This window comes from Copadichromis virginalis, unplaced genomic scaffold, assembly GCF_057382275.1.
Source record: "Copadichromis virginalis isolate Kocher_CV1m ecotype Utaka unplaced genomic scaffold, C_Virginalis_male_GT1.1 unmapped_scaffold_1, whole genome shotgun sequence".
NCBI lineage: Eukaryota > Metazoa > Chordata > Actinopteri > Cichliformes > Cichlidae > Copadichromis > Copadichromis virginalis.
The window spans coordinates 4,885,001-4,947,324 of NW_028188589.1; the positions used below are offsets into that span (position 1 = coordinate 4,885,001).

Sequence of the window (62,324 nt, forward strand, 5' to 3'; positions counted from 1 at the left end):
ACCCCTGTTCTGAAAAATTTACACTGGCTTCCTATCAAATATCGAATTGATTTTAAAATTTTATTGTTTACTTATAAAATTTTAAACAATATGGCACCTGACTATTTAGCTGATCTCCTCTGTCTGTACAGCCCTCAGAGAGCACTAAGATCATCGGACCAACTGCTGTTAGTGCAACCTAGGTCTCGGCTGATGACCAGAGGAGACCGTGCCTTTGCCGTTGCTGCACCCAGGCCATAGAATACTCTCCCTCTTCATATTCGCGCATCAGATTCCATTCAGTCTTTTAAATCACGTTTAAAAACGTATTTGTTTGATCTGGCATTTAAGGCGAATTAGGGTAATTTACATCTGGCTCTGTATTTAGATTATGTAATCATCTTATATTTTATATATTTGTAATTTATATTTTATTGTGATTTTATCTGTATTGTGATTTTACTGGAAAGCACTTTGGTGTACTTCGGTCTTAAAAATGTGCTATATAAATAAATTTTGATTGATTGATTGATTGATTAAACAAGCTGTGTTTCATGATGCACTAAATAGTGATTTTGCCAGTAAATTACTGGAGGGAACAAATGTAATGTATTTACCAATGCTGTTATTGAATATAACTGTTTATATATAATAATATATATATAATTAATAAATTATATATAGTTATATATAATAAATATAATAACTGAATATAACATGACTTCAACAGGTTGAAATGAGCTTTGAAGAAACATCAGTTCAGTGCTGAAATATTTAAACGCTGCAGGAAGAAGAACAACAAAGTGATGACGGATGTTTGTGCTTCAAACAGGAAAACCAGCAGAAATAAATCACAGCCTGCCAGAGGTTTGGAGTTTCCCAGGTGCACCTGAACGCAGCACAGTGTCCCGATGCTCCTGATTGTCCTCAAACGTCTCTTTGGGTGTTTCCTTCCTGCTCAAAGTTTTCTTTCACTTCCTGAACTTCGTGGAGTGGAGCTTGTTGTTGGTGTGAAGAAACTGTAAGTTTGCTTTGTTTCCTCCTTTAACAGTTTGTCTTTAGGAACTTTACTGTTTGTTCAGCTCGTGTTTGATTTCTTCACACAACAAACTGTGTGTGTTTGTATTTCCGGTCTCTCCATTAAAGTCAGTGTGTAATGTTTCCTGGCTAACATCAGCTGTGTGCAGCTTAGTTCAGCACAAATCTGCCGCTCCATAGTTCACGGTAACGGACTCACAGCTGGACCAACGAGGCCGAGTGTGTCCGCCACTCTGAGCTACGTTCGTGTTTGTGTACTTGTAGTTTGTACTTTGAGTTCACTCAGAGCCCACAGAGGACGCAGCGTACGTGATGACGTCACAGCCCTTTACCTCCTTTACTGTCACTGTGATTAATATTTACACACGAGACACCTGCAGAGCTCTGACGCTAAGCTAGCACACAGCATGCTAACGCTAAGCTAACGCTAAGCTAACCTAGAACCCAGAGTGAGTTAAAGCTGAGTAAACACTGACCCCAGACCAGCACCGTGATTTGATTTTGATTTTATTGATTCGCATTCAAATATCTCAGTGAAAACAGAACAAAAATCGACCATAAAGCAAGTAAGCATGAAACAAGGCTAATCAAAAGGTATTGGCTGAAGCATTTGCTTATTACGCCAACCCTTTTCACAAAATATCTTTTTGCATGCAGCTCCTGTACACAGGGCCTGAAGCAAATAAGAAAACAAAGCAAAAACCAAACAAACAAACAAGAAAAAAAAACTTTCCACCTTAGATAAGTAACTACATCAAAGCAAAAGAATCAAGAGGTTGTTTTTTTTTTTTTGCTCTTTTCATTCTTGATTTATATATTTTTCTAATACTCTATTTTTAAACATGTTTTTAAACAAGGAAAATGAACTACACCTTTTTAAATCCCTGTCAGAACTATTCCACAGGTTACCTCCTCTAACAGAAACACATCTCTGCTTTATATTTGTCCTTATCTTGTTTTTTTTAAAGAAATCTCTTCCCCTTAAGTCATATTGACTCTCTCTGACTTTGAACAGCTTCTGAGTACTGGGGCAAAGCAAGTTATTTTGTGCTTTATACATTATCTGTGCCATTTTATATTCAACTAAATCATAAAATTTCAGGGTATTCAGATTAATAAACAAAATGTTAGTTGGTTCTATATAGTTTGATTGGTTTATAATTCTTATAGCTCTTTTTTGTAACTTGAAAATATGAAGAGTGTTCGTTTTATATGCATTACCCCATATCTCCAGACAGTAAGTCATATATGGAAGCAACAGAGTACAATAAAGTAGGTATAATGGTTTTTTGTTCAGGACATGCTTTGTTTTATAGAGAATAGCAATGGTTTTTGACATTTTTGTTTTCACAATGATAAAGTGAGCTGCTGCTGCTGAACTTGAACAGGTAACAAAGTGATGAGCAGTCAGGCTGCAGGTTTCTACCTGTTCATGTTTCTACAGTAGAATCACTTTGAAGTGTCTTTGTGCTGTTTCATCTTTGATTTGTGTTCATAAACACTCAGAGAAACATCACGTGACCTCATCAGGATCTGTGTTGGTGTGTGGGGCTGTACCTCAGCTTCATGTTGTTACATGCTCATTTGTTCATTTTAACATCAAAGTAATGTTATGAGGAGTAATGAAGTAACGTACTCCATTACTTTTAATTAAAGTGTTCTGTGTAATATGTGTAATAATGACTGTTTTGAGTAATGAGCAACACTGATCACAACAAAGAGGAAATGCCTCCAACATGCACAAACATTTGAGCCACAACATGCAGTTAATGTGCACAAATGTCTTTGATATGCTGCTCAGTGATGGTGGTGACTGTCAGAGCAGAGCTACTGAGAATCAATAAGTAATATCAATGATGGGATCAGAATCACTAAATTCTTCTCATCCCTGTCAGTATCATACATGTGCTGTATAATGTGATAAATGTAGAGGTGCTGGCTGTTCTCTCACTCTGCTGTTTAGCTGTAAAGGACGCCTCCCTGCCTTTGTCTCATTCATGACCTTTAATAGTCTCTTCTAACATGCAGAGATCTGTATGATCTGTTTCATAGAGTCTAACCAGCCTGTACAGGTAACAACAACAGTCACTGCATCACTGACACACAAACGTCATCTCTGTCAATAACAACATTCATACATGGAATAAAAACACATCAGTGGATCATTGCTGGAGCTGATGTTTGTGCTCCTGGTGCAAAGGCTCTCAGTTTCCTCCTTGAAATAACATCAGTGGTGGGTCAGCGACATGCTTTCTTTCCCTCTCAGGTTTAAATATCTGGGACTCTCCACCGTTTGGTTTTAGAGCTGAAGAAGCTTCTCAGATGAAACGTCTTCCAGAAACTTAAAGACGTCTGTTTTCTCTCCAAGCTCCTTAGATCACATGACCTGGATGACTGAACCTACAGACATATTGACCTGGTTTCATGGTCACATGACAGGTCAGAGGTCAGCGACTGTAACTCAGTTCCTCCTGTTAATGTGAACTCACTGAGTGTTTGTGGTTTACCTCTCAGACTGACTGAAGATGATGATGGAGGAAGAGGAGGACAGAGCAGAGTCTGCAGGGTCCAGCTGTCCGTCTGTGAGGAGTGACCGGTCCAAAGATCGAAATCCAAACTTCAGTGGTGAACCTGGAGCAACGAGGTCAGAGAGCTGAACTCACTGAGTAACAGAAATAATTCTGCACTGACATTATAATCAGTGTTGACTCTGGTTGATTGTCTGACTGTGTTTGTGAGCTGAGAGGAAATGAAAATGAGTTTGTAACAAAAATCAGTTTTGTCCAGTTTTCCTGTAAAAAGCTGAACTCTAATCTAAGAGGATGTTACTGACAGGAAACAGCTGCATTATCTGCAGTCTGTGTGATCACAGCTGCTTCAATCATGTTTGTGTCTGCAGAGGTCAGAGGTCACAGTCTGCAGGGTCCAGCTGTCCGTCTGTGAGGAGTGACTGGTCCAAAGGTGACCCTCCACTCTTCAGTGGTGAACCTGGAGCAACGAGGTCAGAGAGCTGTGATGACTCCTTTACATGTTTGTGTTTCCTGGATAAATATGACCTGAAACATCCTCAGATTGTTACAAAGATTCATTAAAAAGAAAACAATGAAAGAGAAAAGATCCAAATGTTCGACTTGGTCATTTGCTGTTTGAGGACAGTGATGCTCATATCTGTGGGGAAAGTGTGACCTGAGTGGGTTCATGTTTGTCTTTAAAGAACAGAGCTGCTCTGATTCTCTTTGTGTCTGATCTGTTAAACAGTCTGAGAGGTCACACAGAGACCCAGCAGCTAAAGCCTGGATCATACTGGCTGCTGTTACTCCATCAGGACAACACTGAACCACAGTGGTGTGGATGTAGTGGATAAATCCCACCATACTGATGCTCAGAGTTAACCACAGGGAACAAAACCAGATGTTACCTTCAGATTGTGACCTTTGGAGTGGACGATGCAGATTTCAATAGAGAATAAATGTTGTTGTTTTTCAGCTGTGAAGAAAGAATCTAATTTTCTGAACTTAAGAATTTATGATGCTGGAAACAACATGGAGACTATAACACAACATTTCCACTGTGTTCATAGAATGAATGTAAAACTGTCAGACATTCATTAAATATGCAAAATGTCTACAGAAGCATCAGAGGGTCAGACGTGAAGCACTCAGTGATTTTGATCAAATGACTCATCAGTTATTGATCTGTACTACACTGATCTACCACGTTAGTAAAGCTGGTGTTCTGGTGGTGGAGGGAGACTCGGATCATGTTCTGGTTTTGGAGCAGTGATCTGCTGATGGTTCAGTTTGATGAGCTTCTTCAAAATCATCCCTGACATCACCACTGAAAGGACGTCCATGAAAACAGACTGAAAATTACTGATATGTTCACAATCTGAGAGTTTAAAACTTGACAGACTTGATTCAGATGAAGTTATTTGAGCAGAAACTCCTGGATCTTTATCCTGTGTGGATCTAATCCTTCATGGTTCCTCCACAGAGTGGAGCAGCAGAGCTCAGAGGTTCCCAGTGGTCAGTCTGCCCAGCAGCATCAAACACAGCTGGACTCCATATTTATGGTCTGTACATGTACAACAACTACTGTTACATCTGTTCTGTTCACAGTCATCTCCATGCTGCTCTTTGTAGACCAGTGGATCGTCAGTGTGTCCAACATGGATCTGATGTTTGGCTCCATGATTTCAGTCTGATTGGCTCATTCATAAATATTCTGTTCCAGCTGCTGGAGGACAACATCGTCACTTTTGTGAAGAACGAGCTGAAGAAGATCCAGAAGGTTCTGAGTCCAGATTACCCAGAATGCTTTGAGAGTCAGAGGAGCAGCAGCAGAGAGGCATTTGTGAAGATCACAGTGGACTTCCTGAGGAGAATGAAGCAGGAGGAGCTGGCTGACCGTCTGCAGAGACGTAAGAGGATTTATCTAAAGATTTAAGCTGCTGGATAAATGAACATTTCCCAGAGATGGAAGATGGAGCAACATGTTTTAAAGATTAGTTCTTTTTGGAATTGAGTGTTTATTTTTCTTCTCATTCAGAACTTCAAGCTGCTGTTTGTCATCGTAACCTTAAATCCACCCTGAAGAAGAAGTTTGAGTGTGTGTTTGAGGGCATCGCTAAAGCAGGAAGCCCAACCCTCCTGAATCAGATCTACACAGAGCTCTACATCACAGAGGGAGGGACTGCAGAGGTCAATGATGAACATGAGGTCAGACAGATTGAAACAGCATCCAGGAAACCACACAGACCAGAAACAACCATCAGACAAGAAGACATCTTTAAAGCCTCACCTGGAAGAGATGAACCAATCAGAACAGTGCTGACAAAGGGAGTGGCTGGCATTGGGAAAACAGTCTTAACACAGAAATACAGCCTGGACTGGGCTGAAGACAAAGCCAACCAGGACATCCAGTTCATATTTCCATTCACTTTCAGAGAGCTGAATGTGCTGAAAGAGGAAAAGTTCAGCTTGGTGGAACTTGTTCATCACTTCTTTACTGAAACCAAAGAAGCAGGAATCTGCAGCTTTGAAGACTTCCAGGTTGTGTTCATCTTTGATGGTCTGGATGAGTGTCGACTTCCTCTGGACTTCCACAAAACTACAATCCTAACTGACCCTAGAAAGTCCACCTCAGTGGATGTGCTGCTGATAAACCTCATCAGGGGGAAACTGCTTCCCTCTGCTCGCCTCTGGATAACCACACGACCTGCAGCAGCCAATCAGATCCCTCCTGACTGTGTTGGCATGGTGACAGAGGTCAGAGGGTTCACTGACCCACAGAAGGAGGAGTACTTCAGGAAGAGATTCAGAGATGAGGAGCAGGCCAGCAGGATCATCTCCCACATCAAGACATCACGAAGCCTCCACATCATGTGTCACATCCCAGTCTTCTGCTGGATCACTGCTACAGTTCTGGAGGATGTGCTGGAAACCAGAGAGGGAGGACAGCTGCCCAAGACCCTGACTGAGATGTACATCCACTTCCTGGTGGTTCAGGCCAAAGTGAAGAAGGTCAAGTATGATGGAGGAACTGAGACAGATCCACACTGGAGTCCAGAGAGCAGGAAGATGATGGAGTCTCTGGGAAAACTGGCTTTTGATCAGCTGCAGAAAGGAAACCTGATCTTCTATGAATCAGACCTGACAGAGTGTGGCATCGATATCAGAGCAGCCTCAGTGTACTCAGGAGTGTTCACACAGATCTTTAAAGAGGAGAGAGGACTGTACCAGGACAAGGTGTTCTGCTTCATCCATCTGAGTGTTCAGGAGTTTCTGGCTGCTCTTCATGTCCATCTGACCTTCATCAACTCTGGACTCAATCTGCTGGAACAACAACAAACAACCTCTACATGGTCTAAACTATTTAACAAACTAAAACTTCAATCTCTCCACCAGAGTGCTGTGAACAAGGCCTTACAGAGTCCGAATGGACACCTGGACTTGTTCCTCCGCTTCCTCCTGGGTCTTTCACTGCAGACCAATCAGACTCTCCTACGAGGTCTGCTGACACAGACAGGAAGTAGCTCACAGACCAATCAGGAAACAGTCCAGTGCATCAAGAAGAAGCTCAGTGAGAATCTGTCTGCAGAGAAAAGCATCAATCTGATCCACTGTCTGAATGAACTGGATGATCGTTCTCTAGTGGAGGAGATCCAACAGTCCCTGAGATCAGGAAGTCTCTCCACAGGTGAACTGTCTCCTGCTCAGTGGTCAGCTCTGGTCTTCATCTTACTGTCATCAGAAGAAGATCTGGATGTGTTTGACCTGAAGAAATACTCTGCTTCAGAGGAGGCTCTTCTGAGGCTGCTGCCAGTGGTCAAAGCCTCCAACAAAGCTCTGTGAGTAAATCTGTGATCATGTTTATTTTTAAAATGTTGATTAAAAGTGGTCATAGATTTCTTCCATGACAGATCCATGTCCTAAAACCATGAGCCAGCGTAGTTGTATAGTATAAAAGAAAAAAGGAGAACTTTTGACCACAATATTGTAACTTGAATGAACTTTTGATACAGCCTTTAAACATAAAATTTATGAACAGAATCGGGGACAAAGGGCAGCCCTGGTGGAGCCCATCACCCACCGGACTTATTACTATCCAACGTATTGCCGGCTATGCCAACCAAGCTCTTGCAATGGTTGTAAAAGGATCGAATGGCCATAAAATGTTTCTCAGTTTTATTATTTTCAGTCACATCTGTTTTTGATTATTAACTGAATATTTTAAAATTCAGGCTTTTTATGTTATACAAAACATATTTTCTTATGATGTCTTGTATTGATTCTGAAGGAATAGTTTTCATCAGTATCGCAGATACCAGCCTGAATTTTACTTTGTATTGGATCAGGAAGGAAATCAGTGGCATCACACATCACTTACAGCAACTTCAGTACCTCTTCATTTTAATAAACTGGGGGGAGGTGCACCAAGATTCAGTATGAGATAAAGAATTATTTTTAACTGTAAGGTTGGAGAAATCTGTTGTTGGAAATTGGAAGAACAGGTCATCTTAAAAATCACTGCATTGTAGTTTTATTCAGGCCCCTTCAATCTGTGATCGCTGTTGCTTTGCATTGTAAATGCTACTATTACAAAAGTCACAAATATTAGTGTATGTGTGTGTTGTTGGGTAATAAACCAAAAGAACAGAATCTACCAGCACCTCACTGATTTCTGCTTAAAAACAACAAAAAAGCAATAAAGCTCTGATTTGTTTGGTTGATCTTGTCTCCCTTCCACCTTGATTTCAGACTGAGTGGCTGTAACCTGTCAGACAGAAGCTGTGAAGCTCTGTCCTCAGTCCTGAGCTCCCAGTCCTCCCATCTGACAGAGCTGGACCTGGGTAACAACAACCTGCAGGATTCAGGAGTGAAGCTTCTGTCTGCTGGGATGAAGAGTCAATACTGCAAACTGGAAACGCTGAGGTCAGATCAAGCGATATCGATTTTTTTTTCATCAATTAACATCATTTAATCAATTTCATTTGGAAAAAATTAACAGTGTTTATGTTTTGTTTTTTTTAATGAATCCATGCAAGTCACAGTAAACTGCCACATTTGTCTTTTGTAACATGAGGCAATAAGGATTCCAGCATGTCCTGAAACAGTGTTGAAATATTGTAAATGTAGTAGCTCCTCATGGCACCATGAATATACTTTAACACAAGTGTTTCATGTCTTCTTGTCATCCTTTCTTCAGACTGAGTGGCTGTAACCTGTCAGACAGAAGCTGTGAAGCTCTGTCCTCAGTCCTGAGCTCCCAGTCCTCCCGTCTGACAGAGCTGGATCTGGGTAACAACAACCTGCAGGATTCAGGACTGAAGCTTCTATTTTCTGCAGTGGAGAGTCCAAAGTGTACAATTCTCAGGTCAGGATTCAGTCTTTTCTGATGATGATTTAAAACCTGAGTCAGGTCGATAAATGGCTTACTCATTTACAACAGACATGATTTGTCAAATCACCTTATATCTAACCCAAAGGTCCTGTGTTTTACTACTTTGATTTTTTAGTAAAACACAGGACCTCTTAATATTTATCTAAGAGACCATATATAATTTTTTTCCCTGGATCATGTGTGTACCCTCCTGGTTGGAGCTCCAGCAGCCTGTATCAGTGAATGGGACTTTAAATGAAATTGCTGCCCCTGTCAGGAAGAGGTCTGAGTGACACACAAAACAGAAAATATGAGCACTGCATGTGTCTGAGGCTACTCAGATACAGACCTGAATGAGACACTAACTTTGTCTCTGAGAGATAACTTTTATTATTAAATACACTTCATTTCTCATCTGTGTAGAGAATGTAGAGTTTGACATGCTAATATTACAAAATGAAAAATCACACTGAGTCACAAAGAAATTGTTTTGGAGTATTTATGGTTCAGCTGATGAAATTGTTCAAACAAACCAGTAATTTACACCGAAACAGCACAAGTGAAACTTTTTCGAGGGACTTACACTAAGCTTGTCCTGGTACACCTGTAGAGCCCAGCTTCTATGGACCATGAGCTTAAGTTCTGTGCTGCTCTGATTTATTGCCTGTGCTGTCTTTCAGTTCAGCTTTGTCGAGTCTCTGGTAGGATTTCTTTTACATGACCTGTGTAAAAACAAAACAGGAAACACATTAAGCTGAAGTAAGATGCACAATTTGAAAAATGGGGCACAAAAAATGTTGCTGCTTTCTGGAAAGTGCGTCTAAGAAGACCCAATGGAGAAAGTGAAGAGAAAAATCAAAGATTAAGAAGAAGAAAATGGCAGAGGCAGTTTCTCTTGGACTGCCTGCAGATGGGGTGAGACTCTAGAAACAGGGATGATTGGAGAAAATGCAAAGAGGCCAGGAGATGAATACTCTGGTGTTCTGGGGATAGTGGGAGTGAGAGGGAGAGATGCCAGTAAATGATTTCAAGGATAAATTTCAGAGAATCAGAGCTAAGAAACCAAAGCAAGTGGGGAACTACAAACATATGGACAGACTCATAATTAGGCCAAAGACACATTAAAGCAATTATTACAGGTTTAGAAACAGGGATGGATATGAAGGAGCTTAGCATGAATTTGCATTGAGGAAAGAATAGCAACGAGCATCAGAGGAAACAGTTAGGAAAACTAAAAGGATGTACTGGCAGGAATACTGCAGTACTTTAGGAAGAACTACCGTATTTCCCAGACTACAGAGCGCACCTGAATATTAGCCGCACAAGCTAAAATCAGGGGAAAATCCTGTTTTGTACATACATTAGCCGCACCTGACTAAAAGCCGCAGGTGTTTCAATGTTGACTTATCATATGTAAGAGAATATGCACAAAGCGAATTGTCAGGAAAGAGATGGCTGTTTGGAGACACACCCCTTTTATTAATATTTTGAAAAACAAGTTATGGGTACATATTTGCATAACTTTTTAGGTATATGTACAAGTAGCGGTAATTACAAGTACAAAACATGTACTGTGCTTCATAAATGAGTAACAAATGTAGTACATAACAATAACCTACAGCACACCAGAACAATTGATTCGGACTACCTTTTAGGCTCAGGTGCAGTGACACGGCTTTAACAAGAAGAAAAGTCAGTCATTCACCACCATCTTCCTGCCCACTAAAACCACCAAAGTCCTCTTCTCCAGTGTCGGAAACAAACAGGCTCAGGGTGGCTTCGTCATCCACTCTCAGCTTCTTTCTTTCGTTGTCACTTTCAAAACCAAAGAAATCCTCGTTGTCAGTGTCAGAGTCGAACACCCTCAGAAGGGCCGTGGCGGTGTCCTCCTCTCCATCATGCAGCATTCAGCCCTTCGAAATCTGTTGGTGATCGTGGATGTTTTCACACTTTTCCACGCTGTCAGAATCCAATGGTGGAGTTGGGCATAACTTGCTTTTTGCAAGTTTATCGCCGCTCATCATCCAGGCCTCCAGCTGAACGGGTAGCGCTACTTTGAAGTTTGTTTTTCGCGCTACCTCGTACTGCACTACGTTGCCTGACGGATGGACATGTGACCAACATACCACTCTTGAACCCCGATCCTTCCGCCAGGCAACGTAGTGCCGTACAACAGCGGAACAAACAAAACAAATCCGCTCATGGACAATCCATAGAAAAGCCGCACCTGACTAAAAGCCGCAGGGCTCAAAGCTTGTGCAAAAAGTAGCGGCTTATAGCCCGACAATTACGGTACACCAGTTCAGAATGTGTGGAGTACAGTTAAGAACATGAATGCAGACAGGAAACAACAGCAGCTGTTGTAAAGTAAATTCAAACTCCTTCATTAAATGCAGCTGGTTGAGTTGAAAACAATGGAGAATGATTGTGTTACGTTGTTTATTTTCTATAGAAATGGAGCAGGAGTGCATGCAGAGCTGGACGTGGGCTGTATATACATGCGTGTATCTGTTTTGTCTGTGAGCAGAGAAAACAAAGCGCTGGAAATGTCATATTGAAATGTTAAATCAGGAAAATCCTGGAGAAGAGGATAGTTCTAATGTTCAGTTTGTAATGTTGAATTCAACACAGCTCTTAAATGCATAAAAATGACTTCACCTGACGTCAGACTGAACAATCGGATTAGCTACTGATATTGATTTAACCCGTTTAGACCTACCATAGAACCAAGTCCGCCAGAGCTTATATTATATTTTTACATGCTGTAGAGCCATTTTTGGGAGCATTTCAAGTTGCTATACATCAATACAACCATTACAGCCTAAATTTTAATATGTATGTATTAAGTGCATAGTAATTACATAAATTGCAAAAAAGTGCAATAAACTACAAAAAAATTGAAAATCGTTTTTGTTTTTTTAACATATATTTCTAGTTAGAGAAATTTAAGAGGCTTATCCCTCAAAACTGTAAATACAAAAAAGTTGCACAAAATAGTTTCCCACCTCAGGAAATTTATTTTGAGTGCCTTCATAGTTTTATTTTTGAAATACACCAATTTTTATATACTGCAGGAAAAACGAAAATAAATATTATACTGCAAATTTGCAAAATAACAGCATATGCATCAAAATAAACTATTTCCAGCAGAGCAATATGAGTCCTAAGCATATGTGGAAGGAAACTGTAACCTAGGACAAGCTGATGGCATAAGATGTAAATACAACTCCTCAGGTTTCATATGCAAAAAAAATTATTGCGCTAGCTCACGTGATTACAGTGCTACCGGGATTTAAAAATAGTTGCGCAAAACGGAGTGTGCCCACTCTGACCAGTTTTAAAGGGTTAAAGCAAGAAAATATGGTATTAGCATTAGATGCCAATTCCTATTAACCTTAAATTAGCATTACCTGCTAATGGCAGTCTACTTAGCATTAACTCCTCACTAATGTAATGCTAATTCACATCAAATTATCTTTAGCTTTAGCATTAGCTGCTAGCTTCAGCCTACCTAGCACTAGCTGCTCACATTGTTAAAAGGGAAGAGAAAACGATATTAGCATTAGCTTGTAATAATTATTCACCCCTAATTAGAATTAGCCACTAATGGCAGCATACTTAGCATTAACTCCTCACATCGTTATAATGCAAATGATGCTAACTTGCATTAAATTAGACTGCTGTTATTAGCTAATGCTATTTAGCAGTAGCTGCTCACATTGCTATAAAGCAAAGGAAAACGATATGAGCATTAGGTTCTAATGCGTATTTGCCTTAAATTAGACGTAGGTGGGCAGCACGGTGGCACGATGGTTAGCACTGTTGCCGCACAGCAAGAAGGTCCTGAGTTCAATTCCACCATCAGGCCGGGGTCTTTCTGTGTGGAGTTTGCATGTTCTCCCCGTGTTTGCGTGGGTTCCCTCCGGGTACTCCGGCTTCCTCCCACCGTCCAAAGACATGCAGCTTGTGGGGATAGGTTAATTGGATAATCCAAATTGCCACTAGGTGTGAATGTGCGAGTGAATGTGAGTGTGAATGGTTGTCTGTCCCTGTGTGTTAGCCCTGCGACAGACTGGCGACCTGTCTAGGGTGTACCCCGCCTTTCGCCCTATGACAGCTGGGATAGGCTCCAGCGCCCCCCGCGACCCTGAAAAGGATAAGCGGAAGCGAATGGATGGATGGATGGATAGACGTAGGTGCTAATGGCAGCCTACTTAGCATTAGCAGCTCAGATGTTGTAATGCTAGGAAAAAGAGTGTTAGCATTAGCCGTTCACAATGTTATAAAGTTAAGGGAAATAGTGTTAGCATTAGCTACTCACATTGTTAAAAAGTGTTAGCATTAGTGCATAATGCTAATTCACATCAAATTAGCATTAGTTAATAACGGCAGCCTATTTAGCATTAGCAGATAATGTTGACCTTGGCCCACTGGAAAAGTTCAGAACTAAAGATTTAGGAGTGTTTCTCGATAGCTCTTTCTCGTTTGAGAAACAAATGAATTCTGTTATTAAAACCAGCTGTAAGGTTTATATTGTTGATTGTCATTTATACTTAGAAATATTTACTCATATATGCTTAGAGTTGTATAATCGATTGCATGATGATAGAGGTTTGATCCTGAGTAGTCTGTAAAGACTCTGTGTGCCTTCCAGAGTGCTCTGGCATGCACACACCACTTGGGGCCATGAGAGAGGTCGTACCCTCTCTTACTGATTTATGGTGTAGGACAGGGGTCTCAAACTCAATTTAGCTGGGGGCCGCTGCAGGCAGAGTCTGGGTGAGGCTGGGCCGCATTAGGTTTTCCACAAGAAAGGCATGGTTAAAAAAATTCCAATCCTCTCAAATCTCTTTATTTTTATTTTTTAACACAAAATATTAAAAATAAATAAACAAATTAAGAATTAATAAGAAAATCAATCAATCTGTAATACATAAATAAAACAATAATAAGATATTTTTAGTCAGTGAACTTGTGTTTTTTTCAGTCTTCTATATCTGCTGTATTTAGATTGAAATGTCTGTATTAACAGTTCTATAACCTTCTTCTGAACATGAATGGAACACTGTAGAAAATGAACTGTTCTTCTGAACATGGCTTCTCTTGCCTACTCCTTGCTGCTAGAGACCTGGCAGCGTTTCCTCTCGCATAGCCGAGCCAGATTTGGCCTGAGGGAGGAAGCAGTTGCGACCCTCAGTATGTCTTGATGATGATCATCCGTAAGTCTGGACCTGTACTTGGACTTATTGAAGTTCAAAGTGGAGAAGAGCTTTTGGCACAAGTATGTGCTACCAAAAAGGCACATGGTCCGCTTGAACAGGGCTCAATTCTCTCAAAAATTGTCCAAGCTTGTCTGCTTTTTCACTCACCTCCCTGAACTTTGCTTTGAGTTCAGAGTTGCACTGCAGCTCAAAGAGCTCCATTTGAAGCACAGAAGGGGCATCTTGCACATCAAAGGAGAAGGGGTCCGCAAAAATGTGAAAGGTGGCTCTGTGTGTCTTGAAGTCAGCAAATCTGTGATCAAATTCCTCCTGTAGCCTCAAAATGACATCAACATACTCGTCAGCACTGAATGGTGTGCCTGCATCCACGAGTGCCTTGCATGCTGGGAAATGGCAAAGGTTTGTCTGAGAGAGCTGAGCTTTCCAGAGCGCCAGTTTTGTGGAGAATGCTCTCACGTTGTCATAGGCAGCACTGACAAGTTGCCCCTGGCCTTGTAACGTCTTGTTCAGTACATTAAGCTCATGTGTCATATCAACAAGAAAAGCTGAGTCCATGAGCCATTTGGGATCAGTTAGCACAGGAACACTAACTCCATCCTTCTCCATGAAGGCTTCACTTCTGCTCTCAACTCAAAAAGTCTCTTTAATACATTTCCCCTGCTGAGCCAACGTACCTCAGTGAAGTCGAGCACATCCCCATATTCTGACTCCATTTCCTCTAAAAAAGCACAGAACCTTCGGTGCTTTAAGCCCCTGGATCTGATTTGGTTGATGCATTTCACAACAATAGTCATCACATTGTCAAACTTCAGGCATTTGCTGCAAAGGACCTGCTGATGGATGATGCAGTGCAGAGCAATGGCCTCCTCCACGCCTTCCTCTTCCAGTTTGTTTTGTGCCACCAGTCCATGTTTCCTCCCTGTCATTGATGGCGCTCCATCTGTTGTTATTCCAACAAACCTCTTCCATGGCAAACCAACATTCTCAATGGCATCACACAGCTTGTAAATATCTGCTGAGCGGTGGTCTGGCCATGCATTGGAATTACTGTGAGCAGCTCCTCCATCACTTCAAAACTGTCATCAACACCACGGACATACATTGGGAGCTGGGCAGTGTCGGTGATGTCTGTGGTCTCATCAAGAGCGACTGAGTATACACTGAAACATTTGGCTTTCTCACACAGTTGGTCATAAATGTCACTTGACAGGTCAGAAATGCGATCTGCTGCGGTGTTGGCAGAAAGGCTGATGTTGCTAAACTGACCTTTCTTTCCCGGACAGACTATATTTGCAGCCTGCAATATGCACTTTTAGACAAATGCACCTTCTGTGAATGGCTTCCCTGCTTTAGCAATCATCTCACTAACCACGTGGCTCCGACTGCTGCATTATTCTCTTTGGTTGCTTTCTTGGAGAAATCTTGCTGCCTCAGTAGATCTGTTTTAAGACTGGCAACCCGGTTCGCTCTCTCGTCTCCCTGGTATTCTGCATCCAGCTCAGCATGTCTAGTTGTGTAATGACGTTTCAAATTGTATTCCTTGTGCAGCGCAACTTTCTCTGTGCAAATAAGACAGGTCGGGGTGCCCCTGTGCTCAACAAAGAAATATTGCATTTCCCACTTTTCCTGAAATTGTCGGTGCTCATCACCAACCTTTCTCTTCACCGCAGGCTTTGAAAAAGACATGTTTGGGGCTATGTGACATTTATAATTCTACTTGGTGTCACTGTCGCATTGAAGTTTCAATCAAGCGTTTAGCCGACGGACGGGGAACGTCTCAACGCGTAGAGAACGTCATTTCTGCTTCTTTTTCTTGCAACCGTAGCACGGCGATCGGCAGATAAAAAGCCGGTAGCAGTCTCCTTTGTTTTTACGCTCGATGTTCATGTCTGTCATGACGACACGAACACCGTGGCGTTTGCAGATGGTAGAAAGTGCAGGGATAGCGAGCGCAAAAAAGGCGACTGCTCACGGCGCCGGGCTGTTGTTACAGGAGAAAGAAGCGGAAATGACACCGTGACATATAACAAATAACATCAGCTGTTTCTGATGTTAGTTGTTTTGACTGCTTTTACATTATATTGAAATATATGTAATGTTCATGTTTGCTGCAATGCAAACGCAGTGATGCAAATAAAAACATGGAGCCACAAATTACGGTGCGACCCTATAATTAGTCCGGGTTACCGGGGACTGTTGTTGCCGATGAACAGGTGTCGCTATGTGACTGCAGACTAAATTGGGCTGCATTGAGTTCATGACTTTTCTTTTATCCCGCCGCCTACGCATCACTGTGAGAGTTAATATGAGATCTCTCTCTGTGGAAAAATAACTTTAAATCCCACTGACGTGTGTATAAATCTATATACGTATAACGTCCCGCTGGGCAGCAACTTAAAAAAACAACTTTTTTTGAAGTGTTGTGAACGCAGCGCGCTGGGGCGAATGTCGGCGTTTGCCCAATAGAAAGGAGGAAGCCAGCCAGGCACAGGAAAGAAAGAAACACTCCAGGGCAACGCTGCTGGAACTTTGACTCATTGAGAAATGTTTCCCTGCTTGCATCAAGCCCGGCTGGTGTCCCCTGAGATCCATATCCCACCCTGATTGGTGGGTTAATTCAGCTCCGCCCACAACACTGTAAAGTGTCATACATTATCAAACTAACATTACATTTTCATGTTAAGGTGGGGCCAAAAACTATCGTCCTGCGGGCCACACACACACACACACAGACACACACACAGACACACGCACACACACACACACACAGACACACACACACACACAGACACACACACACACACACACACACGCACACACACACACGCACACACACGCAGACACACACACACACACACACGCAGACACACACACACGCAGACACACACAGACACACACACACACACACACTATGCACACACACACAGACACAGACACACACACACACACACACACACACACACACACACACACACACACTATGCACAGACTGGTACTCTTTGTTCATACCTGTGTAAGACGTCATAATGAACTTGTGCATATTCATGTAAGCTCAATAAAGAGCAGTGTTACGAGGGAGCAGACGAGAGCGACTGAGGTCAAATGAAGGAACGGCGCTGTCACAGTTCTCTCCCTCATCAATTGTCTGGTTCCAGCGGTGGGTCTGTGCTAGACGACCCATCACCAGCTTTTTCCACTGGTTACCAGTACGTGGTAGAATCCACTTCCAGATCTGGTTGTCTTTAAATCTGTGAATGGATTGGCTCCATCTTATCTCTCTTTAACAAAAGAATCCAAGTGGAGCCCTCAGGTCTGCAGATAAGCAGCTTCTGACCAGAACTAGACGTAAAAACAGAGGTGAGCTTTATCGATGGCTGCAGCCAAACTCTGGAACAGTCGCCCTTCACATCAGGTCGTCACCAACACTGGACATTTTTAAAAGCCGGTTGGAAACACATTTGTACTCTGTAGCTTTCAATCCTGACCAGTCTTTATAGTCATTACTGTGTATGTTTCCTATTTTCTCTCTACTCTGTGCAGCACTTTGGCTCAAGCTGTTTTTAAATGTGCTGATAAATAAATGTAGATTTCTTTGAATAAAACAGTGGAGCCGAGCTTTGAGCTCAGTGTGTAACAGTGTGTGTGTGAGAGCCATGTAATGTCCATGTGTGCATGCTGACTGTGCTGCTCTGACCCCCCTCCTCCTTTCAGGGTGGAGCCTGCTGGAGTCCGATGGTTGAGACCAGGTCTGAGGAAGTGTAAGTGTGTTTTTAATGGGATTCATGAAAACAAAGCAGCACACATTCAACCATCTTCATCATGTCAGGAGTCATCATCAAAGTGTCAATCAATGAACAGATGATGGATCAATAACTGCAGCTGGATTGTGTTTGTTCTCTCCATCAGATTCCTGTCAACTCACAATCGACACAAACACAGTGAACACAAAGCTCCAACTGTCTGACAACAACAGGAAGGTGACACGTGTGAAGGAGGTTCAGTCATATCCTGATCATCCAGACAGATTTGATGGTTTTTCTACTCAGCTGCTGTGTAGAAATGGTCTGACTGGTCGCTGTTACTGGGAGGTCGAGTGGAGAGGAAGCGTTTATATATCAGTGAGTTACAGAAGCATCAGAAGGAAAGGAGGCAGTTATGACTGTTGGTTTGGACACAATGATCAGTCCTGGAGTCTGATCTGCTCTGATAATGGTCCTGTTCATGTCAGGCACAATAACAGAGTAACATCCTCCTCCTCCTCCTCCTCCTCCTCTGTCTCTAACAGAGCAGCAGTGTATGTGGACTGTCCTGCTGGCACTCTGTCCTTCTACAGAGTCTCCTCTGACACTCTGATCCACCTCCACACCTTCAACACCACATTCACTCAAACTCTTTATCCTGGGTTTACAGTCGGTCGTGGTGGCTCAGTGTCCCTGTGCTGAGTGGAGTGTAAAGAGTGTCTCCTGTTACAGAAACACTCTGACTGTTGAACAGATAGTTCAGTCTGTACATGTCTGTCTCTTTCACTCACAAACACGTTTTCAGATTCATGGATTCAATCAGTTGATGTTTGAAACTCTTCTAAATGATTCCTTGTAAACTTCTTCCTCTTCAGTCACAAACAAACAGGAAGTGATGTCACATGTGTTCCTGTCCACACAGCAGAATGAGTCTATTGCTGACAGTGATGTACAAACAGAGTGAGCATTTCTGAGGCCCAAAATAAACTGAGTAGTTCACTGAATGAACAATGGACTGTGAGCTCAGTTCCTTCATCATTAGTATGGATTATATATGTATATGTATTATATTAGTATCATATATATCAGGTGCTGCTGCTTTCAGTCATTGTGCAAATGTGCTGTTTGTAAGCTTGTAAAGCTGCAGTCAGCTGAGACTGAAGAAGTCACCTGATCAGTGAGCAAACGTTTCTGAAAACGTCCAGATGAACAGAATCAACCTTTTGGGATCAGCCAGCAATGCAGCATCATTGTTGTTCAGCTTCAGAGGTTTGCAGGAATGAACTGATGACCAGAAACAGCTGCAAAGTCCAAGAAAATACCAGCTGGAGTTCAGCTGCATTTGAAGAAGTCAAAGAAAAGTAAGGATGGCAAAGGGCGACGTTTTCTTCCAAAGAGCTGCAAACATGGTCGACGCCTCATTAGAAGAATCATCTGGACATTTGTGAGGAACTCTAACCAAGAAAGCAACGTCACACAGATCCAACAGACAGTTTCCATGACTGCAAGTGTTGAGTGGAAAAATGCTACATTGCATTATTGCATCCTCTCACCACAGGAGGCGCTGTTGGCACCACTGATTGCTGATCAGCTGTTCTCTGATGATCTGATTGATACTGTGAATAACGGGACTCACTGAACTCTGTGACACAGTGAAGATTACAGAGTTTAACTTCACCCTTTAAGACTGACCACAGAACCAAGTCCGCCAGAGCTTTTGTTATATTTTTACATGCTGTGGAGCCATTTGTGGGAGCATTTCAAGTTGCTATACATCAATACAACTGTTATAGCCCTAATTTTAATAATATGTATGCATTAAGTCCATAGTAACTACATAAACTGCAAAAAAAACCTCTGCTCATCCATCTCTGTGTGTATCAGGATACATTTGGTTCATAATACACAGAAAAATCAGAGTTATTACCTGTAATAAATGTGAAAGATTCCTGCAGTGATAACCAGGCAGGACTGAAACACATCCAAGCTGTCACCACGGTAACAGCAGCGTCCATCCACAGGTGAGGGGAGGAGCAAAAAGAGGGACTTTGACCATTTTATACTAAAAACACTCAACTAATGTTTCTAATATGAAACAAATAAGCCCACATTAATGTGAGCGTTTATTAAATAATAATAATGATGATTTCCTCCTGATCTCATTTCCACAGCAGAGAAAACTGTGGTGTATATTGAGGTGGAGGGTGTGGTCTGTGGCTCAGGTGTAGAGTGAGGGTGGGGTGCACCACAGCAGCATGCTGGGACTGCTGAGGGTGGAGGAGGGAGTGATGATGACATCAGAGCTGCAGCACAGAGACCAGTGAACACACAGTCTGTTCATCTTTGCATAGATACAATATACAGCACAATATTGAATGACAGACACGCTGTGGGAGCTTCCACAGATACACTGACGTCAGCATCCAGAGTCCTCCTGCTGCTCCCCCCTCAGAGCCCCGTGATCAGCACCAACACATTCAGTTAGATGACAGAGTCCAGCTGCAGCTAGAATCAGCTCCCCTCTGTGAACAACAGCACAGCGTCAGTGTTTCACACTCAGTGAAAGGAGGAAACAGCAGAAGAACACCATGTGTGCTACGTTTCCCAGGACACACTACAAACTGCACAAATACAGAGCAGCACGTGGAAGGACCTGGAGCTGCATTTACAGAGCTGCAGACAGCGTGATGTCCTGTATGGACAGGTGGAAGGAACCAAGTCCTCAGCTGGAACACTCGTGTTTGTCCACAGACAGGAAACACAGCAGGAAACTTCCTGACAGAAGTGCAGCTCATGGATAACACACTTCCTGTCAGTCAGAATGAGGCTGCAGCCAAACACAGAAAGGTGTTTTTGTCCAGATGAGCCCAGAGAAGAAACACGAGTGTTCACAGACATCAGAAGCTCAGAGAGGTGAAACATGAGGTTGGAGTCCTCGTCAGCATCCAGAAGAGCTGCTGTGAAACCCTGAGTACTCATGACAGACTCTGATGGCACAAACACATCATGATTCAAACAGAAAGACAAACATGGAGCTCCTGATCCTCCTGCATGAGAACAAGCTGACATGAGCGCTGTGTCTGAGAGTGTCTCCCTGTCACAGTGACAATAACACAGCTGCTGCTCACAGTCATTAAACTGACCTGAGGTCAGCTGTGCTCCTTACATATGAACCATGTGACCTCACATCAGTGCTGTGGATGACTGTAGTCATAGAAGAGTAGAGCTGTAGCAGGTGGTGTGAGGAGGAGGTGGTGTATTCTAGTTAACGCAGTACTGAAACACTCCAGCAGAGGGCGCTGTTAAGTCCTTATTGTAACACAGTTACTGTGTGCAGTTAGACTTCATACATAATCTGCACTTATTTCCATCAGACATGCTGTCAGGAAATGATTGGTTTCTATACATTTCTAAACACAAAACCTCTTCACACTTCTAACATGCACATTTACACAACTAAATGGCAGTATTGATGAAAAGAAACACATTCAACAAATCCATTTAAACCTTAAAACAAACAAAAGGAAGCATCTCTATGGACAAACAAACCCCTCCACTTGGTTTGACCTGCTGATGTCATGTGTGACATCAGCAGGACTTTAAAATGAGGAAATGCCGGGCGGGCGTTTCCCCACACCTGACCCTCATGAAGACTGAAAAGACAAACAAAGTAAGAACAAATGACTTAATCTGTAACATAATAAAATGTAAAGAAACATGTAACTGAGTATTCAGCTTCATTTGCAGAATGTTTGATTTGCCAGCAACTGAATGCTTCCACACACAAACCCGGCATAGTGAGTGAAGCAATGTTACTTAACAAATAGCAAATCATAGCAAATACATAGAAACAGAATAATGTGTTTAATATGCAAAAGAAGAAGAAGAAGTAAACACATATGGGACAAATGGAGACCATTGCAGCTCATCCACTTTGTCACACAGTAACAGTATAACTGGAACACATTTGCAATTTAGATCCAATGTTTCTGAGAGAAATAAAAATTGATAGAGATATATGCATGTGTTATTATATTTATGTGTCCCAGATAATTGTTTTTCATTCAGTCATGGGACACCCACCCCTTCCTCCCAAGTTAACTGCAGCCAAAGCGAGCTAGTGGGGGTATTTAGACACTCACAACCAGTGGGGTAAAAAGAGCAACCAAGAAAGTGGCAGCCTGCACGGCCACAGATGTGCTGGAGGAGCTAGAAGCTCTACCCATGGAGAAACTCCTGGAGAACCTTGCTAAGCCTAACAGGGGACAGGTACTTCTGCCCAACCTGGCAGCCACAAAGTGAACTCATTTAGGTAAAGATAACCACATGCACCTAACCAGCCTGCACCAGCCTGACATTTCTTCCTCCTAAGTAAAAACCAATGGATGGATTGAACTTAGAGTCTCAGCTCAGTTTTCTATTTTGACCACCTACACCCCAAGATACTCTTTTAAAAAGTGTTGTTTTCAGATCCCTTTGAAGTTCATAAAGGGCCTGTTCATTTTCATTCAGATGTTTTATTACATAAATGTTACTGTTTTCTTTTGATTTATGCTCCCACTACACTGCACCTCTACAAACAACAATGCCACGGACTGTCAGCTGCTTTTACATGCTGTGAACATGAGTAGGTTTGATCAGTTTCAATTACCAAAGAAAAGACAAACTGAGCAAAAAGAAGGAAAAAAAGACCAACTTCTTCCCAACTGACAAGAAAAATACTCGTCATGTTTTCATAATAAAGGATCAGGCTCCCCATTTATGAGCTTGGACCAATAATGTATGTTACACTGATGCTACTGTAGAGACAGGGTCAACATCTCTATTTAAATATAATTAATATGAATGTGGCAGGATGAATGTTATCCTTCGGTCCAACCCACTTTCAGCCTGGCCCATTAGGGGGCGCTGGTATAAATAGTGGCCATTTGAGTGTCTCTGCATTGCTTGCCTGTGATCTCCTTTTTGGTCACCTGACTTCCCCTCGGTGTGGTAGAGATCATTTGTGGGTTACTCCTTTGAAGTCTCCATCGTGGCTGGTCGTAGCTATAGAAGCCTCCTCTGAGCTATTCTGCTTACGTTCTGTGACCCGGCTTACTTGGTACGTAATCAACTTTTGTTATGCTCTCTGCCTTCTATTGTTCTTTTATAGTAATTATTTATTATGTTTCGCAGGAAGTGTGGGCCGTAGTTTTGCGCCAAGCTACGCGAACTGAAGTGCTGCTGTTTTGCCTTGCTGTGCTTTTACCGTCTGTTCCCGTTGTGAGATTTCTTTCCCTGCTGCTGTCAGCTTTTACAGTGGACGTCGGCGTGGACAACGGCCATATGCATGCCGGTTATCGGAGTCAGCTGGCGTGCATATTGATTGACTGTTAACTTGTTGTCGTGTGACGGCAAGTTGGAGCAGTACGGCGATTCCGTTTGCTCCAGATTTTAGAGTTTTATCCAGATTGTATGTTTTATTGCTTTTGATTTGTAGTTTGGATTTTCTGTTACACCACTGGTGGGAGGCCCTTTTTTTAGCTGTAGATCACCAGTGTGGTCCTGCAGTTGGGTTATCCCCCGGTGCTACACATTAGTTTGTTGTAATATATTAAAATTTTCTTTGTTTCTTTTATTCAGATGCGGAGTGCCGACGTGGAGGAGACTAGGGTGCCTTGGTGGTGGGATCCCTTGAGTGTACACACCTGCCTTGTTTAGTTTATTAGTGTGATAGTGTGTTGCACCTGTGTGTTGGTGTGTTTTCTTTCTTTAGTTGTGTGTGGCATCCCTGCCCCTCCACTGGTAAGCCTCAGCTCTGAATACTTTTTTTAAGCATATTTGTACTTGAATATTTATGATTGTGCTTTTATATGGTGTTTTAAATAATTATTAATAAATTATTTTGTTGATCATTGAACCTCGTCTCTGGATTGAGTATAGCGAACCTAAGTGCCTTTCTGGTGATTTAGTGTTACTTTCAGTATTCTCTGGGTGAAATTCCCAGGGTGGCGTTGTCTTTTTAAAACTGCAAAGAGTATTTACTTTATATCCCAACCTCATCTCGCCACATACAAAACACAATAAAAGTTATACATGAATTATTCATTATTTTTACTATTGATAAAATTCATGTATACTAATCAAAGTTATACATGAGTAACGACATTATTAATAATGATTAATAATAATAATTCTAATGCCAACATGATGACTGTTCATAGCTCCTGCTTTGAAATACTGAACTTAAACATTGACCTGATGAAAGATCACAATTCACAGTGGCCCACTGTCAGAATCATTCTGAATATAAACTCATCGAGTTAATCTGAACCTTTCTCAAATGTGCTGTGAATAAATGCTGCTGCAAGCCACTGTGGGAAAGCTGTGTTATTATCATGGAAACATCTGTGACACATTCACAGAGGACGAGGACACAAAGGGACGACACGCAGAGGCTGTGTTAAAGTCAAAAATCCAAATCTTTAGTCCTAAACAGGCAGTGGTTACAAACAGGAAGACGAGCAGTCCATTAAACAGTCTACAGGGTCAAACATACAGAGAATTCAAACAGCTATTAAAAACAAATAACTGGACACTGAAAAACTTCAGTGATGTGTGAGGCACCAAAGGGAAGCAGCTGAGTATATTCAATGAATTCTCTTCAAATACAAAGACAGAAACTCCTACAGGCAGCATGCAAACTGAGCAGGATACACAAAGATCAGAGATTACAAAAGAAATCAGAAAAGGATTTCAAACTTACTGAGAGCAAGGCCTCTGTTACAAATCTGTCTAATAGAAAAACATGCTGTACAGATACAATACGCTCAGTGTTCATGGTCATTTAAAAACTGGCTCTACCTGAACCACTTCAATATTTTATGAAGTCACTGAGTCGACCATTTCTACAGTTTGTTTCCTTCATTGCAGTTAGAGTGCGGCTGGTAAGGATGAAAACACACACAGAGCGTAAATTGTCTTTGTTAGTAACAAACGTCATCAAAGAAAAGACAAAACACACAAACACTCTCATGATATTCATGAATCATTAGAAAGCATCCAAACATTCTGCTCGTGGACTTTTACAGTCTTATTTGCACTCGCTCATCTTCATAATCATCCTGATCAATACATGACAGGGGAGGCTTTGAGGTAGGCGGGGCTCTCTGCTGATGTCAGCATGAAAGGCAGGACCAGCGTCTGCCACATGTTGGTGAAACATCACAGTACACTGGCGTGGTTTCCTTTCCAGATGTTGGACGTTTGACACTTCAACGTTGAGGCCAACAAGAAGACACAGTTTTGGGTCGGGTTGCTGCAGGGTTTCTAACTGAGCAAAAGCAGAAGCACACAGACCAACAGGGATCAGATGCTGAGTGTTAGAGGAACATCTGTGCTGATCACTGAATGCTGCTGTGGTCTCTTGTTGAAGTTGGCTGGTGGGACAGTCTAATAGTGATATCCTGCCCATCGGAGGAACACTTTTAAAAACACATGCAATACTTTGTTTGTATTACAGTCACAGTTTATGTTATTTTTGTCCTTTAAAAGTGTTGCTGTACTATAAAGTCCTATAATTTGAGGCTAAAACGGCTCAGAGAGTCTCTCTCTCAGAGGATCTCCTTTGAAAGTGGAGACGGCTTTATCCGCTGATCCACGTCACTTTACCTGGATGTTTTCTTTGAAGCTGGATGAAGACTCCTCTCCCTCACTCCTGCTGCAGCTGTGTGGTCCAGTTGGCCTCTGAGGTCACAGTCAACATCTGTAGCAGAAGAGGGGAAATAAAAGTCCAGGTTACCAAAACTGGGAGCTTTTCCAAAATAGAGCGTAACTGGACTTTTTCAGCCTTACAGGCAGATAGTCGTCTGAAGCTGCAGCTTTTTCTTTTTAGCTTTTTCCAATCTCTGCTCTCGGCTTTCTTTGAGAACATGTCTGCTTTCTTGGCATGGGTCTGTCTGCTGTTGGTGAAGAGACTAAATCCACATACTCGCTACTAAGATCTCCTCAAGTAGTCTCAACCAGATTACAGTTTAAGAGTAAATGTCTCCTGAGAGTTTCACCTTGGGGAGATGCTGTCTTGCTAACATGCAATCATGAGCATTAATCTATGAGGTGAAAAAGTCATTTTAAAAGCTCCAGCCACAAGTTTTATTTCATCTGTGTTTTGGTCAGAGTCCCATCAGACCTCCAGAATGGTGTCAGAGTGTTTTCTATCCACGTGATGAGCACAGGCCTCAGGTCCAGACCTCCACGGGCACCATAGCCTCTTTGGAGCTAATAGGTGCAAGAAGGTTTTGTTGGGATAGGAACTGAAGAGGAAACTGACGAGGAAGGCAAGGATCTTCTTCAGCTCCTCCGAGCCGGGACCTCTTTGTGTAGGCCAGCATTGGCCAGGTAGCCCTCCAGCATCGCTGGATGGCCGACAGTGGAAAACCTAGAGGAGTAGGAGAGAAACAGCAGCTTGGAGCATGTCTTTATACTGTTTAGTTTTTAGAGCCACAGACTTTCTTTTAATGTCATTGTTCAGGATCTATGACTGATTATGTATTTATTGTATTCCTCCATGACTGTGTGACAGCAAGTGGAAAAAACCAGCTTGACCTTTGTTGATATGCTTGTAATTTTAATATTGATTAAATGGCCCATGAAATAATAGAAAGCTCATATATGAAAATGTATTTTAAGAAGTAAAATGTTAATCTGAGTACAAAGGAGTACACTCACCTTCTGGTAGATGGAGGTGTAGCGAGCGCTGGTGAACATCCAGGCCTCCTCGTAGAACTGATCACTGATTGGATCCAAAACATCGATGGAGGATCTGTGTAAGCGCTGAGGATCGTCCTGATGGACAGAACAGAAGGAGAGTGAGACAAGTGAAGATATACTAAATAACACGGTGACATGAACTGAGCCACACACAGTTTGATTCACAGGTGATTGACACATTATTTGACCACGAGCAATCTTTTCTGGTTTGACGCCGTCTTTGTAGCCAGAAACCAGCTCTCTCCTCGGCTTCCTCCACTACACGCTTCCCCCACGCCAGTCTCCTCCGTCACTATAAAGGGGAGAGTCATGAGCTCCATCACCCTCACCTGTGCCGTCCAACGTCCCGCCACCAGCCTCCACTGCAGCAGGCCAGAGACCACACCCCTGCCGCAATAAGTAAAAGTATATCCTTGCTGTACCCTTAATGCTAAATGTGCTAAATTAACCGCTGCCTTTGCCCCTTTGGGATTATTCTTATGTCACTGGGATGTTGACCTTTGACCTTCACATTAGAGAGATGGGCAGACATAATTAGTGTATGAATTTTAAAGTAACAGGTAATAAAGAGAGTGCAGCAAATGTAATCAGGTTTATTACTCTGTATCACACATGAGTGCCCGAGGGAGGCGGGGCTGACTGGGGAGACACAGGAAACAGAGAGACAGGGCTGACTCGACATGAAACGATGAAACGTGGGACACGGGAACAGAAACTAAACACAGGCTGAAATGAACACTGAGGGAGGGAGAACTAAGATTACTGAGAGCCTGATAAATAAGAAGAACAAAAACCAAGAAAAACAAGAGTCAAAGAAAACCAAAAACACAAAGCATTGGGCCAGGACCCACTGCTGTGACATTTATATGTGATAAAAACATTAAAAACTGCTCAGATGTTGAAATCTTTCTACGTATACTTTAGGTTCAGCTCTCCAGCCTGGCATTTGGTTAAGCATGATTCAAACATTTGATTTTGTTTAACTGGTTTTAATTATAGTTACTTTTTGTGAACATTTGTTGCAGCATTTAAAAATACATCATTTATTTTCAAACTTTTATTTGATTTAGAGCATCATATTTGACCAACGTAAATGTTTTAATTTCATATAAAATAACTGAAACAGTGAACTAAATATCTGAAATCTTTCCTTCCTTAAAAGTTATAATCCTACTTAAGTTATAGTGCAAACGCTTAAGCAACAAATATACTTGATGCTAATTAATTAATATTTCCCTTTGATGTTGCAACTATGCGGTCACTTCTGTCTTTAAACAAAATAATATTTTCCAGTTACAGAAATCATAAAGTCCAAACTACACTGAAAAAAATATGTTGTTGGATTTACTTAATTCAATGGTGGACATTTGTTGCACACAGATGTTTTGCTTTGGCAGCAACTTAAACAATTGAGTTAACTTAACACAATTTATTCAAGTTCAATAAGCCTGTGCAATTTGTGTTGATAAAATGTGACTTAAACATGTTTTGATGAAGTAATTTGAGCTCTTGGAATATTTTAATCCTTCACAATTTTCTCACTTTATCCCAACACCATTCAATAACTTTTACCCAATACTACTTGGTCACTTAAATACTACATGTTATCTTCAAATTACATTTTGCTATTATATTCTAGTATCAAATACACAATTTTCAAATGGAGGCCTTATAACAGATTATATTGTTCTCTTCCAAGATGGTTGCTGGCATCCACCAGTAACCTTTCAAAACAAAATGTCTAATTTCACTGCATTGACAGTAGGTAAAGAATTAAACTGACATTACTCCTCCACTGAATCTACATAAATCAACAGTTAAATAATGTCAGTTCTTCCGTGTTCTCTGGAATCAATCACAGCAAAGAAATTAGACTGTTTCTTTTGAAAAATGTTGGGAAAGAACAAATCAAGATCAAAAATCAAGATTCAGTTAAACAACAATTATAACTAAACAATTTGAGATAATGTTAGTTTCCATTAACATTAAATTAGGTTACTGAATTGGCAAACACCTTCCTATTAACATTACCCATTTTACCCCAATAACTAAAGAAATTAGCACTTGCAGGTCAAAACCTTTATTCAAGAGATGCAAAAATAACATTGATACAGTGACTGTCAAAAATTACAGCACTGATCATACTGTGACATGTTGGTTCAAAACAGCACACTTAGAAATATTCAACATTCTTTACTTCAACTGAATGAAACTGAAAACACCATTTCACACGACCCATATGGGATATTTAGACTGTATAACTGTTCACGCTACATCTCTTCACTAGTAAAAGAAAGAAAAAATACAAAGAGAAATTTAAAAATGCTGCCAAAATGCTGCACAGAGCAAAAGGAAAAACAAACAACAAAAAAATGGCCCTGACCTCATGGCAGTTGCAGTGTATATAAAAATGAACCCTGCGATCTGTTCCTGGAATTGAGCTTCAAAAATGCAGCAGAACAAGTGTGAGATTTAAATGTCTTCTCACCTAGAGCTGATCACCTTGCATGCATAACAGTGAGCTTTCCTTGCAGGAGCAGTTTTGTCTTAGTTGTGAGCTTTTCTTGTACCGGACTCTGTGCCCCAATTTTAGTGTCAGACCACACCTTCAGAGTATTCCATCAGAACCAACCACGACGCAAGAGGAACACTGATGACGTGCAACCCCATGACCCAATCTGGGGCAGTGATGTACCAGCGGAGTTCAAGTTGTGGACCACCGGACAGAAGGTCCTGCACTCACTGTTCCCATGGGTCGGAACTGGAAGAAACACGTTAAGAATTGAGACTCTTGACTACCGATTTGGACTTTTCCTGAACAGCTCAACAAAGATAAATAAGGCTCAGAATGAGGAAATCGACGCGATCAGAATAGTGGTCATGCAACACAGGGTCGCCCTGGACATGATTCTCGCTGAGAGAGGGGGCCTCTGTGTCTTATTCAACACCACTTGTTGCACCTATATCCCGGACAACGTGCACTCCTTGACCATGACCACCGCCCTAGACAAGTTGCGACAACTGAATAATAATAAAAGGACTCGTACTGATAGGACTTCTGCTTCTATTATTGTGCTTGTTTTCTACATGTATCCTACCATGCATAAGATCCATGATTGACAAAATGGTACAGGCCACAGTAATTACCTATGTTGGACTGCCACTAGAAGATGAACCGGATGAAGAAGATTTAGTATAGAAACACACACACACATACTGAATGATGCTACAATTGAGAATGTTATAAGCAAGTGATTGTTGGCTGATAATAAAGTATGATTAAGTGAAAAATATTAACATCAGGAGGGGATGTTAAAGAAGAAACGCTTTTATGAGTTTTATGTTGCATTAAAGTACATGTTCATATTTTACTCTTAATAGGAAAAGAACAAAATGTACTACTCGCTCTGTTTATAGAAAGAGGAAGTTCACCCTATGACATTTATACGAACTTAGACACACACACACACATATATGCAAAATTAGAGGAAACTGCTATGCTTGTTTCACCCTGCTATAAATAATAAACGACTACTGCAGCTCGGTGTGAGTCCTCTCTGAGCCCTCACCCGTGCAGCACGTTAACCGTCTCCAAGTGTCTCAGTGTTGTTTATTCACCTGTTTGATAACTGTAAATCTCTGACAACAGTTTATTTGTACCATCTTCACGTGAACACATTCAAGAACATCACAGATGAAGAAACATTAAAAACTTCCACACTACATGAAGCAAGAAAAATAGTTTTTCTTTCAGGTGGTTTCAGAAAAACAGAAACATCAAACATCTCCAAGACTCTCTTTGAAAGAACTAAAAACCTTTGTTCTCATGGTCCAATCATGAGTGAACTCCCCGATGAAGCCTTGTGTGCTAAAACATGTCAGAGTTTTAAAGGTTAAACATGAGTTTCCAAAACGTTTTGCTGGAGAACAATGAACTATTTGACTGAGTTTCAATCATTTACAGGCGAGCAAAACCAGGACAGAGAAAAAAGGACAAAACTGACTCAGTAAAACAACAGAAAAGAAGATCCCATGTAGATCTGTATTATGTAGAAGTTCAGCCCAGCAACCAGTTCAGTTCAACACAAGTTTAAATGATTCTATCTGAACTCTGTGGAGCCTGATCTCAAGCTTTTTGAGTCTGACACAGAAACCAGAGGATCTTTCTGTGTCTTCAGATTCACTGTGATCCAGTGATGGGAGTGATTTCAGCCCTGAGTGATCGCGCTGATGTTTGCACAGAGCAGACAATGAGGTGAATGTTTGGGCACATTGGTAACAGTGAAACAGTTTATTAGTAACGTGGGATCGTTTGTGTGCAGAGTATGAACTGAGATTCCTGAAGCTCTTGTCACACTGGTCACAGCTGTAGTTTCCTTCCATGTGTGTACGTTCATGAATGTTACGATTACCTGACTGTGAGAAGCTTCTCTCACAGTGTCTGCACTTGTAGAGTCTCTTTCTGGTGTGGATCTGTTGGTGTTGTCTCAGGTCATGTGGAGATTTAAAAGTCTTCTCACACAGGTCACATCGATAAGGTCTCTCCTCAGTGTGGGTAAACGTGTGTCGTTGTAACTGTGCGTCTGTTGTAAACTCTTTGCCACACTGTTCACAGCAGTACACATCATGTCTGGTGTGAATGCGTAGGTGTGTATTTCGGCTCCCTCTCTGGCTGAAAGTTTTTCCACAGATGTCACAGCTGTATGCCTTAATTCCAGAGTGGGTAACTAGATGCCTCTGTAAGTGGCTACTTTGAGTAAAAGCTCTGCCACACTGATCACAGCTGTACGCTTTAACTCCACTGTGGATGAGTTGGTGTTGTTTTAGGTAACCCTTCCAGGAAAAAGACTTTCCACACAAGTCACAGCTGAACGGTCTCTCTCCAGTGTGGATGACCTGATGCTGTTTTAGTTTATCCCTCACAGTAAAACCCTTCCCACACTCGTCACAGCTGTATGCCTTAATTCCAGAGTGGGTAACTAGATGCTTCTGTAAGTGGCTACTGCGAGTAAAAGCTCTGCCACACTGATCACAGCTGTACGCTTTAACTCCAGAGTGGGTAACTAGATGACTCTGTAAGTGGCTACTGCGAGTAAAAGCTCTGCCACACTGATCACAGCTGTACGCTTTAACTCCACTGTGGATGAGTTGGTGTTTTTTTAGGGAACCCTTCAAGGAAAAAGACTTTCCACACAAGTCACAGCTGAACGGTCTCTCTCCAGTGTGGATGACCTGATGCTGTTTTAGTGATGCCTTCAGAGTAAACTCCATCCCACACTCGTCACAGCTGTATGCCTTAATTCCAGAGTGGGTAACTAGATGACTCTGTAAGCTGCTACTACGAGTAAAAGCTCTGCCACACTGATCACAGCTGTATGCTTTAACTCCACTGTGGATGAGTTGGTGTTGTTTTAGGGAAACCTTCCTGGAAAAAGAATTTCCACACAAGTCACAGCTGAACGGTCTCTCTCCAGTGTGGATGACCTGATGCTGTTTTAGTTTAGCCTTCTCAGTAAAACCCTTCCCACACTCGTCACAGCTGTATGCCTTAATTCCAGAGTGGGTAACTAGATGACTCTGTAAGTTGCTACTGTGAGTAAAAGCTCTGCCACACTGATCACAGCTGTACGCTTTAACTCCACTGTGGATGAGTTGGTGTGTTTTTAGGGAACCCTTCCAGGAAAAAGACTTTCCACACAAGTCACAGCTGAACGGTCTCTCTCCAGTGTGGATGACCTGATGCTGTTTTAGTGAAGCCTTCTCAGTAAAACCCTTCCCACACTCGTCACAGGTGTGTTTTTTCTCTCCCTTTCTTCTGTGAGGTTTGTCGGCCTCCTGAGAGCGCTGACTTCTGGCTCCATGTTGGTCCTGCAGTGACAGAGATACAAACAGAGGCAGTGAGTGAAATGCAGTCGTGGAACAAACTCCATTAACACTAGTTTTAAACCTGAAGGTGGAGCGTGGCACCAAACACCTTAAAGGTCTCTTATCCCCACCTGCTGGTAGTTCTAACACATTACATCCAACCTGCTGTTAAAGATAATTCATGACTGTTCAAACACTAAAATCATGCACACACACACTATTTTATAATTTAGATTATTTTGTTGTTTCCTATTACATATTTCTATAATTTGTATAGATTTATACAGAATTATTCAGTGATAATAAATCCTATGTTTGTTTATTCTAAAGGAACCCCGTTAGCGTCCACAACAGATGTTGCTCGTCTTCCGTCAAATACTCACATAAAATATTACACAATAAAGTGGATTCAAGATATCCACATAATTTCACTCTTACATCCACAGTGAGGTTTCACAATTGTTCAAATATAAGCAATCAATAATAATAATAATAATATCAATAACATTGAGGCACATTACACAAATTTCAAAAACAAATCATGTCTTACAATATTTACAAGAACTAAAAGCTCTGTAAATCGGCTTTTAAGTGTTCATTGAAGTTTTGAATAATTCTCTAATTTTTTAAGGCAACTTATTCCACTTAAAAGTTGCTCTAAATGTAACAGTTTTACAAAACGTTACTTTTAACTCGAGCATTTACTAAATTGCAGCTTGTTGAAAACTGTGTAATATGATGATGTATTTCATCTGGATACTGCAGCTGAGCAGAATAAATGTGGTGTGTTTAACAGAATTGCTTTCTTTAGAACTACAAGTAAGCCATAGAATATTTTAGCCTGTACAGGAAGCCAAGAACGGTTATTATGCATTTTATCAATATTAGTATAGTATGAACATCTTCACACTAATCTGGACGCCTTATTCTGGACTAACTGAAGTCTGTTAAGATCTGTCTTATTAGCTGCTGACCAAATGATTGAACAATACTCCAGATGAGACATTACTAGTGCATTAATGACATCTTTCATAATGAAGAAGTGATACACAAAGAGCATTTCATAGCCATAGCTATGCCTTGTCGGCAGAGTTATGTGACATTAGTGATGTTTGTACTTTCAGCGTTAACTTGCTTTTAAAGCCTTTAAAATATACGCCGTTCAATAGTCGACCTTAATCTGACAGAGAATGTGATGATTTTGTGGATAATTAAAGTCAGTCATATATCCACAAACACAACAAGCTGAAAGTCAGTGATGCTGCTCGGTTTGCAGTCCTGAACATCACGGCACAAGCAGGATTCACTGCACTGTTAATGTTAGCTGTGTTATATTGCTGCCTCTGTTCGGTGGTGTCGAGCCAAACGCACTTTAACGTGTGTTTGAACGAGCTGACGGTTCACTCGTTAAGCTGAAAGAAAGATGCTTTAATCACAGCAGTCACACATGTGTCCACTGCACCATCTGGAACTCTTCTTGTTTACACTCGTGCCATCACCAGTGTGTGAATGTGTGTGTGAATGGGTGGATGACTGGATATGTAAAGCGCTTTGGGGTCCTTAGGGACTAGTAAAGCGCTATATAAATACAGGCCATTTACCATTTACACTCGTAATAACACAAACACTAAATCCTGCTTCTCTGCTGCTGTTGTGTAGCAGTGTGTACACCTGAGACTGTCACCTGTCTGTCTGTCCTGCACTGTCTCTCTGTTTCTTTCTCTCTGATTGTGGAATAAAAGTATGAACATGTGTTTATAAGTTACACTTGTGTTTGAATCCTGCAGCTTATCACACATTTGATTTCCATGTGTGACGACTGCAAGTGTCCAGAGTGAGGACAGACTGAGGGAGCCACTGCTGCACATCATCTGTGAGGCTTTGCAGCCCTGATGATCCACCAGGACAAACTCAGCAGTGTGTGAGGAAGAGGAGGAGGAAGAGCCAGCAGCACAGAAATGAAGCCCAACAATCATGTTTCACAGTCCTGTGGTCTCAGCCTCAGATACTCATCAAAACACACAGAGCTCATGTAGAAACAAATGAACTAAATATGTTCTCCTTCATTTCTGTCAAACAAAGCTGTATGAAACGTTTCCAGCTGGTAGTATCATGGTTGCTAGGCAACCTGGGCAGCGCGACGGAGGCTAGACGTCCCATTTCACGAGCCTACGAGCCTCGCACTTCGGCCTTAGCGGTCTTTGAGTACGCGGCCCTTGAGGACTTTAAAGCTGCAGAACCTGAATCGGGATACAGCCATGATGATCTCCAGCCTCGTGCTCGCCAACATTCTCACCTGAGTTAAGAAGACGATCACTGAAATGGTCTCAGCAGGTCCTTTGATGACAGCAATGAAATGCAGTGGTAAGGCTTTTTGGGGATTAAGTTCGTTTTCATGGCAAAGAAGGACGATGCAGTTCATCTGATCACTCCTCATAACATTCTGGAGTGCAGGCAAAATGCTATTATAAAAACTTAAGCAGCAACTTCTCCAGGTTCCAATATTTATGCAATTCTCAAACCTTTTGGCCACGACTGTATAACCTCTTCTGAAGTTTAGTGGATATTATACATGGTTATGCTCAGGATGTGTCGGCCAGTTTCCACTGGAAACGCCTTTTGGTTAAACTGTCAGCGAGGAATTTGCATTTGCACTGTTACATTTTTATATAACTTTAATGCACATAAACAACAGCTGCTTGTTTCAGTGAAAATACATTGATGGGTTTTTAATAAAGTTGTGCAGCTGTAAAGTATTTTGTCTGGTGTCAATTCTATCGTCAGCTACATCGTTATGGCAAATGTTCAAATGTATATGGTGATAAATATCTTTGGTCATATGGTCCTGCTCTGTCTGTCACCTTCTGTGTTGAGCTCATTGTTTCCTCTGTAGTGGCTGAGCTGAGTCCAAGTAGCTGAAAATGTTCCTCTGCTGCTCCGTCAGACTCTCCTCCTCCTGCTGATCAGCTGGGACACAAAACAGATCTTTGTTAGGCTCCACACTGCACTGAAGAGTCAAAGTGTCTCATATGTTCATCTGACAAGTAAAAGAACACATTTTTGTTTCCCGAGGTGGGCAACTTGTTGGAAACAAACACAAAAGGTTTGAGCACTGATACCTGCCATTGCTGCCATTGAAAGATGCAACGCCAGCAATGTGGATTGTCAAGACTCAAACCAATCATCAAGCAAAGACAACAGGGATCATTTGTTTCTGTTTATTTAGCATTCACAGCATTTGTAGTTGCCTTCTGTGCAGGGGAAGTCCACGCACACTGTGTGGTACCGCCATCCGCAGAAGGTGCATTCAACCTCTGTAAGAGAAACGAGATTGTCTGAGACTGAAATGATATTAACTAAAGAAGTGGTGATTTGTAAAACTTCACATTTTGATCCGGGACGTACTCTGCATGAAAACAAGCGCTCACTCTTCCTACTCAACAAATGACAAGGGCGGAGCCTTATACCACGTGATACAGAAGCTGTGCCGTGTGATGCTAAAATTAGCAGGGAAAAAACAACGGAGAGCACGTCAGGGATGACGAGAAAGTGACAGGAGAAAATCCGTCCGGGTCAACCACCCAAACATCAATAACGGGAACCTTATACAGCGCTTCCCTATACACGTCAAACTCCCGCAGGCACAAAGACATCACGGAGGCTATCACTTATCACCTGACCAAAGATATGTGTAACGGTCTTTTGCATTTGATGTTTGTTGCATTTGATATTTGTTAAGCTGTATGTCTGGATTTTGTTCCTTTGCGCCCTCTGGTGGTGAACTGTGCAGGGTACAGCTTTGCTGTTTGGGTCTCCACCCAGCAACTTTTCTTTTGCTAGCGCACATGGTGTCTGCATGCTGCAACTCACAGTTAGCTCCACACATGGAGAAAATATTGTTTAAAGAGTGAAAATAATTGACGAAGAAGATGGAAGATAAGGCAATAAGGCCATAAAGCTCTATTTAGCACTTCCTGGATGTCAGCTCACGAGGTTTGTGTATTTTAAATGGTTTATTTTCTGTAATTAAGGATTTTTTTGATTGATTGACACTATGTACAAGAGCGCATTTTGATGTGATGTTTTTGTTTTATTGTTTTGTCCGTGAGCAGTTCTCACGGGTTGCCAAGACCAGAATAAACCCTGTTTTATAACTACATCGTGCGTACGTCAATCCTTGAGGGTGCTACAGTGAGAACTCCGCTCTGCACGGGTAGATGAAGGACGCAGCCCCGCAGGAAATTCAGGTGCCCCGAAAATAAGTGTTGCCTCAGTTAAAGGACTCAATATAATTAACCACAAGAAAGAGAAATAAAAAGGAAAAGGACTGTAAAATTAATTAAGATAAGTTTCCTTTTATAAATAAACAAAGGACTGAAATATTTCTTCTTTTTTCTTTCCTTCTCATTGTTTACATTTCTGCTGTTCAAGTGACTGATATTCATACAGTGTTAAGTTAATGTTGTGATGAGTAACCTGTGCATCGTGCATATGGTGGGCTTCAGCAGTTGCTGTAAGAAACAGTATTACTGGCTTGGAGAAGAGATGTAATGTGAGTTAAGTATACATGTTAAGTGATGTTTAAGGAGTAATAGTAATTACTGTGCTTTAAAGTTGTAACAGTAAATGAAGATTAATATTCATTTGCTCCTCAACTAACAAATCAAATTTAAGCTGCTGCACCTTTACATTAAGGCTAAGTAAGATACACAAAAAACCCAAACCCCTCCAACAATGGCAGAGTTTGAGGCTAATCCAGAAGTCAGTGAAAAGGGTGATGTGGAACAACTTTCTGCAGATGAGCAACTACAAGCAGTTGAAGGCACAGCTGATGATGTTTCTACTACCTCACAAAGAGCACGACAGAGCCAATGAGTCCGTACATTGACGGAAAAGGGCAAAGAACTGTACGGTGAGCACATAAAGAAGGCTGCACATCGTTTCAGTGTGCGCTATGAGAAGTGGAAGGTTGTCATTAAGAATGCCAAAGGAGCTATAGATGGTCAATGCTCAAAGGATCTGCTACAAGAACATGTTTCCAAGGTTTTGAGTGCTTCTAAGGATGTGAATGCAGCCTATGATGACTTGAGACGTATTGAATCTCCAGATAGTGACACAAGACGAAGGATGGATACGTGTGAAGCCATAACAAAGACAATTATCGAATCTGTAAGAAAGTGTCCAAGCCCAAGTAATGCGGAGGTTCAAAGAGATGAAGAACTTTGGAAGGACACTGAGTCTTCATCTAAATACGTAGCCTCAGATGTGAAAAGTCAAAGGGATGAAAAATGGAAGGAGACTGAGTCTATGCCTAAGTTAGAAGCCTCAGACAGGATGAGTGTTAAGTCACACCACACTAAGCTCTCTTCTCATTCGAGGGTTTCCTCTAGACACTCCAGCCGGCTCTCGGCTAAAAGACAAGATGCAGCTGCTGAAGTTGCAGCAAATGAGGCTGCTCTCCAAGTTCTGCTTGAACAAGAAATCCATATGAAGGAAATTGAAAGGCAAGAAGCAGAAATAGCACAAAGACAAAAGGCTCTAGAAGCTAAGCGCAGAGAAGTAGAGCGACTTGAGACTGTAAAAAAGCTGAATGCAGCAAAGGCTCGACAGCGAGTGTATGAACAAAGTGAATGTTCAGATGAAGAAATATACAACCTACTTCACCACAGATCTGATAAAAATGAAGTCAAGTCTGAAAACAATGACCAGCATATGAAACGGTGTTCCTCGCCACGAAATGTGACACCGCACCAAGAGGTGAACACAGAAGATCTGGTCAAAGCATTTGCAGTGTCTCTTAATGCAAGTCGTCTTCCGGTACCAGAGCCAACAATATTCAGTGGCGACCCTATCAGATATAATGATTGGAAAATTTCCTTTCAGACTCTGATTGACAGGAAAAATATACCAACTGAAGAGAAGACTTATTATCTGAGGAAATATGTAAGTGGACCTGCAAGGAAGGCAATAGAAGGCTACTTCCCGCTTGGCACAGAGTCTGCATACTATGCAGCATGGACAGTTCTCGTAGAGAGGTATGGAAATCCCTTCCTCGTAGCAAAGGCCTTCGGAGACAAACTTGACGCATGGCCTAAGATAAGCTCTAAAGGCAGTATGGAACTTCAAGCATTTGCTGACTTCCTTTGCTGCTGTAAGACAGCCATGTCGCAAATGAAGGGGCTTGAAGTGCTCAATGACTGCAATGAAAACCAAAAAATGCTCGCAAAACTTCCAGATTGGCTTACTTCAAGGTGGAACAGAAAGGTTACAGAAGTGCAAGAAGAGACTCACACCTTTCCAAGCTTCAGCCAATTCGTAGATTTCATCTCACGGGAAGCCAAAATTGCCTGTAATCCCATAACATCTCTCTTTGCTCTGAAGCCAAGTGAAACTGAAGGGGCAAAAACAACAAGGAACAGAGGCAATGGAGCAAAGGTGCTAGCAACTAACTCAAATGAAAGGACTGTTAGTGCTAGTTGTGTGTACTGTGAAAGGTCGAGTCACAGCCTACTTAAGTGTAGAAGGTTCATAAATGAGAGCATTGTTGAGAGACTAAAGTTTGTTCAAGACAAGAAGTTATGTTTTGGCTGTCTGAACTCTGGTCATCGCTCCAAGGATTGCGAAGGGAGAGAAACCTGTGACACATGTAATAAAAGACATCCAACATGTCTTCATGACAATCGCACGAAGGAAGACAGAACAAGGAGAAATCCACACAAGAACAGTGACAGGACAAGACAAACGGACGCAGATGTCTCACAAGACAACAGTGTCACACCAACAACAAGTGAAGCGACTTCTAACAGAGTCACACAGAATGTTGACGACACTCACACATCTTCCATTATTCCAGTATGGGTGTCAACCAAAGGTGAGCCAGCGCATGAAATTCTTGTGTACGCGCTCCTTGATACACAGAGCGATACGACCTTTATTCTTGAAGAAACGGCACAAGCTCTGCATATCAAAGGTGAATCGACTCAGCTAAAGCTCACTACTATGTCTTCAAGAAACACAGTTGTGTCCTGTCGCAAGTTCTCAGGTCTACAAGTCAGAGGGTTCTACTCAAATAAGACCATTTCCCTACCAGTGACGTATGCCAGAGACTTTATTCCCGCAAACCGAGATCACATTCCATCGCCTGCAACAGCTAAGGCATGGTCTCATCTTGACTGCATTGCAAGTGAGATCGCTCCACTACAAAGCTGTGATGTTGGTCTGCTGATTGGGTACAACTGCCCCCAAGCACTTGTTCCTTGTGAGGTTGTGTCTGGAAAGGAAAATCAGCCGTTTGTGCAAAGAACTGATCTGGGATGGAGTATTGTGGGTTATGGCAATCCATGTCTCGATTATGGAGACGCCTTCGGAATAAGTCACCAAGTCATTGTGAAGGAAGTGGTGCCTGACATTAATCCCTCTTTAAATCTCACCAACAAGGTTCACTATGTCTACAGAACTCAAATAAAGGAAATGATCTCTCCCACAGAGGTCCTAAAGATGTTGAAGTCTGACTTTGTTGAGAAAGCACCAGAAGACACAAAGGTCTCTCAAGAAGATCTCAAATTTTTAACAAAGATGAAGGCCGGCATTAGGCACAAGGAGGATGGTCATTTTGAAATGCCACTCCCATTTAAGAGTGAAAGGCCGAACCTGCCAAACAACAAGGTATGTGCTATTCATCACCTCAAATGTTTAGAAAAAAGGCTCAAGAGTAACAAGCAGTACTACATGGACTATAAGAAATTCATGAATGACATCTTAGCCCATGGAGATGCTGAAAAGGTCACAGAGCAAGACATTGACAAGACACAAGTTTGGTACATCCCACATCATGGTGTGTATCATCCACAAAAACCCGGAAAGATTCGTGTCGTCTTTGATGCCTCTGCCAAGTTCCAAGGCGCTTCCTTAAATGACCATCTCCTCACTGGTCCAGAGCTAACAAACACCTTGCTCGGAGTCTTGTGTCGCTTCCGAAGAGGCCCAGTGGCTTTCATGTGTGACATCGAACGCATGTTCCACCAATTCCATGTGCATGCTTGTGACCAAGATTACCTACGGTTCTTGTGGTGGGAGAACGGTGACCTTGAAACTCCATTCACTGTCTACAGGATGAAGGTACACCTATTTGGAGCAGCATCTTCTCCAGGTTGTGCCAACTATGGCCTCAAGCATCTTGCAGCTGAAGGGGAAGGAAGTTTTAATGAAGAAACCATCAAGTTCATCAAAACCAACTTCTATGTTGATGACGGACTAGCAAGTGTTGACACTGAAGATCAGGCAATACAGCTGGTTAATGAAGCACGCAAACTCTGCAGCATGGGCAAACTTCGGTTGCACAAGTTCATCTCAAACAGCACCAAAGTTCTAGCTTCGCTTCCGAAAGAAGAATGCGCTGCAGCTCCCAAAGAGCTAGATATGGCACTCGGTGAAGTACACATGGAAAGAGCACTTGGCGTACAATGGTGTGTGGCATCAGATCAATTTCAGTTCAGAGTAGTTGTTAAGGACAAACCACTCACCAGAAGAGGAGTATTGGCCACAGTCGCCTCTGTGTTCGATCCACTTGGGTTTGTGTCACCTTTCATTCTGCTGGGAAAGCAGATTTTGCAACAAATGTGTCGAGATAAACTCAGCCAGGATGATAACTTACCTGACAGACTTCGACCTCAGTATTGGTTGCGTGACCTGGGAAACCTTGCAGACGTAAAGGTTCACAGATGCTACATTCCTTCGACCTTCAAGGCACAGCACTACGAACTTCATCATTTTTCTGATGCAAGTGCATCTGGATATGGAATGTGCACTTACCTCAGAGCAGTAAGCACAACTGGTGAAGTCCACTGCTCATTGGTGATGGGAAGATCAAGAGTTCCACCAACCAAAGTCACAACTATACCTCGGCTTGAGTTGTCGGCGGCCGTTGTTGCTGTGCGCACTGGTGACATGCTGAAAAAGGAATTGGAAATGGAAATTTCAGAAGAAAGGTATTGGACTGACTCGAAGGTGGTACTCGGATATGTCAGCAATGAAGCCAGAAGATTTCATGTGTTTGTTGCAAACCGAGTGGAACGCATCAAACAAAGCACAGATTCAACCCAATGGAGGTATGTAACTTCCGAAGATAATCCGGCAGACCACGCCTCAAGAGGTCTCACAGCAGAACAACTTGTAGCATCAAACTGGTTCAAAGGCCCAGACCTCCTTTGGCAGAAGATCATACCCAGTGGGGAAATTAAGGTGGGAGAGTTATCAACCAGTGACCCGGAGGTTAAGAAGGTTCAAGTCCACAAGATACAAGGGGAGGAACAAAGGTCACTGTTAGATCGCTTACACAAGTTTTCCGACTGGTCGAGGATGATTAAGGCAGTTGCTAGACTCAAGCGCTATGTGAAAGAAGCAAAGGATCACAAGAGTAGATCACACGACATCAGTAGTGTAACAAGAGAGAAAGGAAGCAGAGTTAACAATCATAAAGATGGTTCAAGAAACAGCCTTTGCTCAAACTTCGAGCTAACGGATTCTGGATTCTTGGATGCAGCAAGATCGTGTCATCTTACATCTATAAATGTGTAAAATGCAGAAGGTTCAGAAGGCGCACAGAGCAGCAGAAGATGGCAGACCTCCCAGAGGATCGGATGGAGACCACACCGCCATTCACCTACTGTGGGATGGACTGCTTTGGTCCTTTTTATGTCAAAGAAGGCCGCAAGGAGCTAAAGCGTTATGGCTTGCTAATCACTTGCATGTGCTCCAGAGCAGTGCATCTTGAAATGCTTGACGATCTCTCTACAGATTCCCTCATCAACTCATTACGTGCATTCATGGCCATCAGAGGTACAGTTCGTCAGATAAGATGTGATCAAGGCACGAATTTTGTCGGCACTAGAAATGAGTTTATTGGAGCATTTAAGGAAATGGATCAAGCCAAGCTAGGGAAACTGGACTGTGAGTTTCTCATGTACACCCCAGCATCTAGTCATATGGGTTGTGTCTGGGAAAGACAAATTCGCACCATAAGAAGTGTTCTCATGTCCATTCTGGAACAATCAGCCAAACAACTCGACAGCTCCTCTCTGAGGACATTCCTGTATGAAGTCATGGCAGTGATTAATAGCAGACCATTGACTACTGACCAACTATGTGATCCATCAAACCCAGAACCTTTAACACCGAATCACATACTAACCATGAAGTCCACAATCATCTCTCCACCTCCAGGAAGGTTTGTGAAAGAAGATCTTTATCTCCGTAAGAGGTGGCGTCGTGTTCAACTACTTGCCAACACTTTCTGGACAAGGTGGAAAAAGGAGTATTTGTTAAATCTTCAAGGAAGACAGAAGTGGACCAAAGAGCACAGAAATGCTAAGATCAATGATGTTGTCCTCCTGAAGGATGAGATAACTCCACGCAACCAGTGGAAGTTGGCAAGGATCATTGAAGTGTATCCTGGAAAGGATGGAAAAGTGAGGAAGGTGAAATTGCTGCTGAGTGATCCAACCCTGGATAGAGCAGGAAAACGTAACTCCAAACCTGTGCACCTGGAAAGACCCATTCAGAAGACAGTCATTCTGATGGAAGCGGAAGACGATTCTCCACCGCACTCTGCTTAAAGGATAATTCACGATAGTTCATTCAAAAGCCGTTCATTAGTTCATAGGCAATACTTTATTCTTTTTAATCACAAGTGATTGGTGGGAGTGTAACGGTCTTTTGCATTTGATGTTTGTTGCATTTGATATTTGTTAAGCTGTATGTCTGGATTTTGTTCCTTTGCACCCTCTGGTGGTGAACTGTGTAGGGTACAGCTTTGCTGTTTGGGTCTCCACCCAGCCACTTTTCTTTTGCTAGCACACATGGTGTCTGCATGCTGCAACTCACAGTTAGCTCCACACATGGAGAAAATATTGTTTAAAGAGTGAAAATAATTGACGAAGAAGATGGAAGATAAGGCAATAAGGCCATAAAGCTCTATTTAGCACCTCCTGGATGTCAGCTCACAAGGTTTGTGTATTTTAAATGGTTTATTTTCTGTAATTAAGGATTTTTTTGATTGATTGACACTACGTACAAGAGCGCATTTTGATGTGATGTTTTTGTTTTATTGTTTTGTCCGTGAGCAGTTCTCACGGGTTGCCAAGACCAGAATAAACCCTGTTTTATAACTACATCGTGCGTACGTCAATCCTTGAGGATTGACAATATGGCTCCTACAATATGGCTCCCATCAACACTGTGCAAAACGAGGGATTTAGGAAAACGATCAACACCCTAGACAAACGCTACACAGTGCCGTCCCGCAACTATTTTTCTATTGTTGCACTACCTGCTCTGTACACGCAGCGTCGAGCAACGGTGGAGACGGAATTTCAAGCAAGACAACATTTTGCTGCAACAACAAAACGTGAGACATTTGTTGTTTTTATGTTTATTTGTTGTTATGAGAGAATCATGATCTCAATTCTAAGCCAAAAAATCGTGATTCTCATTTTATGCAAAATCGTGCAGCCCTAACATTAACACAAAACTATTGTTTCACCAGAGAAACACACATGAAGAGAGAGAGAGAGACAATAACAGCTACCAAACAGTCGTCATAATTCGTCACACAATGAGAAAAGGACAAATCAACAAGTAACAATGACTAATTAATATTAAAATCTGTAACATAATCTATTGTTTGGAGTTTAGTCTGATTGGTTCAGGATGACCTGCCATTATCCAATCACACGTCTGCTTACCTGCATCTTTTCTCTTTTTTCTAACCTGAGCACCTGATGGCTTTGAACTTTTGTTGTCCATCTTCCATTGGTTTGAATTTTGCGCTCCAGTACAAACACAAATCCCCCAACCCGAGGATCAGCACAATTAACCTAACAGCAGGAACGTACAGAGGGGGGGGGGGGGGGGGGGGGGCTACAGGGGCTTGAGCACCCGCCCCTTTCCTGATGGTGCCCAAGGTGCCCTTTTGTTGAGGCAACTTTTTTTTTTTTTAATTATTATTATTATTTTTTAATGTGTGTGTGTGTGTGTGTGTGTGTGTGTGTGTGTGCGGAGTCCTGTCTGTGCCCCTAAAACAATAATATTTAACTATTAATCACAGTTTTGCTAAATAAAAGGATCTGGCTTGCATCAGTCACATGATCACATTTAACCAATGATCGCCCTTGACGGCAGAACGCGCTGGTTACGAGCCGGGAACGAGCTCACAAAGAGCACGCGCATTTGTTGCGGTCCGGAGCTGTAGGAGAAACACAAGTTAACTCAGAGACACAGACTGATGCGACAAAACCAGTAAGTAGGTGTACAGCGTACACTGTAGTGTGTAGCACCCAGGAGTATTAGCTTATTACGTACACGTTGGTAAGCTGTCTTGTTGCTACTGACGAACTGAAACAAACGAGTGTGCTGTGTGTGCAACAGCGCGACAAACATTACCTGTCCTTTTATTAACTGCACAAGTAGTGCTGGTCACAGCTGCTGGCTACCTGTGTAAGGCTGTCATGGGTCTGTAGCTCTGTCACCGTTTTAGGGAACATATTTAGTTTTAAAGTAAGTTACAGAGCATTTCCTGCCTTTCTGGAGGGATTATATTTCACTAAAAAACGATCTAATATGCATGTCCACATAATTATGCATTATTATAATTATAATATATTAAAAACACACGCTGTATTTTAAAGAACATACATTAAGAAGCAGATTATATTAGATTTATATTTTAAATAAGACAACATTTGGATTTTACAGCAGTAAAATGATTGTATCTCTACAGTTTAAACATGTAATAAGCTTTGCCTCTGCACAGAGTGGATAGTGAAACACATGGAATCATCATAAATACATTATTTCATATTTATTACTTCCCCTCCTCATTGCTTTATTATTGTAGCTCTAGTAATAAATAATAATGTCAGGATTCTGGATCAGCACCATGATGCCCATAGTATATACAGTATTCTGAAGAAGGTCTAAAATGTCACTGTGTGTGCGTGCATGTGTGTGTTTTATTTAGATGGATTTTTAAAAAAAATATTACTCATGATATAACATTGTGCAGACATGGCTGGTAAGGACATGAGGAGGAAACAGCAGGAGCTGTGTGAGGCTACTAAAGGCAGGGCTATAACATTTTTCTATCATCATTTTATTATAGATTAAGTGCAAGAGTTGTTAGGTGTGGATAATTAGATTATAGTTTATTGCAATAGCAAGTTGTGCCTTGTTCTCACATAGCAAGTGCAGAGTGATATATGAAATGATGGGATGGAAGGAAGAAGAGAAGCAAAGAGTGATTCACAGGCAGAGCCTAAATTATTTCTCACAGTTTTTTGTTGCCTTATGGTTCCAAGCGCTGTCACCAATCTTTGCATTTTGTTATTATCTCATGACACTTGTTTAATCAGCTACCATCTCTCCTGTGGACTTTTTAATGTCTACAGTCTCAGACCAACACAGCCCTGCCCTCATAGCTGGACTGGCCATCGGGCATACCGGGCACTTGCCCGGTGGGCCGCTGGCGATTTTTTGTTTTTATGGGCCGACCGTTTTTTTTTTTTTTGGGAAGGGTATAAACAATGAAAGGTGTTGGATTGGCCAATTGGTCATGATCGACTCTGGGCTGGACCAATTACAGCCGAGGAGGTCGGATGCACCCTCCCCCATGTTTAGCAATCTTATAGACGAACTAAAGAAAATGGAGAACAAAAAAAGGAAAGGAGGTGCCGAAAAAATTAGGGCCAAAAAGAAACAAGCCCTTCAGGCAGACGCTGCCAAATGTGTGAAAATTACTGAATTGTTTGGTGGTAGCTATGGCATAGCTTCCATAGATTTAGCAAGATCAGCAAGTGGTGGAGGCCAGCAGGTGGATGAAGGAAAGGGGAGGCAGGAGGAGGAGAGACCCGAGGCGGCCGCCGGTCATAGTGGCAGAGGAACTGAACTTCAGGTAAGAAGTTATGACCTGCTGTCTATCTGTGTCAGATAGAAACTAATTTTAGTTGTAGTTTGTTTTCGTTGTGGTGACTTTATACAGTCGCTTAGAATAACTCGTACAGCGTAACTAGCATGACGGAGTTTATATACTGCTGGGCGGGTGCTATGAAGTTACTGATAGTAAATTTTATTTTATGCTTAAGGTTAGTTTCTCAAACTTCTCAAAGTCTTAACAAATTGTGCCAATCCTTACATGTTGCACCAGGCTGATTTATCATCAAAAGTGGAGAAGTCTGTGACAGAGGAGACAGAAGAGCAGCAGAGAGAGATGAAGCAAGAGAGAGACATGGAAGAGCAAGAGAGAGAGATGGAAGAGCAGGAGAGAGAGATGGAAGAGCAGGAGAGAGAGAGATGGAAGAGCAAGAGAGAGAGAGAGATGGAAGAGCAAGAGAGAGAGAGAGATGGAAGAGCAAGAGAGAGAGATGGAAGAGCAAGAGAGAGAGATGGAAGAGCAAGAGAGAGAGATGGAAGAGCAAGAGAGAGAGATGGAAGAGCAGGAGAGAGAGATGGAGCAAGAGAGAGAGAGATGGAAGAGCAAGAGAGAGAGATGGAAAAACAGGAGAGAGAGATGGAAGAGCAAGAGAGAGAGAGAGATGGAAGAGCAAGAGAGAGAGAGAGATGGAAGAGCAAGAGAGAGAGATGGAAGGGCAAGAGAGAGAGATGGAAGAGCAGGAGAGAGAGAGATGGAAGAGCAGGAGAGAGAGATGGAAGAGCAAGAGAGAGAGATGGAAGAGCAAGAGAGAGAGATGGAAGAGCAAGAGAGAGAGATGGAGCAAGAGAGAGAGATGGAAGAGCAAGAGAGAGAGAGATGGAAGAGCAAGAGAGAGAGAGAGATGGAAGAGCAGGAGAGAGAGATGGAGCAAGAGAGAGAGATGGAAGAGCAAGAGAGAGAGAGATGGAAGAGCAAGAGAGAGAGAGAGATGGAAGAGCAGGAGAGAGAGATGGAAGAGCAAGAGAGAGAGATGGAAGAGCAAGAGAGAGAGATGGAAGAGCAAGAGAGAGAGATGGAGCAAGAGAGAGAGATGGAAGAGCAAGAGAGAGAGAGATGGAAAAGCAGGAGAGAGAGATGGAAGAGCAAGAGAGAGAGATGGAAGAGCAAGAGAGAGAGATGGAAGAGCAAGAGAGAGAGATGGAAGAGCAAGAGAGAGAGATGGAGCAAGAGAGAGAGAGATGGAAAAGCAGGAGAGAGAGATGGAAGAGCAAGAGAGAGAGATGGAAGAGCAAGAGAGAGAGATGGAAGAGCAGGAGAGAGAGAAGGAGCAAGAGAGAGAGATGGAGCAAGAGAGAGAGATGGAGCAAGAGAGAGAGATGGAAAAGCAGGAGAGAGAGATGGAAGAGCAAGAGAGAGAGATGGAAGAGCAAGAGAGAGAGATGGAAGAGCAGGAGAGAGAGAAGGAGCAAGAGAGAGAGATGGAGCAAGAGAGAGAGATGGAGCAAGAGAGAGATATGGAAGAGCAAGAGAGAGAGATGGAAGAGCAGGAGAGAGAGAGCCAGGGCATCGATTACTTTGCTCGCCCTGAACCTGCCATATTACAGGCCTTCTTAGATTACCACCCACAGCAGAACAGTAGCAGTGCAGTTGTGATGAGGGTGTTCAGCTGTAAAGATGGCACCAACAGGAAGTGGCTTACTTATTGCAAAGAACGCCATTTATTGTTCTGCTTTGTGTGTCTGGCATTTGCAAGGCTGACTGACACCAGCACATTTATAACAGGCATGAGTGACTGGCGACATATACATCTGCGCACAGAGGAGCATGAAAAGAGCAATACACACCAGACCTGTGCTGAAGCTTTTTTCTTAAGGTGCTCAAAAGGCAACATCAGGAGCTTGTTTGCTGGCAGTCAGTTGTCAGCTCACAGAGCACAAGTGAAAAAGAGACGGCAAGTTTTAGAGCGTATAGTGGATGTGATCAAAGTACTTGGGAAGAGGGGACTCAGCTATAGGCATGTGGAGAATGAGGCTGCATACACTTTAGGTGATAACACCATCGATCATGGTAACTTTCTGGAACTGATTGTGTTATTAGGCAAGTATGATATGTGCCTTGGAGAACATTTGAATGACTGCATTGAAAAAAGCAAGAAGTTGCATCAGACCAGTGGATCAAGAGGTAGAGGATCTCTCATCACCCTACTCTCCAAAACAACTGTCAACTCAGTGATTGATGCACTTGGCCATCTCCTTCAAGAGAGCATCGCCAGTGATGTCCAGAAAGCTGGGATGTTTTCTGTTCAGCTAGACACAACCCAAGACATCACAGGTTATGATCAGTGTTCAGTAATCATCAGGTATGTTACTGAGTCTGTGCAGGAGAGGCTTGTCTCCATAGTGAGGTGCGAAGCATCCACGGGGCAGTACTTTGTAAACTTGCTTTCTGGAGTTTTAGAGCATCTGAATCTAGACAAGGCCATGTGCACTGGGAATGCAACAGATGGTGCTTCAAATATGCAGGGCCAGTACAAAGGCTTTTCAGCACTTATGACTGCCCAGTCTCCAACTCATGTGCATGTGTGGTGCTATGCACACATACTTAATCTTGTGATTGCTGACACAACACAAAGTGTCATTGAAAGTGGATCACTCTTTAATTTACTTAATGACATAGCTGTGTTCATCAAGGAGTCCCATCACAGGGTTAATCTGTGGGAGAAACAAACCGAAAACACAAGACACAGACGCCTCAGTCCAATAGGTGAGACACGGTGGTGGGCCAAGCATGATGCCCTCCAGAAAATCTTTGGACATTTTGGAAAACCAGATGATGGCCTCTTCGTTGATGTAGTGCTGACGATGGAAGCCATTGAAAAGAGGGAAAAAGAAAAGCCAGCTGTTTGTGCCAAAGCACGAGGCTTTAAAGAGTGTCTCTTGAAGCATGAAACTGTGTTAACAGCACAGATATTTCTTAGAGTGTTTGAGCAACAACTCCTCTGTCAAAGTACCTCCAGTCAAAGGGGATGGACATTCTCTCTGCCCATCATATGGTGACTGCCACACAAGATGGCCTCAAAAGTATTGCCAGGGACTTTCCAACTGTGAAGACAGCTGCAGACACATTTGTGAAACAGACAAATCAAAAACTAGAGGAGAGGGAGATCAACACAGACATGGAAGTGGAGGCTGAACTACCTAAAAAGAGAGCCAAAAAGAGAAAAGGCATGGCCGGAGAGATGCCTGAAGATGAGTTGCAAATCAATGCTGAGAAATCATATGAGGTGAAAGTGCACAACATCATCCTGGACACAGTTATTGAAGCAATCCACAGACGATTTGTCATACATGGCCCTCTTCTTGCCGATTTGGCATGGTTGGACCCCAGGAAGTTTAGCCAGGTCAGAACAGTTTCTCTTCCAAGTAATGCATTTCAGAACCTCAGCGCCTGTCTACTTAAATTTGACAGCAGGGCTACAGTTAATAACCTTCAGTCAGAACTGAAACGTTTTGCTGAACAGTGGGAAAGGCTTAAGACATCACATGTAGATGAGTACACGACCAGAACAGCAAAGGACAGATCTGAAGAATGGGACGAAGAAAGTGAAATTGTGACCGAAAGCTGTGGTTCTTGCAAAAATTGCCCACTGTGCTGCTATCAAATACTCAGGCGGTTCAACATGCTGTCTGATGCCTATCGTCTCCTTGGGCTGGCATACAAGTACCTGCTGACCCTCTCCCTCACTCAGGTTGCCTGTGAAAGAACATTCTCTACACTCAAGTTCATTAAAAGCAGACTCCGAAGCAGCCTGTCTGCAAACAAGCTGGAGATGTTTATGCTGATGGCCACTGAAAAGGACATTCTCATGTCATTGGACTCTGACATGGTCATTGACAGGGTAGCTGAGAAGAGTGACCTGCTGAGAAAGCTCCTTTTGTAACCTGGTGAGGTGAAATAAAAATGAGCAAAACATTCCTAATTATCTATTGTTAATATTAGATTCAGCTTTATTGTTATTGCCTAAATGAATACATTTAGTATCTACCTTCACTTCAAACAAGTCAAGTGATTGGTAAATGCTTAGAATTTGTCCATCTTAATAGATAGAATAAATATGAGATTGGAGTATTAGGCATTTATAAACATATATTCTTACAGTCTTAATCTGTCATTGTTTCATTTCAGATGCTGTCAGTCATTTTAGGAGGACTGAAGTGTGTTCATTTTAAGTAAGTACTATATGGAATATGATTCAACCATTTTTCTAGAGTAAGCATACCAGTACTGTCATCGTCTGTAAAAATCTATTAAGTACAATTCTTTCTCAACCTTCACTGTCTGTCCTTTCACTTCATAAAGGTATCCATGTCTTAAGATATGTTCAGTGTTGCTGCTGTGGAAGTGTTGTAGGTGACCTTTTATTGATGAGTGAATAGTCTTTGGTGATACAATTCAATCATAATCTGTCCTTTATAGATTTTAATATTCATCTAATCTTTATTCCTTTCTGTCCTGTTTGTCAGGGTCTGATCATACATTGTTTGTTTAAGAGGTTCGAGACCATTCAACTTTTTAAGTTCATCAACGTAAGTACTAGTGTATATGATTTCTCTAATTCCTTTCTGGAATAAAGATGCCAGTACTGTGATCATCTGAGCAAGTCCATCAATTGCCATTCACAGTTCTTTGTCCTTTCACTTGTGTCCTGTTTTTCAGGGTCCCATATAATTTCTTCAGAAGTAAGTACTGTATATGATGCCAGTATTTTCCCATATTTTCTAGATACTGTATTAGTACTGTGTGTAAAATGCCATCAAAAACTCAATTAAGTGTTATTCTTATTCTTCTTTCTCACCTTTCTTTCTCTGTCTCCTTTCATATTTAAAGGTTGCTGTGTTAGCAAAATATATTGTGCTACCATGCTGTTTTCTATTGTTTTGGTAAATAAATACTTTATGAAAATATCTCTAAATCTGTCATTTATTAATTTTAATATTAATTAATGATCATGTCTCACCTCTAGTGTTCTTGGTCTTAATTTCAGGTTTCTACCATGTGCTGTAGATAGTTCAGGAGGTTAACTCTACCAAGCAGTCTTTTTGTTTCCGCTATGTACTGTTTAAAATCCCGAATAGGGAGAATGGTGTAGGTTTAACTTTATTAGATTGATACATATATACCAACAAGGCAGTGTACATCAAAGCAGTTGTTTTCATGCAAAGGCTTTATGGTTTTTCCTATAGCGATTGACAGACCACGTGACTTTGCGCATTGCATGCCGGGAACTCCTGGCAAAACAATCCAAGTACCGCATCAAATACAAGCATTTGCAATTGCAGCACCGCAAAACGTTCATTCTCCGGTTCCAATACCTTCTTGTTTTTTCTTTGCCGCACAAAAAAGGAATGTACAAAACGACGGAGAACAATGCCGGTCCGTACAAAGACAGACTCGACGAAAAGACAAAGAAAAGATACGAGGAAAAAATCAAAGGAGTGAAAGGGTCAGACCCTTACGAGCACACAGAGGGACAAAAGACGTTAGCGTGCTGCCCAACTTTCACCACGCTCAGATTTATAATTATACGGTTCTTGGAGTGAGTGCATACACTCATGAAGTTTAGTAACTTCAGGTCACTGCAACAAGCCCAGGTACAGTTTACCGACGGATGGGTGCAGGACCTTGAAATGCACCGAAAGACCATCATACAAACAAACGTAAGTTTACCTTTGTTCGTCTCACAAATCGTCGTCATAAGTACACATTCGTTAACCGTGTATTAATATAACCTTTGAGCTCAACGGTAATTAATTAGTAGTTGAAAAATAATTGTAATATTTGAGCCATTTCTGCTGTCCAACTACTTCTTACAAAATACATTTTTAATGTTAATTAGCTTCTTGCCATTTTTTGTGTTTCTTTTTATCGCTGTGTAACTGAGTTCAATTGAAAGCCTGTATGCGCTAGTACCGCTTGCCAAAAGTTCCCAGAATCCTTTGCGGTTTTATCCATGAATGACGTCACATTTTTGGTGGGCCGGTCTCCAGTCAAAATGCCCGGGCCGATTTTTTGTCCCAGTCCAGCCCTGCCTGCCCTCCAGCACTATCCACAGCAACCCCTCAACAGCAACATTGTACCCATCAGGTAAAGCATCAGCTACGTTTGCTTTGCCTTGTTGCCCATATTAGATTCTTGATGAAAGTGTGTTGTTGTTATTCAGCCTGGTTCAATGTGCCCCTTTTTAACTTTGAGCACCCGCCCCTTTAAACCTCTCTGCACGGCCCTGCCTAACAGACCTACACCTTAGTTCACAGATTCACTTTGTCTAAGGTTGATTTCTGGGATTTCACACAACCCAGGATTCAGATCGTGAATCCATGATGGGCTTGGATTTACATCATTATAAATGAAATGTGCTCTACTTGGAAGCAGCCGGCCCCGCCCCTTTTGACGGGTTGTGTGAGACTTTAAATCATCAAACTGTAAATTATAAATTAAATTGTTATTGATCCTTTACCCCGAGTCCTAAAGTGTAGATTTATTTTCTTACTCTTCTTATATTTATTGTTTGTTTACTTGCACCGCTGTAACTGCAGCCTCGTCGTCTCGTCTCTCTATATGCTGGACTGTCTGTAGCGGAGATGACAATAAAGTTTACTTTGACTTCAGCAGCGCGCAGGCGCACCGAGGGCTCTCGCGCTCACTTTATAGAATGTAGAAAAAACATGGGTGCAGATTATAAGTCTGTATCATAATATCTGTTTGTTGTTTTTATTTTGTTTTGCGAGTTGGTTATTAGATGCCGCTCCAGCCAGCCAGAGACTCCCCGCCGCCCCGCCCTCTCCTCCCTGTGCCGCCAGCAGCAGGCGCACCTCGCAAACGGAGGGCGCCCTTACTCCCAGCAAATGGCTGATAGAAAACCGATCGGTGCCTACGAATTTCCCAATATGCGCTGGCATGACGTCGGGGAAGCATGGGTACGACCGATTATTTTATTTTTTTCTTGCCCGTGATGCCCCCCCCCCCCCACCACGATGCATTCTATTGGTTTGCACACTTACACACACCCAGCTGTGGTTTCCTGCTTTGCTGGACTCTGGAGAGCCCCGCCTTTAACGCTCTTCTCTCACAGAGAGCAACAGAAAACTTGGAAAAACTCCAGATTGACTGAACTCAGTTCAAAGTTACCTTGACACCTTTAGATGTGAGACGTAGTGATGGTCCGCTTGAAGCTGACGCTCCGGTGCGTGTGTCAGAAAGATCAACGCGCTGCTTCAGAAGCACCGTGTCGAGGCTTGATTCGTTTGGCCAGAGTCACGTGATCAGTGACGTCTGAAGCTTCGTTTAGAACGTACCTTTTTTAAAATCGAACTTTATTGAAACACAATGAGTATACAACATACAAACAGATGAAGTTTACAAAAGAACAGAACATGAACATACAGAACCAGGAGTAAAAAAATGATGATATGAGTAGGCGAAAAAAATCAACATATAAATATTGTTCTGAGAGGCTTTTTGTTGGTTGAGTCTGAAATTGATTGTATGTACAATTCATATCCTTATAAAAAGGCAGAAATATGGTGTTTTATTAATAAACTTACATTTATGGATATAAAATAGCTAAAAGTATTAACAAATATTTTATAAAAAAAACATTTATCATTCTTCCTGGGGAACTTAAAGAAACAGAATAAAACATTTTCCCATCGTAAAGAAAACTCCCTTAAAATATGGACAATAACAAAACTGCTAAATTCTTCCAGAATCTCTGTGTAGAGGAACCAAAAGAGATGTGCCACAGTTTCTGGATGATCCCCACAGAAAGTTCAATTAGTATTTATGTCTCTTTTAAATGTTACCATATAGTGACTGGCTGGGTAACATTTATGAAGAATTTTATATGAGATTTCCTTCACCTTGTTCACAATTAGATATTTATGGGATCATCCAGACTGTCTTCCAGGTGATATCTGGAACATGTCGGTTCCAGTAAGATATTCTATATATGGGAGAGACATGATATCTTCTTGGAATAAACTACGTATTCTCTTATTGCTGTTACCAAGTTCCTGTGAAAAGCAGATTTTTCCCACTGCTGACTCAGCTGGATCAGGGAGAGTGACTGAGGCAGATATTGAGCTGTCAGTGTTTTTATATAACATTAAAGTCCCTGAGGGTATGGCACCAAGCACCATTGAGAATTCCCCAACACTGACGGGAAAATTATATAGTGTAAGGAATTCATTGTAAGTAAGTAGTGCTCCCTCGTTAAATTTTAAAACTTAGTAGCGGCCGCCATTGTTGGCAGCTGAAATTTGGCTGGGCCGCGCTATGAATTCTGGGATATGGTGGGCCACGAAGGACACACCCGACCCATCCTTCAAACTCGGGGGAATGAAGGACGCATTTGAAGGAGTCGAGGAATCGGGACAGCCTTGGTCGCCTGGCTGTGACGTCATCGGCCTTCAAATGCGGCCTCCGGAGGATGCAGCCGACGTTTTGGGACACAGCTTGTGTGTCTTTGTTGGTCATGTGACCTCCCAGGGACTACACATGGAAACGAGCAGTTTAGCTCAAATCTGGCAGGTTTCCATCGTCTGTTTTTGTCCTGATGTCCATGAACATGAACACTGTCCCTGTCAAACACGTCCAGATAATCTGATCCAGTGTTGTTCTTCTTCTGTGGTGTTTGTGATGGAGCAGCAGCTGCTGATCCTGATGTCCTCCACCAAGGGGGCAGCAAATTCAGCTGACTGTCATCATTTATTAAAAAGATGTAACAATGTGACATAATGCAATATAATAGTGTCAGTTACACATTGTGGGTTGCACTGTGGCCAGAATGGACATTACCTCCTGCCTAATGGAAGCTGTCAGCCATCCTGCAACCATGAATTAGATAAGCAGAAGTGAAGGGATTGTTAACAACAATTTAATAATAAAATGTAATGTGATAGTTGCACTTTATTAGCTACCCACAATCGTATGAATAATAACCATGAATGCACTGCATGCTCATAGCAAGTTCTTTAGGTTTAAAGTGAGATCCTGCTTTAAAGGGCGCTTCATCTGCTGGGAATGACATGTTTCTTCTAGTATGTAAGGCTCAGCCCATCTTACTGGGACTTACTTTTGTAGATCCACATGCTCTAAACCTGCTGCTCCATGATTGGTGCAGAAGCTTTAAGCTACTATTAACAAATAATAACCATGGACTTAGTTGTTACTACAATAACTTATCATTGAGCAACTTTTAATTTTACTTGTAAAACTATGCAAGTAGAATTGAATGGGGCACAGTGAGCTGAGCACAGGCCCACTCTGTGACACTCAGAGGTTTGTGGATATCATACTGAGAGTATTGGACACAGTGCAGCCAGCTTGCAGCCACTTTCCCACCACTTTAGCACAATGTTTACATGAGACTCAGCCACACTAATGTTCCTGGGCAGACATGTGGTGCAGCATGGCTGATGGCACTGTACCTGCAGCTGTCATGGACAAGAACCACTCAATACCTCACCCAAGCCAAGCCTGTGCTGATGTTGTGATCTGAGACCGAGACACTAACCCAGGATCATGATATGATGTTGTGAGAGTTTCACTAAGAATTAGCTCTGATTACAAGATTTCAATCTATGGTAACTCTAATTTGTATTTACTTCAGTTTGTTCATCTTGGAGCTGTGTGCAGCTGAGGACAGTCTTATTATTACCAGGTGAGGATATGTAACAGCCACAGTCTGTAGAGATGATGTCACCATGGAGTGGTGATGTCACTGGAGCTGCCAATATGTGCTCCAGCCAAAGCTACACCAGAGGGTTGTGCTGTGTAACAGGTTGGTGCAGGTGGTGTTATCTACATTTGAACATTAGGCAACAGTCTCATGAAGACACTTTCTATTGTTCACTAAAGACCAACAATAACAGAGACAAAGGGAGAGCAGCAGAACTAGTGCTAACAATTAGCACTGCTAGCCTGCCCACCAACACCAGCTAATGTTCTAAAAACGATGATCAATGATTTTGCTGTAACGGCTCCAGCTGTCTGTGTCAGGGACACGTTGGAGATGAAGTGAGTGATCCAGTGACAAAGGTTTGGAAAGCTGCAGTCAGCTGAGACTAAAGGAGTCACCTGACCGAGAGACCAAATGTTTCACTGAGAACGTCCAGATGAACAGAATCAACCTTTGGGATAATCTGTTCCACACATCCATGTTTCACTTACTGCATTATATTTCCTCATTGCTGTGCACACAGGCCTGTGGCTTATAACCAACTCCAAGTTCAGACTCAGAGGCTGCTGAAGCTGTTTTCTGGAACAGAGACGTGTTGGATATAAAACCAACTCTTCTTTATGTGTCAGCACTGAGGAAAGGAGCAGCTTCGTTTCTAAGTGTATGAAGGACTGTAGCAGTGTGTGTGTGAGCTTTATTTCACAGACAGAACCATGTCAAAAACACAACTTCAGGTAAAAACAATACAAAATCAAAGAGTCTGATCAGAAGGATTAAACAGAGGAGTGTGGGACTGTTTTTAACAGACAGCAGGTTAAGCCAGGCTGGAGGAGTAAACTGAGCCTCGGTGTGAGCAGCAGTGTGTTTGACAGGAAGCTGAGATAAACAGTCTGGAGCCCATTTAGTGCTTCATATGAAAGTGTGAGGATTTGAAAGCAAATCTAAAATCAAGCAGGAGTCAGTGTGAGAATGATTTGTGCTTTTCCTCAGTCAGATGCTGGGAGTTTCAGTTCATCCATGTTCAGCGTGCTGTGCTTTGTGTAACAGGAGAATATGACAGTATAAATCAAGTCTTCATGTCACTGAAAGCCTCCACAGTCTGCTATGGAGGTGCATCAGTTTGGATTTAGAAGAAGAACATTTCTTAAACCTGCCACAAGATGGCGCTCCAACAGAAGGGATGTCCACAGTGTAACACAGACACACACATACTGTGTGAATGTGTGAGTGAATGGGCTTTCAACACAAGGCTTCTGCTGCTACCTTTAATGACATAATTAGCTAACAAGAACAAACTGTTAATTACCACCAAAGAACGGCTCCAGATTTTAGCTGCTGACCATTTTGTGAAACGTTGATTACATCAGCTTATTGTTGATTTTTCAACCTTAATATCAGCTGCTTTAAAGGAGCCTGGTTCTCTCGCAGTAACACTTTTCTTCACTAGATGCAGTGCAGGCACAGTCTGTGTTTCTAAACTACACACTAATGTTCATTGTTGTGCAGCTAAATCCTCCCTCTGGATGGGAAGAATCCCTGTCAGGCTTCAAACACCTGGCTTGGTGTTCTGGAGCTAATGTGTCACCTGTGAGGACTCTGAGATGAACACACAGCAGACACTTCAGTTCTCCGTCTGTGTGTCCTCAGTTTCCCAGCATGCCTTGGCTGTGGTGGTGGAGGTGAATGAGGGGGAACATGCTGCTCTGTCAGCACTCAGGTTTCATACCTGGTGATCTCAGAGGACAAAGCGGCGTTACAGCAGCGCACGTTGATGAGACCTGATGCTCTGAACAGTTCAGACTTCAGCCTCACTCTGAGAAAACAAACGACTGACTGTCAGCAGCAACTACACCTGCTCCATCAGTGACGGAGAGAAGAACTGAGACTGAGAGACATACAGCTGCAGGTCAAAGGTCAGAAACGCCCGCTCTTTGTACGGGTCAGGAGTTAGTACTGCAGAGGTCAGAGGTCAGCTTGCTGACAAACCATTTGAAACAGTTTGGAGCTAAAAGCACAACAGCAGAGGAAAGAAGAGACACTGCAGAGATGATGCAAAATATTGTGTTTTGTTCTCAGCTGTCAAAAAGTGTAACACATGTGTTCCAGCACAGCCTTTGTGTACTTTCACTTCTCCATACTGTCCATTGGAAATCCTGTTTGTTACTTTTTGATTTCAGTCCATGTGTCCAAAGCAAACTTCTGTCCCACACTTTCTCTGCTGACTCTTCACCGATGCTCAGATGATCTCAGATGATTTCACCAGAACTCATCAAAATTCGGGCTCCACAGAAACCCAGACGTCACTAAACAAGCGTAACAAGCAAAGTGAAAACTGGTCGTTCAGCTTTATTGACCAAAGATAAGCTCACATGTCACCTCATGACACAGACACTTATTTCCACAGCATGCACGAGGACTGACAATAAGTGTCTATAAAGCCACTTCTATCTGCCACACCTGTGCTTCTGTCATGGTTGCTCTCCTCTCACTCTGTCATTTATCCACAGTCTGCCTCCCTCTGCTCCGTCAGCTGACGTCCTCTCTACACCACCTGCTGTGTTTTATCCTGCAAAAACACATTTAAGAAGCGTTGCACCGAGTAACGGGAGGAACTGCTATAAAATCCATTTAAAGGAGGTGGTGCTGAGTGCTGTGACTGGGGTCCCACCACTGACATCACGGGTGGAGGACATGTTGGAAAACTGCTACAAAGTGCTGTGCAGCCAGCAGAGCTTACAGTCTGTCCTGTGTGTCATACAGGCTCTCACACTTAGTGTTTCTGTGACACATTGAAGAGAAGTTTGTGTTGTTCACAGTTGTGCTTGTACTGAGTGACAGCTGACATGACCTAACAGGAATAATGTGTCTGTGCTGAATGAGAAGTAACACACAATGAAGTCTTGATGCATCTCAATCATCCAGGAAAGTGAGTCTGTTGCTTCTGTTCATCTGGACGCAGCGTTTTGTGGGAGAAACGTGTCGTCATCATCAGGTGACGTCTTCAGTCTCAGCTGCAGGTTTCAGTCTTACAAACAGGACATTTGCATAAAGACTGAAAGCAGCTGCAGGAACGATGGGCTGGGAGCTCCGTTCCTTCATCTTAATTATGCAGATTCTCAGGACCATTGATCAACAACCACTGATCCATGTCCATGAGTCCCATTCACAGAGATGTGGGAATGGCTGCAGTCACAGCATGTAAGATGGAAATAAATGAGAAGTATTTAGCTGAAGTGGATTTGATTTATGTTACTTCTTTTTTAACTTGTAGTTCTACATTGGAAGATTATTGTGATATTGAAATATAAAAATACATTTATATTCTATTATTTTCTCAAAATAAGCGTCACACTCGTGGAAGCCGGTGTAGCCGCCGAAACGCCTGCATTTATGGAGACTTTCAGCCCCAGGTAGGCCAGTTATGGATCTTGGGATCCACATTATGTCAGCAGCTGTTCTCCACCGTGAACTGTGTTCAAACAAACACGCTCACGCCTCACAGACGACAGCTTACAGTCCTGTAGAGATAAAGTGACTTCGTACAGCCCCGTCTTCAGTCTTGTGGAGATGATCTCGATGCTTTGGTGGATGTTACTAGCTCCTGTGCAGTATTTTGTAAAGACATGATTATACCCCGTAAGCGCGTTAAAATTTACGCTAACAATAAGCCATGGGTCACTAAAAGTGTCAAATCCTGTTTAAGGAAAAAGAGACAGGCCTTTAAAGAGGGGCTGTTACCGATTTTCAGACAGCTACCAAGGAAATGAAAATCGAGATCTTGAAAGCAAAACAGACAAAATCCTTCTTGAAAGCAAATTTGCTGCAAAAACTTTTGGGTCTGCCTGGACTTGTATGAAAACCATAGCAGGGTTTCAAAATCCCCAGAGCAGCAGTCAGGTCATTTTAGATGTTTTAATTCAGACAGAGATTTTCAAATGCTTTAAACATGTTTTATGCTCGTTTTAGTTCTTCTGATTTCAGCGAGGATATTTGGGAACTGAAACAGAAACTGAGAGATACTCAGCACTTTATCATTGAACTCAGCGATGTTAAAAAGGCCTTTCATACAGTCAATGTGAACAAGAGCCAGGTCCTGATAATATTAGTGGCCGCCTAATTAAATCTTGTGCTGATGAACTCAGGCCTATATTTCAGGTTATTTTGAACAAATCCTTGCAAACACAACATGTGCCCTCTCTTTGCAAAGAAGCAGTCGTGGTTCCTGTCCCTAAATCTAAACGACTTCAGGCCTGTTGCCTCACTTCAGTTGTCATGAAAGTCTTTGAAAAAATCATCAGAAATGTGATTATGAAGAGACTGAAGGTCAGCTGGATCCAATGCAGTTTGCATACAGGCCCAACAGAGGAGTGGAGGACGCACTTTTGACTTTACTAAATCTAATTCTTAAACATGTAGAGAGTAAAGGGACTTTTGCAAGACTTCTTTTCATTGATTTTTCTTCGGCTTTTAATACAACACAGCCCCATATTTTAATTAAAAGACTTTTAGAACAGTTTGAAATCAGGAAAAACCTGCTGGGCTGGATTTTAGATTTTCTAACTGACAGGTCACAAAGAGTGAGAATAAATGGGGTTCTGTCTGACCCAGTGTTCTCCTCCACAGGTTCTCCTCAAGGCTGCGTCCTATCGCCCTTATTATTCACTCTCTATACAAACATGTGTCAGGGCAGACATGAAAACAGGGTCATTATTAAATATGCAGATGACTCTGTTATTGTCAGCTTACTGAAAGAGGGTGAAACTAACCACGGCCCAGTCATTGATGACTTTGTTCAGTGGTGTGAGGAGTCTTATCTCCAGCTGAACATATCTAAAACAAAAGACATGGTTGTTGATTTTAGGAAACAACAAAATGGGCACGGAGTCACTTTAATTAAAGGTCAGAAAATAGAGCAAGTACAATCATATAAATATCTTGGGACCATAATCAATGAAAAACTGAACTTTGATCAAAATTGCAAATCAGTTTGTAAAAAGGGTCACCAGCACCTTTATTGCCTTAGGAAACTTGTTCATTTCCACATTGACCAAAAAATGTTAACTTTGTTTTATCGTTCTTTTATTGAGTCTGTTTCATCCTTTTGTTTGGTGGCATGGTTCGGTCAGACCTCTGTCACAGAGAAAAACTCTCTGAATCAGATAGTGAGATGGTCCAGTCGTCTGATAGCTGAGCCACAGTCTTGTTTAGCCTCCCTGTACTCTGAGCAGGTACAGAGGATGGCTTTATCAATCCTTAAAAATGGTTCCCATCCTCTAAGGGGTGAATTTCAGCTTCTTCCCTCAGGACGGAGGTTTCTATTTCCGAGATGCAGGACAAAGCGTTATAAAAACAGCTTTGTCCCCGTTGCTGTCACTGAATTAAATAAGAACTGTTTTTGATTCGAAATATTAAAGTATGTGTCACAGTGAGTTTTATATATTTACTAGGTATGTGTGTTTTTAAAGGGATGTCAAATGCTGTCATTTGTCTGTAAAGCAAATTTACCTTGCCTTTGGGTATAAATAAAGTTACCTTACCTGCAGACGCTGTGCGCAGAGGTTCAGGAGCAGAAGTCCCGTTGTAAACATATCACGGCAGACCCGACGATGTTTGCATGAACGCGCTTTTTTTAAAAGTCAGGTCAAGGCTCCAAAAGCCCAAAGGCGATATAACAGTTTGTGTTTGCTACATGGATCATTGTAGTTCAGCTTTCCTTTGTTATATTTCTTTAAGAGCTCAAAATGTGTTCATTACATAAATCAAATGTAATTTTCTCTGTAGCACTTGATGGATTTCATAAGCAACACACTGTAGTTGTTCACACAAAGCATAAAGGTAAAAACAATATACACAGTGTTATCTTCATTTTAGATGTCACAAAGTATTTGCGGCTCCCAGTGTTTTCCCGAACCCTGACCCTTTGCGTGGAAACCGGGTCCAAAAGGCTCTTTGGGTGTTAAAGGTTGCTGACCCCTGCACTAGGCCCAACTGACACATATATTTGATTCCAAATACAAAAAATAATGTGTAACCTGCTGGAAGAATGTAGGAGGTTGAGACAGGATCTCAACACTTGGTGTCTGCAACAAAAGACAACAATATGTGGGGCGATCGTGGCTCAAGAGTTGGCAGCTCGTCTTGTAATCGGAAGGTTGCCGGTTCGAGCCCCGGCTTGGACAGTCTCGGTC

At 42.1% G+C, this 62,324-nt stretch overlaps 1 protein-coding gene and 1 pseudogene across 1 annotated transcript; both read left to right on the plus strand.

The window, feature by feature from the left end:
- Nucleotides 1-3,542: 3,542 nt before the first annotated feature.
- Nucleotides 3,543-20,006, plus strand: LOC146679621 (protein NLRC3-like). The gene is made up of 9 exons (XM_085450247.1): nt 3,543-3,661; nt 3,917-4,018; nt 5,011-5,089; nt 5,251-5,437; nt 5,566-7,366; nt 8,277-8,450; nt 8,725-8,892; nt 17,832-17,878; nt 18,027-20,006. Exons 1-9 carry the CDS (start codon nt 3,543-3,545, stop codon nt 18,560-18,562), a joined length of 3,213 nt encoding a protein of 1,070 aa, XP_085306373.1. The 3' UTR covers nt 18,563-20,006.
- Nucleotides 20,007-37,207: 17,201 nt separating this feature from the next.
- LOC146679622 (uncharacterized) lies at nt 37,208-38,334 on the plus strand (annotated as a pseudogene).
- Nucleotides 38,335-62,324: the final 23,990 nt, after the last annotated feature.

Bases quoted from the DNA above. Each gene is read 5' to 3' on its own strand.
- LOC146679621 (XM_085450247.1), top strand. From the start codon at position 3,543: ATGATGATGGAGGAAGAGGAGGACAGAGCAGAGTCTGCAGGGTCCAGC. The intron at 5,438-5,565 runs GTAAGAGGATTT...CTTCTCATTCAG, and splicing joins GGCTGACCGTCTGCAGAGAC to AACTTCAAGCTGCTGTTTGT. The intron at 17,879-18,026 runs GTAAGTGTGTTT...TCTCTCCATCAG, and splicing joins GAGACCAGGTCTGAGGAAGT to ATTCCTGTCAACTCACAATC.